The sequence below is a fragment of the Pteronotus mesoamericanus genome, unplaced genomic scaffold (genome assembly GCF_021234165.1).
Source record: "Pteronotus mesoamericanus isolate MK-2021 breed Mesoamerican mustached bat unplaced genomic scaffold, CSHL_Meso_final contig_25, whole genome shotgun sequence".
Lineage (NCBI taxonomy): Eukaryota > Metazoa > Chordata > Mammalia > Chiroptera > Mormoopidae > Pteronotus > Pteronotus mesoamericanus.
The window spans coordinates 15,469,970-15,539,355 of record NW_026555105.1 but is presented as its reverse complement, the minus strand read 5'-3'; the positions used below and the strand labels follow the sequence as shown (position 1 = coordinate 15,539,355).

At 49.0% G+C, this 69,386-nt stretch overlaps 1 protein-coding gene across 1 annotated transcript; it reads right to left on the bottom strand.

The window, feature by feature from the left end:
• Positions 1–11,133: 11,133 nt before the first annotated feature.
• Positions 11,134–42,574, bottom strand: TGM2 (transglutaminase 2). The gene is made up of 13 exons (XM_054573765.1): positions 42,473–42,574; positions 39,153–39,332; positions 34,266–34,508; positions 30,580–30,698; positions 28,409–28,537; positions 27,199–27,376; positions 23,128–23,263; positions 22,296–22,399; positions 20,585–20,827; positions 18,528–18,800; positions 14,946–15,106; positions 13,707–13,843; positions 11,134–12,939 (listed from the first exon to the last, which is right to left on the bottom strand). The coding sequence occupies exons 1-13, from the start codon at positions 42,480–42,482 to the stop codon at positions 12,789–12,791; spliced, it is 2,064 nt and encodes a 687-aa protein (XP_054429740.1). The 5' UTR covers positions 42,483–42,574; the 3' UTR covers positions 11,134–12,788.
• Positions 42,575–69,386: the final 26,812 nt, after the last annotated feature.

The following is a 69,386-nucleotide window of genomic DNA, read 5'->3' as shown; positions in this document are numbered from 1 at the left end:
CCCCATCTACGCTGTAAACCTTCCTTTATCCCTACCCATCCTCCAAACCTGGAAGTAAGTCTCACCTCCTTTTAAAAACTTTGGACAGTTATGCTGGAAACTTAACCATCTTCATCATTTAATCATTTTGTATGTACTCAACAAGAAACCTACTAAGTGCTAGGCTCTTTCTCTGGGGGACACAATGAAGAATTAGACCTGTAACCTGCCATTGAGAAGCTGTTTACTGGGAGGAGGCTCCTTTGAGAAAAAGGAAACTTAAAATGAATTCCATGTACCTCCTTGAAAGACTTCTGTGTGCCAGTCACATTGCTCGGTTCTGAAGGGAGAAAGATACAACCTCCTCTTTCAAAAAGGTTACAGTAAACTAGCAGAGGTGAGATGGGCACTTAAGTAGTCATGTGAAATATAATACATGTGAGACACATGATAGGGGCCTTATAAATCCTCTCTGAGTGAATGATGTGAATTGCCATGGGAGATCAGAGGAGAATAAAATTACTTTTGATGGGCATGGATCAAAAAAAGTTTTGTAGTGGCATCCGAGTTGGGCATTAGAAATGAGTTGTATTTTGGACATTCAAAGAAATAAGAGAAGGTAGGGACAATCCAGGTATGGGAACAACATGAAAAAATAAATGGAATATCTTTTTACTTTTACACAGCTTTATTGAGACATAGTTTACATACTATAAAGTCCATCCATTTAAAGTATATAATTCAATGTATATTTAAGAGTTGTGCAATCATCCCCATAATATAATTTTAGAACATTTTTATCATACTAAAAACAAAGTACTTGTTAGCAGTTCCTCTCTATCTTCTTGACTCCACCTCTACCTGACCCCACCCTCTGCCATAGGCAGTCACTAATCTGCTTTTTATTTGTATATTCTGGACATTTCATATAAATCGAGTCATGCAATATATGGTCTTTTCTGATTGGCTTATTTCTAATTCTTTTAATACTCACCCAAGAATATGTTTCTATTAATTTTAGAGAGAGAGGGAGAGAAACATTGGTGTGAGAAATAAACATCAGTTGCCTCCCATATGAGCCCCAAGCAGGGATCGAATCCACAAACCATGTATGTGCCCTGATGTGGGATCATTTCCAGTTTGAACTCACAAACTTTTGGTGCACAGGACAACGCTCCAACCAACTGAGCCACTAGTCAGGGCTGGCTTCTTTCATTTAGCATAGTGTTTTCGGTTTCAACCATACTGTATCATGTGTTAGTACTTTATTCCTTTTTATTGCTGACTAATATTCTATTGTATGGAGATACCATGTTTTGTTTATCCATTACGAGTTGATGGACAATTCAGGTTGTTTCTACTTTTTAGCTACTCTGAATAATGCTGCTATGAGTTTTGTGTACAATTTTTTGTGTGGACATATGTTTTTGTTCTCTAATTCCACTAAGTATAGGGTTGATGAGTCAAATGGCAACTCTATATGTTTTTTAACCCTTTGAGGAACTGTCAAACTGTGTTCCAAAGCAGCTGGGCCATTTTATGTTTTCAGCAGCATTATAGAGGGTCCCAATTTCTCCACTTCCTTGCCCCACACTTGCTATTATCTGTCTTACTGGTCATAGCCGTCTGGTTGGTATGAAGTGGCATTTGTGTGGTTTTTATTTTTATCTCTTAATGGCTAACCATATTCAACATCTTTTCATTATTTGCCATTTATACACCTTTTTTGCAGAAGTGTCTATTCAAATCCTTTGCTTAATTTTAAATTGGATTACTTGACTTTTTATAATTGAGTTATAAGTGCTCTTTGTACATTGAGGATACCAGACTCATCGAATATACAATTTCAAGAATTTTTTGAACTATTTTCTAATGTTGGTTGTTTTTTCACTTTCTTGATGTTGTCCTTTGAAACACAAGTTTTCGATGTTTATGAAGTCCAGTTTATCAGCCTTCTCTCTTTCACGGGTGCTTCTCTTTTTCACAGAGTATCAGTTGCTCTATTTTTTAACCTGAGTGCTTGTCCCATGGGTTCAGTTTGTAGAAACTCATCAGTCTGTTGCAATGTGTGTACTTTTCTGCCTATGCATGTAAGACTTCAATAAAAAAGTTTGTTTTAAAGGGGATGATATTAATTGCAGCTTCCTCCACTGGGTCGTTGTGAGGACGAATGGGCGGTTGAATGTACGCGCAGAGTTCAGCACAGCATCTGGCACCACTTTGTGCTAATACGTGGCAGCTGCTATTGTTATTACTGTTAAAATCTAGCTCTTCCCCTTATTGGGTGGGTGGTGTTGGCCTCAAGTCACTGCACCTTGTCAGGTCTCCCTCTTCATCTGTACAATGGGTGTGTGCCACTCACTTCACTAGGGCCACCAGGGCCCTCAGTGACACAAGACACAATATCGTCAAGCTTGAAGTCGGCTCCAAGGAGGCCTTCCTGAAAGTTTAGGTCAATATAACAGGAAAGAAGAAAAAGAGAAACCAGAATCATGACCGAGAGAGACAAAATGTCAGTGCTGTACAGGTCTGGCTGGCTGCCGCGATCTGACTGCGAGCCCTTTAGAGTTTCAACGGGCAGAGCTGGCCAGCCCGGGGAAGGAATGAAGGGGGAGCTGGCCAAGGGAGAGCTGGCTTCCAGGTGGGGCTGAGCCTGGAGGTACCAGGGCGCCCGGCTCATTGTGAAATAATGAGACCAGACCTCTCAGGGACCAGACCTCCCTCTCCCTCCTAGCCCCCCAACACCGGTTGCCCCTGTTTTCTTCCAATCGCCCCATCTTTGCTCCAACAACCCTTTCCACCTCCTCTATGCCTTTGAGGTCCCACCTTGGCAGACTTCTCTGCCCTCCCCCCTCCCTGGGCCACTCCCAGCTCCCCAGTTTCCCCCTGGCGCTTTCACTCCCTCCCTGGCGTGGCCTCCTAAAGGAAGCATCAGGAGATAATGTCACCTGCCATTCACATCCCTCCGGTGGAAACCACTTCAGAAGAATAAGACCCAGATCCTTCTCTGATCTCAAGGGCAAGTCAAGGTTTTCAGGGGTTAAAGATTAGACCACTGGGGAGATTTTTATTAAAGTATAGCACGCATATAGAAAAGGCACACATCGTAAGTATACACCTCTGTGAACTCCCTTAAACTAAACACGCCTGTGTAAACTGGCACCCAGCTTAAGAATCTGACCATTACCAGCCCCCCAGGCACTTCCCTGGTCCCCTTCTAGTTGCTACCCAACCCCTAAAGGTAACCACTATGTGACTTCTAACATCATAGATGAGTTTTGCTTGGCATTGAACTTCATATGTGTGAAACCATTCAGTGTGTACCCGTGTCTGGCATTTTTTTGCTTTTTGCTTAACGTGTTTGTGAGATTCAATTGTTGCATGTAGCGGTAGTTTGTCCTTTCTCCTTCTTTACTACCGTTTGAATGACTATACCACAATGTATAAGCCATCCTACTAGTAAGTGTTGGACTTTCAGGTTGTTTTCAACTTTGGGATATTCTTTTTTTTTTTTTTACAAAAAGCTTCAGTGAACATTCTTGCATGAGCCTTCGGAGGACACACGGACTCAGCATTTCTGCTGGGTAAACATTCACGAGAGAAATTGCTGCCTCACAGGAATCAATGAACATTGTGCTTCAGAAGATACCGTGGCTAGTTTTCCAAGATGGTCTCACAATTTCCACTCCTCTCGCAGCTGCACATGAAAGTTTTCTTGTTCCCCATCTTCACTGACACTTGTGTGTGTTTGGGTGGGAGAGGTTTGGAGGAGGGCTATTTCATTTTATCCATTCTGGTGAGTAGGCCATGTTAAAACTATGGTTTTAATTTTAATTTGGGGGCACCATCTTTAAGAAAAAGAATATAAAAGTATGCATATAAACTTGGGTACAAAGGTGAATATTTATTAAGAATGTGAAACAAGCCCTGGCTTGGTGGCTCAGGTGGTTGGAGATCGTCCCATACACCCAGAGGTCTTGGGTCCGATTCCCAGTCAGGGAGTCGGCACATACGTAGGTTGCTGGTTTGATCCCCGGTCGGGGGAGCAGATGGAGGCAATCAATGTTTCTCTCTCACATCATTGTTTCTCTTTCTCTCACCCTCTCTCCACCCTTCCTTTCTGTCTAAAATTAATAAACATATCCTCGGGTGAGAAAACAAAATGTGAAACAAAATCGTAGCAAATTGCTGGAGATTTTCAAACTTCAGATTCCTTTCTTCTGAGGTTTCCCAGAAGTGCTTCCATGGAAATGCTTCCTGATGGCAACCTGGCTCCCTTCCTCCCCGGAGCATCCAACAGCTGCCTTAGATCCTTGAGCCCTGAACAAAGCTCATGCGAGGGAGGGTCCCAGGATGCAATGCATCAGCTTCCTGGGAATGGCCTTGCCTGGCCCTCACCACCTCCAACCCCCGACCCCCGACTCTTTCCTGGCCTGACTCTTCCTCAGGGATCAGCTTCCCCATTAGCTTCTCAAAGAGGCTTTCTCTGACTTCCCTGTCAAAGAAGACCCTCTGATTTCATAAATCCACTTCATGTGACAGATGACAAGACAGCAGGAGGTTAGGAGCAGATGCTGTGGCTCCACTATTTTCTAGCTGTGTGGCCTTGGATATGTCCTGTAACCTCTCTGGGCCTCAGTTTCCTCACCTATGGAGTGGAGAAGGTGATGCTAGCTCCTGCCTCACAGTACATCTTGAGGGTCCAGCAAGCTGATGCAGGTAATGCTTCGAGAGGTTGCTCAGTGCCCGGGCTCTTACGTTTGTCTTGTTGGTCCCATTATCCTGAGCCTTAGCCTCTCCTTCTGACATGTCTCACTTCCCACTGGCGATCTGCTTTAATGCTCATTACCCCCCCAAAACCCCCATACCCTTTAGCCATCACCCCCTCCCAGTCCCTCAATCCCTCCAGCCACAGGCAATCACCAATCTACTTTCTGTCTCCGTGTGTTCGCTTGTTCTGGACATCTCATAAAAATGAAATTATACAATATGTGGTCTTTTGTGACTGGCTCCTTCTACTGCGTATAATGCTCTTAAGGTTCATCCACGTTGTTGCATGTATTGATACTTCGCTCATTTTTGTTCCTGAATAATATTTCATTTTATGGATATACTACATTTTATTTATTTTTTTAATGCAGATTGATTTTATTTATTTATTTTTTAAATGTCAAGATCCATTATAAAATATGTAAACATTAAATCCATTATAAATTCTCAGCAATTAAAACAACATGACACCAGCACAGAAATAACCACATAGATCAATGAAATAAAATGAGCATACTAGAAACATATATATCTGTCTAACGATGTAATAAATGATTAAATTGATATTTCAAATCAATGGGGAAAATAAGGTTTATTCAACAAATAAGGTGCATAGACCACTATTACTTGAAATAAAACAAATATAGAGCCCTATTTCACACATTATACAAAAAATATTCAAGTGAATTAAAAATCAATATGAAAAATCTAAGGAGTTTTAGGAGAAAATACAAAATAATATTTTTCTTATCCTAAAGTAACATATTCAAACCCAGAAGCTATAAAGTACTGACAATATGATTATATTAAACATTTAAGACTATACAGTAATATGCATATAAAAAAGTTAAAGGACAAGTAATAGAATAGGAAAGTATCTGCGACACATCTAAAAAAGTGTTAATAGTTTTGAGTTTTTTTAGGGAAAAATTCTACAAATATTTAATCAAAAAAATGGATAAAGAATACAAAAAGTCATTTAAAGCTTTTTAAAAATAATAGAAATAGGCAAGAAATATACAAAAGCAGGTTTAGTTTCAACAAATAATAAAGTAACAAAATAACATTGTCACAATCAGATTAATAAGTATTAAAAATATTGATAATATCAAGTCTTGGTGATTGTGAAAGGAACTGGATATTCATAGACTTTTTCTTCATCGTCTTAAAACAGTCCCTTTAGCATATTTTGCAATGCTGGTTTGGTGGAGCTGTATTCTTTTAGCCTTCTTTTGTCTGGGAAACCCTTTATTTTACCTTCCATTTTAATTGAGAGCCTTGCTGGGTGGAGCAGTCTTGGTTGCAGGCCTTTGCTTTTTCATGACTTGGAATATTTCTTGCCATTCCTTTCTGGCTTGCAGTGTTTCTGTTGAGAAGTCAGTTGCTAGCCATATCGGGGAATCCCTTATATGTTACTACCTGTTTCTCCCTTGCTTCCTTTAGGATTCTTTGTTTGTTTTTGATATTTGCCATTTTAATGATGATGTCTCTTGGAGTGGGCTTCATTGGGTTCCTCTTGAATGGCACCCTCTGTGCTTCCAGGACTTGTGTGACTTTTTCTCTCCTCCAATTAGGGAAGTTTTCCATCATTACTTTTTCAAACAGGTTCTCTATCTCTTGCTCTTCTTCTCCTGGTATTCCTATTTTACAGATATTATTACGTTTTAGGTTGTCTTACATTTCCCTAAATGCCTCTTCATTCTTTCTGAGTCTTTTTTCATTTTCTTTCTCTTTCTGGGAGCTTTTTTCTACCTCATCCTTCAGCTCACTGATTTGATCCTCTGTTTCATTGAAACTGCTTTTGATTCCTTCTACTGTTTTCTTCAATTCAGAAACTGAATTCTTCATTTCCTCTTGTCTCTTATTGATAGTTTCTATGTCCTTTTTCATGCTGGTATAGTTTGCAGTAAGTTTCTTGTAGTTTCCCTGTAGTTTTTTGTAGTGCTCTCTGAGCTCACTGAGCTCATTGAGCTTCCTTAGAACTGTTGTTTTGAACTCAGTACCGGATAGTTTACTTGCCTCTATTTAATTTAGTTCTCTTTCTGGGGATTCCTCCTTTCTCTTTAACTGGGGGGTGTTTCTTTGACTTTCCATTATTTGTGAGACTCTCTTTTTTTTTTGGCTTCTGCTTCTTAAATTGATCTGTCTTGATTTCCTGAATTTGTGGTGTGAACTTCTATGGTAGGAGACCGCTGTTTTTTTCTTTCTGGATCTGTCTCTGATGATGTCAGATGTTGACCCTGTCTGACCTTAGGCAGTCTGTTGGAGACTTCCAGGAATCTACTGTCTCCGGCTGTCTCCTTCAGTTGTTAATCTCTACATTTAATTTATATATTCATCGGTTGATGAACTTTTGGGTTGTTTCCCTTTTTGGCTACTATGAATAATCCTGCTATGAATATTCATGTACATTCCTGTACAACTTTTTGCATGGTCACATGGCCTCATTTCCATTGGATGCATACCTGGGAGTGGAATTGCTGGGTTATGTGGTGACTATTTTTATGAGCCCGGCCTTCTAGCTCTGGCTTTCTTAGACCCTGCAAGTGTCTAAGATTTGCCATTTCCATTGTCCAGTATCTGGGGATCGAGTTGTCTCTTCCACTTTTAAGGCCTTTCTGTGGGATGCCACAGGAGAGAGTCACCTGGACTCGAATTCCTGCCCTGCCATCTTGCTGGGAGACATTGAGTGAGCCGTCTTACATCTCTGCACCTTAGGCTCCCCACTTGGGGAATGGGACGACCCTCTCTATGGCCTGTTCTGAGGGTTGGCTGAGAGCAGAAAAACCCAGCTTTAAGTTCTTTCATTCAACATATTCATCGCTGGCTGATGAGCCACACACTGTTCACAGCAAATGAGAAACACAAGTCACAGCCCTTGCAGTCTCGTATTTATAATGTAACACCTTGTGGGAGCCTCACAATATCCCTGGAGGTGTACCCTACTGGTATCCCATCTCCCAGAAGAAGAAAGGGAGAGAACTCTAGAGCTGAATCCCCCTCTTCCTTCCCCTTTTGGGCTTAATTTTAGAACCTCCCAGTTCTGAATTCATTGAAATTGTATTGAAGTAGGCCATCCCTAGGAAAAGAGGACATATACACACACATGCTCACACGCATGCGCAGCTGGCACATTTTCACAGGCTGAATGTGCCTGTTTACCCAGCACCCAGATGAAGAAAATCAAAACCATTCCAGTCCAGTCTCTCCCCCACCAGGGAAAACACAGTCCTGACTTCCAACACGCAGATGAGCTCTGCCTGTTCATGAACTTCATGGGCGGAACCATGTTGATATTAGTCCTTTGTGTCTGTGTCCTTTGCTTAAGTTCTATGACACTCATTGTGTTGGTATCATTATAGATCCTGTGTCCTCAAGGCTGGATGCAGGACCATTTTTTTTTTAATTGCTTCTGCTTTAATGGGTCTCTATGGACTTCAGCACTTGAAACAGAACACAGTCATGGTTTCCCGGGTGTGTGTTTCTGCGTCTCTGTCCAGGTCTGTGGGGGAGGGAAGCAGGGAGGCCAGGAAACGGAGTTGACCCAGTCTTGGCCTCACAGGCACGTGCTTTCAGGCGGCCTCTGCCTGGCCTTCTACCCCCAGCACCTCCTTCCTAGATTCTATCAGCGTTCTGTTATTCCGGGCTTGGCTTGAGGCCCACGAGTGAGCTGGCAGGCATCCTGGGCCAACAAGAGCAGCTGGAGAGGAGAGGAACTTCAGGGCTGGGAAGATGGCCCCAATCAGACCTCTCATCAGGGCTTGTGTGGAGGCCTCTGCCCTGTGTGTTCTAGAACAATTTGGGAAGGGGGGGCAGGGTTCAAGTAGAAACTGAGCCTCCTCTAGGCTAAGGTGTGATCTGGAGAGGACAGGCAGCCTGGGTTCAAGTCCCAGCTCTGCAATGAAATCTGTAAAATGAAGGGAACAACAGGCTAAGGTTGAGGAGTAAAAAACACAATGCCTGTGAAGGCTTCTGCCTGGGAGTAAAGTCAGCTAGTAGGATTACAATGTGCTGGGAGCAGCTCATTGTTTTCTGTGTACCATTTTATTGAGCCTGCAAGTTGGTCATGAAAGTTGACATCATGTTGTCCTCATTCAACAGAGAGGCTGAGAACCTGCCTGAAGCCACACCGTGAATCCGCGGCAGAGCAGGGCTTAGATCCTGCATCTGTGTGGCTCCAGAGCCCGGATCCCTGACAACAGGACTGTGAGCTGCACTTGGAGGGGCGCCCAGCAGCACCGAGCTGCTGTGTGACAATGCATTTGGGGACTCTACTACAGGAACCCACTCTCAGCCCTCATATCTGGTTTGGGGAGCAGGTTACCGGGCTCATTTTCTCTGTCTGTAAAATGGGCTTACGTGAGCAGAGAGGCTTTTTCCTTCCTGGGTTCTTGGCTGGTGGGCTCCCAGGGGTGGGGCAGGCTTAGGGGCTGGTCAAGAGAGGCTTCTGAATCTAGCCAGCACTGGCAGACCTGGCTGGGGCAGCCCTGCCCCTGCCCTTTAGTGGGAGGCCAGTCCGGAGTGGGAACCAGAGTTGGCAGTCCTGAGTCTACTTGGTGGCCCCCTTGAGGGGGCGTGGCCTGCCCCTGCCCTGAGTGATGTAAAGGGATGTCTGCAATGTGCTGAGGGGACCCAGAGGCTGCAGCAGTTGGGTGCAGTCCAGCGAGGCTTCACAGAGGACCAGGGTTTTGAAGGCTGAGTAAGAGTTCCTGAGGCAGAGATGATGGTAAGCGTGTTCTTAGCCGAGGGGGCAGCGAGCCGTAAGTACCAGCCCCTCAGCCCCGTAACCTCCTCGACCTGCAATGGCCCAGCCATCTCTGTTCCCAGGGGGGCTGGAGCCTGAAAATAATATTTTCCAGAGCCCCTTGCCAACTAGTTTCTGATTAGGGTCTGCCAGTGGGGAGAAGGCAGGAGAGGTGCCAGCGTGCCCCTGGCTCCTGCCGCAGCCATCTCTGGCAGCCTCTGTCACTCCAGGCTTTGTGGTTCCAGGGCTGCAGTGACAACACCTCCAGCAGGTAGGCGGTGCAGACAGGCCCATGGGCTCCTCACTGGCCAGGTGGCAGCTCCTTCCTCATTTCCGGGTAATGTTCCCTCTCTGCTCTTTCGGATGCCTTTGGAGTCAATTTCCTTTATGAACGTGCCCTCTGCCTGAAATAGCCCCGTGGTTTCTGTTTTCTAGCAGGTTACTAATTGATAAAATGTTCGGGCAATTCAGGCCAGAACCAAGATGTACTGTTCAAGGAACAGAAGGATGCAACAACCAGAGGACATGATAAGCGTTTATTTTGATTTATTTTTTAGTTGCCTGTCATGTCTTTCAACGTGAGTTCCCTGAGGACCAGAGACTGTCTTCTATTATTTATTCAATCAACAAATATTATCAGTGCCTCGTCAGTGGGGGCTGAGGTGAATGGCCAAGTTCCCGCACTCCTGGACTTGCAGTCTAGACAGAGCACTGTCCCATGCGGTGGCCAGTAGCTGCCTGCGGCCATTGAGTTGTAAGTGCATGATTTGTGTTCTTTACTGTATGTAACTCACATTACAACAATAAAGTAAAAAATAAGAAGTGCCTATGCTTGAGCACTTGAAATGCAGCTCTCTGAACCGAGATGAGCTGTCAGTGTAAAATATATACCACATTGCAAAGACCTAATGTGAAAATAACAATGTAAAGCATCTCACTAATAATTTTTATATTGATTATGTGTTGAAATGACAATATTTTGGACACATTAGATTACATAAAATGTGTTTCACCTATTCCTTTGTACTCTTTTTAATGTGGCCGCTAGAAAAATTTTAATTACATGTATGGCTTGCATTTGTGGCACATGTTACATTTCTTTTGGATAGCACTGGTGTTATGAGAGCTGAGTTCAAATTCTTTGATTTACCAGTTCAGCATCTATTAGTGTCTATTTAAGTGACACTTGGTCCCCACCCTTCAGGACTTCAGATGGAATGGTGAGAGGGACAGATATACCAACATGGAATTAAAATTCTCTGATAAATGTCTGAGTTGGTCCATGTTTGGGGGTTCTGAGGGCCTGCGAAGAAATCTGGGAAGGCTTCACAGAAGAGGTGACTTTGCTATTAAGCACTATAGGATGAGTAGGAGCTCACAAGGTGGGTAAGGAAGAAGAAGGGCACTCTAGGTTCAGGGAACTACCCATGCAGGAGCTAAGAAGTTGGAAAATACACAGTGTTTGGAGAGATACAGGAAGTTCACTGTGGCCCAAACATGTTTTGTTTGGAAAAGAGGCTGGAGAGAGCCAGACTGTGTACAGTCTTGAATGTCAGTCAAGTTTAGACCTAACCTGTCCCATTGTGAATGAGCTCACCTACCCACCCCCCTCAAAAGCGTGAAAAGGACTAGACCAGACCTTGTTTGAATGTGAAAAATAAACTCTTTATTTAAGTGCTCGCTCCCTGTGGCTCAAAAGCCTATCTACTGTCTGCTTGGAACCCAAAAGCATTTATAAAATCATAGAAAAACAGAGTAATATTTATATAGATCGTATATTTGTCGGCTCATTATGTGATTCTTCCCTGTGTAAAGCAGCGAGTTCTAAGTGCATCAGCGTGACTTTCCCCAAGGCCCTCTCTGCGCTTTGAGGGGCCCTGGAAGCTGTGACCCCACTCCAGATAGAGAATGCTCTTTTTTTCCCTCATCCAGGCTTAGGGAGGCTGGGTCACGTGGAGAATGTGGGCGATTAAGTCAGAGATGATAACTCATGGGCTCCCTGAGCTGTATTCCAGGGCCCTGGTCCTGCAACGAGGGAGTGGCTCAGGGGCTGACCTTGTTGGTTGGTGGCCAGCAAGGCAACGAAGGCTCTTGTGAAGTCTAGGCATTGCAGTGGGGAGGCTCATGGGTAAGACAGGGATCCTCCAGGGCTCTTTGCCCCTGGAACTGGGGTCTGAAGGAAGGTGCCTGGGCACAGGTGTGGAACCTGGTTAGGGCTGGGGGCAGAACAGTGGCCCTGGTCCTGGTTTCACTCTAAGAAACCTCCTGGGTGTGAAGCCTAAGGCTCTGTGGAACCAGGGAGCAGGACTTGCTGTCATTTGTAAGGCTGGATCATACAAGGCATCAGGCATGCACAGCTGAGAGGCCCTTGGAGATGAGCTGGTTCGGCCACTGCACTGAGCAGCGAGGACACCAAGGCCCAGGGAGGAGGGGGCCCCGGCGGGCCGGACTCGGGGCTCTGACCCCTTCCAACCATTTCCCACTTCCTCACCCCAACCGGGTCCTTTTTGGTCAGGTCCCAAATGACCTCCCTGACATTCTCAGGTCAGGGCTGGTGACATGAGCAGGGCACTGGACTTGGAATCAGAAGGCCTGTGCTTCATTCCCATGCCTTCTCATGACCCAGCCTTTCAAATATCCACAAGTCCACCTGGCCAGAGTGGGCCACCTCCCTTCTCCAAGATTCAGTTTCCTTATTGAGAAAGCAGCTCTACTCTGCAATTTCCCATGGCGATGGATTAAATGGGCTGTGTGAGTACCAGCAAGTACAGGATGCACCTGGCACATCGTAGGTGCTTCACAATGGTGAGCAGGGAGAGGGACTGTGGGAGGAGCTCAGGCCTGGCCTATACCTGGGACCCTCCCCATCCCCACCTGTGCTGACTGCCCCAAGGGCTCCTGGGGCCTGGGCACAGTCTGGGGAAGGTGTCCAGGACACGCTAGGGTGTTGAGTTCCTTGATCCGGCCAATGGGCACTCTGTCTCTTTTTTGCTCCATTGGGCTATGGAATAGATAAAACAATATGGTGGGTGATTAGTTGCTTTCCAAATGGCATCTGGGCTGGAGAGGGGAGTGTGGGTCCCTTCTCTCCCATCCCAAGCCCAGTCAGCCAAAGCCAGGGCTGTGGAGGCACAGAACATTGCTCACACATACAAGGGCGGGAAATCGGGCTCAGGGGAGAAGATGGGTCTGGGGTCCAAGGAGGGGCAAATTTTCCTCATTAGATTGGGATAAAGATTGGGGGTCAAGTTGAGGCCTCTCAGCTGACTGGGGTGGGACTAGGCTTGGGAGCCCCTTAGGGGGCGCCGATGATGACATTCCGGTAGCCCTTCACGGCTTTGAGCCTGTTACTCTCGAAGTTGACCACCAGCTTGTGGAGGCCCACATGGCGAGGCCACAGGTCCACCCTGATTTTGGCTTCCTGATCCACATCCACGTGGTGTGGGCTGTGAAGAGAGAGGAAGAAGATGAGGAGACGCCCAGGCCTGGCCCCATGATTGGGGCCAGACCAGGACGACACGTGATTACTGAGAACTTAGCACAGAGCCTCTGTATTCTCGGATATATGGCTTAATGCTGACAGTAATAACAAATGACAACAATGAGGGGACCCAGCCCCTGCTCTGTAGGTCCCGGGCAATCTGCCCTGCTATGTATAGAGGGGTCTGTGTGCGTATGCCTCTGTGTGTGCTCGCAAACACAGTGGAAACGGGCAGTGTGCTTGGGGTAAGAGTGGGTGTGCTCAGGTGACCACACGTGTGAAAATGCATTGAGCTTTATGCGCGCGATTCATGTTCTTTACTGTATGTAACTTACATTACAATAATAAAGAAATAAGAAGTGTATATGCTTGTATGTGTGTATGTCCAATGGGATGTATCTAGGACACACGTAGACATTCAGGGTGCATATGTTTGCATTTATGTGAGGGCCTGTATGTTGGGGGGCAGGTGCTTAGCAATGGAATGTGTAATTGTTTAGGTTTATGGAGACATGTGTAGGGAACCGAGCTAGCATGGTGGTGCGGATGCTGAGGATGAGCAGCTGAGAACTGTGCCCCGAAAGCGTTTAGAAGGGGATGCAGGGGTGTATGAGTCAGGTTTGTGGGCAGGCATGTGAGAGATGAGATGAGGGGTTACAGGCTAGAGTTGGTGCCCCATCAGCGTCTGCCCTGTGCTCCCAGGCTCCCCAAGCTGGGGTGACTAGCACTTACAGCTCCACGGTCATCTGTGTGTCAGTCAGGCCAGCTCCCTCCACAGTGAAGATGCAGCCTTCCAGGGGCACGGAGAGTGGGTTCTGCAGGGACAGCTCAGCCACCAGCTTGCGGTTCTGCTTGGGCTCTCCCAGGATCTGGGGCAGGGCACAGGGCAGGTGTAAGGAGCAGCACCGAGGGAGGGGGACCAGAGCCCCTCAAGGGCAGGCAGGATCCCGGCGGGGCCATCTTTATATTTGCTGCAAGTTGGCCCAATGTTTGCTGAACAAAGCTATGTCCACTCTGCCACCCTCACTCGATGCCCCTGTGCCTCAGTTTCCTCTTCTGGAAAACAGGCAATGATACCAGCCCAGTCCTCCTTCATGGAGCCGCAGGGGCAGGCTCCACGCAACCCAGAGAGAGTATAGTGCCTCCCTTGTTCTAGGATCTGGAGTGGGAAGATCTTAGGCTTTGGAGCCCTGTCCCCACTGTGTGATGCCCCCAAAATCACTACCCTCTCTGAGCCTTGCTTTCTTCATGGGACAGCAATGCCTGGCTGCAGGGTTCTCATAAGGATTACTGAGCTATTAGCGTGCAAACTCCTAGAAGACTGACTGGCACACAGCGCTCATTCCCTCCCCCTCATTCTTTACCATTTATTCGTAACTGCTGCATGTGGGGTTCTGGGGCCGTGGCTCCTTGAAAGTGAATCACTATGATGACGATGATGATAGTGACAATAGTCAGCTTTTATTGAGCCCTTATAATGCACTGGGTGGGGCTATATGTGCTTCTCATGGATGCACATTTAACCCTTACATCACCTGTCTTACAGATGAACAAAGCGAGGCAACGAGGGGAAAAGTAACATGCCCAGGGCCACCCGGCCACAAAGCCAGGCAGTCAAACTTCAGAGTCTGTGCCCTTAACTCCTCCGCTCACCCTGCCCCGCCAGGGACCCACATTCTAGGGGTCTGGCTTTAGGAGTTCAGCTTTGAAGCATCTGTGATTCTAAAATCCCTCAATTCCATGTCCCTACTGCTCTGAGATTCTAGAATTCATTCACAAATTCCAAATTCTTTTGGCTTCACGATGCCATTCTTGATGAAGCCAGAATTTAAGAATCCCTGAGGTGTCAAAGGCCTAGAGTGTGCAGGGATTCAGGAGCATGAGGCCTGCCTGCTCCCAGCCTTGGGCTGGCCCTGGGACTCTGCCCTGCCCACCCCCCCCCACCCCCCCCACCGCCAGGCCTCCCCTTACCCGGATCTTGATTTCAGGATTCTCCAGATAGATGTTCCTCTCAGCCAGCATATAGCTGTCAGCAGCTGGGTCGACGAGGAGACCCCGCACCTTGATGAGGTTCGACTCCGTCAGGTACTTGGAGTAGTCGTTATAGAGGACTGAAAGGGGGATGTTCTTCTCTGCAGGGGCAGGGGAAGCACATTTAGTGACTGAGACAGAGTCCCCCGCCCCCCCCCCCCCGGCCCCAGCTGCATTTCCACAGGCACAGCAAGAGGAAAGGATGTGCTCGAGCTCATGCCGCTGGTGAATGACTGCGCAGATCCCAGGCTTCTCCCCAACCTGTGAAGACCTCAGAGTCACTTTCTCACCATGAGCCAAGGCCTAGACCTTGGCAGACCCACTGAGGATCCACATCCCCACCTTTGGAAAACGCTGCATTAGTGTGCCTGGCTCTCTAAATCTGTCCCAACCTCTGTTCAGATGGCGTTAGGGGAAGAAAACCCAATCTCCTGCCAAAAGGGACAAAAAGGAGGGAAAATTCCTGGTGGAGCAGAGTGGAAAGTCTGACCAGCTCCACAGGAAAGAAAGCAAACATTGTCCTCTGGGAGCTTGGAGGACACAGCCTTAACTATTGACCTTTCCAGGAGGCTGAACCAGGGTGGGGCTGGACCTCTGAGAATTGTTTTCTGCCCGCCAGAGACCACAGTCTTGACGCTGGGCCAGATGCTGGCTGAGAGAAGGAAAGGTGTGTGCAGTAGTTTCAGTCATTCCTTAGGCGATTTGCCTGGTTTTGAAAGGTGCCAGGGACAGGCATGATCACCAAGGCCCGCGCTGGCCACGTACCCAGTGACCCACCTGGAGGGGTGAGCGTGGGGCAGGAAGGGGCAGGGAGAGGAGCAGCAGCGCAAGGAGGCAGGGGTGAGGGCGACTGGATTCTGTTCTCTTTGGCTTCCTGTCCATTAGCACATGGAAATCCCCCAGACCTTATCATAAAAGAATAACATGCGACTCAGCCCAAGTATGTGATCTTCGAGGGCGAACAAATCAATCGCAGGCCGAGCTTGCCATTGGAGGCCCTCATAGGGCACCAGGACCAGCTCTGCCTTGTTGCCCGAGGATAACACACAGGACCTCGGGCCTCTCCCTGCAGGCTGCGTCCTCTGTGGGTGGGTGACAGAGCAGGAGGGCCCCCTCTGTTGTGAATATATCCTCGGGGAGAGGAGACACGAACCTGGCGGGCTTGCCTGAACAGTGCCCCAGGGGCCCAAGGGAATTTGGAGGCAGAGTGGGCACGACAGAGGCCCAGGAGGAGGTCATTCCAGCATCACTGGCCCGGGCTGAAGTTCCCTTCATGCCACACGTTCCAGGAAGGACACTTCCTCCCTTTGAAGTGCTTCTGAGCCCAAGAAATGACACATATATCATTTAACAAAATGGCTGCAAGGGCTCCTCAAAGATGAACCAGAGTTTGTACAAATGAGGAACGTGAGGCCAGGCATGGAGAAGAGAAATAACCTAAGAGCCCACAGCCCGCCCGCAGAATTGCCAGAATTAGAACTCGGGTGTCCTGATCCTCCCCCACAGCTGACACTGAGCCCCGGGTACTGAGGCCCAGGCCGGGTCCTTTCTATGCCATCAAGGTTAGCGGGGACTCAGACACCATGGGACCCAGCACGGAGACCCCTGCTGGGCACAGTGGGGGTCAGGGAAGGCGCACAGGGCTTCTCAGCTGCCCCGCGCCTGTTTGCACTTCTGCTCAGCAAGGAGTAAAGGCCCCACCCTGACCAGGCACCACGTGACACTTTGCAGCTGTCTCCTGGGCACGTGTCTCCTCTTTCAAGTCCTCACGGGGGCCCTTAGGCAGGCCTGCTGTTGCCCCATTGAATGGATGGGTATGATGTGTGGCTCAGGGAGCCTTGTCATCCTGCCTGAGGCCATACATTTAGGAGGTGGTAGCGGCCAATTTCAAAGCCAGCCTGCCCGGCCCCCAGATAACACCTTTCAACAGGGTGAAGTGTTGGGGACTCAGCCCTGGTACCAAATGACTCTGTCCCTGAGGGTTCGGCCTCTGCTCAGGGACCCTGACTGGACATCTGCTCTGGACATGCAGCTCGAGGGGAGCCCATGTAGTTCCCAAGACAAAATGAAGAGGCGGCCAATACCATAGACCCCTGGCCTGACACGTAGAGGGGCTTCCTTAGGAACTGGATGGCCCCAAAGCCAGCCCCTGGGTCACGAAGGAGCAGAAACATTCGGCTGACAGGCTAGTGCAGAGGGGAAGGCCCACAGCTTCGCAGACACAGAGTGCTCTGGCCCTAGGCCTCGCCGCTACTTCTGTGCATTAATATCCTAGTTCCCAAGTGCCCAGCCTCTCGCCCACCAGACAATCCCTCACCGTTGTGTCACAATGCCCAGGTGTCTGATGGGGACACTGAGGTTCAGGGAGGTGGTCCACTGCCCAGACGACACAGCCAACAGGACCCTCAGAGGATGGCCAGTGTCTCGCTCCACTGCTCCAGGGGCCTCTCCCAGCTCCGTGGCCCCACTGCCCTCCTCATGCCTCTGGCTCCCAGCGCGGAAGGCGGGATTAGGCTGCTGGCGGCCAGGAGATGGGCTCTGCGTCGCCTTACTAAGCGACCTCAGGGGTGGCCACAACGCCTCTCAGGGTCTCAGGATTATTTTAAGGAAGAGAACCAGGCACAGTAACAAAGCTGGGCAGCAAAAGGCACCAAGGAGATGACTGTGCAGGTGTCTGACTGGGACGTTTGAACAACAGAGGCTCTGCTCAGGGCTGAGGGCTGGGTCATGTACTAACATTATGTTACCCCCAAACAGGGGAGACCCGGAACTAAGGGGCAAAGGGAAGGGGGTCTGCCTCCCAGGGAGGCCAGGACAGGCGCTAGGGCCATCTATGAGGAGACAGTGAGGGCTGGGAGGAACACGCTTCTCTCCGCAGAGGCCTGGACAGCCTCTGGCCACATGTGGCTGGTTAAATTAAATGAAATTAAAACTTTGGTTCCACCGTTGTGCCAGCCACATGGTTCAGTAGCCCCAGGGAACGAGTCGCCACCACTCTGTGCAGCATAGACACGCAACTCATCATCGCAGAAGGTTCTGTGGGCAGCAGTGGTCTAGAACCTCTTTTTTTGGAGGCTGAAGACCTCCAGCGGGGAGAGGCTCCGATGAGGGGTGTGAGAGTTGCTGGAGACAGAGGGAAGGAATCAGCTGGGAGAAAGCAGTGGAGCATGTGGGAAAGCTGTCAGGAGCCCCAAGTGAAATGGAACAAAATGGGGTAGTTGCTTAGAGTACAGGTTCGAGTCTCAGTCCTGTCGCGTCTTAACTGTGTGGCCTCGGGAAAGTTATTTAACTTCTCTGTGCTTAGTATCTTTCTTGAAAAATGGAGGCAATAGAAGACTCCACCTCCCACTTTTGTTATAAGAGTTAAACGGGTTGATATTTGTGAAGCGTTTAGGACAGGGTCTGACCAAGAATAAGCGCTGTGCAGGAGTCTGGGACGTAAATTGCACACACGAAGCACTTGGGGCACTACCTAGCACATCAGTCTGTAGTCAAGAACTGACCCAGGAACAAGGGCCTTACCTGAGAAGGGCTCCAGGGAAAGATCATGCAGTTCTTTGGAGCTACACGTGGGCCCTACGGTACCGTTGTAGCTGACGGTACGGGCGTTGAGCACAAGGCGGCAGTTGTACTTCTGCGCGGTGTTGTTGGTGATGTAGGCAAAGACATCAAAGTTGCTGCCCATTGCCATGCTCTGGGTCACACGAATCCGCATGGTTACCTTCACCTCCTCTTTAACACCCAGCTTGTTCAGGTGGTTGGCCCTCCTGAATGCTTCCCTCTCCTCGTAGGACCCTGTGAGGACAGTGAGGAGAGCACCTTCATGGCTGGAACATATTCCAAGGCGAAGGAGGCAGAGGCAGAGCAAGCTGGCCTCCCAGAGTCCTGGTGACTCAGAGCAGCCCCAAAGGAGGGCCTTCTCTACATTTCTGCGCCAGGAGGAGGAAAGAATATTTTCTTTATTTCCCAAAGTGAACTCCTGGGCATCCCTCAAGATCCAGCCCTAAATGACCGCTTCTCCAGGAAGCCTTTTTTTTTAAAATCCTCACCTGAGGATATGCTTTTATTGATTTTAGAGAGAAAGGAAGGGAGAGAGAAAGAAAGAAAACATCAATTGGTTGTCTTCTGCCCCAGTCAGGGATGGAACCCAGGACCTAGGTATGAGCCCAGGTATCAAACCCGCAACCTTTTGGTGCACAGGATGACGCTCCAGCCAACTGAGCAACCTCACCACGGCAGGATGAATCGGTCACAATGTCATCTGGAGTTTCACAGCTGCCTATGGCCAGCTATGGTGATTTAGCTCACCACATTGGTTTCTGTTTTTGTGGTTACTCTCCTGAGCTACTTGAGGACTAGGACTGTGTTGATTTATCTCTATTTCATACCCGAGGCCTACCATAGTGGTTGGTGCATAGTAAGCACCAAGACAATGTGAACTTCCTCGCCTGCAGGTTTGCATAGAGCGATTGCTTCTCCCAGAATCCCTTTCCCTTCGCTCCCTACCTGTGGAGCTCTCCACCTGGAAAGAGAGCTCACCCCTCTTTTATGTTCTGTTTACCTCTCTCCTCTGCTTCTTTTATTTTTTCCACCCAATCGTTATTGGGTGCACTTTTATTTCTTCTATCAAATCGTCAGCTCTAGACCTTTCAGAGGCCAGGGAAAGCATCTTTCCCTCTTGTGTTATTCTTCCCACCTAAAGCACAGCCACTTAATATCTAACCCTCCGTCAGCTCTGGAAAGTCAGTGGGGATCAGACGTTATGTTCAGTGGGGGCAGGGCTATGGTTTCTCAGTCAACGCCGTGAGCCCTGCTGTTCCTGGCACACAGTAGGTGCTTAGAAAGTATTGTATTGGATTGGCTGTCAGATGTGCTCAAATCCAATTTTAAAAATAAGCCACACCCTTTTTCCCCCCTACTGATATAACATGAGTAGCAGAAAGAAGCCTCATCTTTGTATCCGATGGAACCCATCTTATCCTTGAGTTTCTCTTGGTCCATTTCTCTTTCATTTAACACCTCCCGCCCTCTTCACGCTCACTTCCCTGGCTGTATAAGAAATAGTGTGAGAAAAACAAACATGACTAAGCTCCAGGAGCCTCTTCTCCATGGCCCCTCTGCATTTCCAAGCCTCTCTAGTACAAACACGTTGCAATAAAAAAGGGTGGACTCGCTCATCTACAGTTGTCGGTCCCACTACTGGTAAGCTGTTAATACACAACCTGGCCATCGCTAATCTTTCTGTTGTGATGCATGCCTCTCCTATTTAGCAGCCATTCCCTTCAGGTTTATTGAGTTGAATCAACCCGAAAAAAAAAAAGTGACGCTTACAGACCAAATGGAATTCTTTTGTGGAATATAGAATTCTTTTCCTAAACAAATACCACTGTCTTCCAGTGTGTTTGATAAATTTGTGCCTGTTTCTAAGGAATTTTTTGGAATGGAGACTAACCTACAGGTCATTTTTGTATGCAGGCTGCCAAATAACACACACACACACACACACACACACACACGACTAGTAAAACTGGTGGCTTCTCTGCCAGGCAGTGTTGAAGGCGCTGGCTCTGGGCACCTACCCTCGGGGTACTTGTAGGTGTGGGTGATGTCCTCCCGCTCGTCCCGGCCCACTTTCTTAGTGCTGATCTTCAGCCCCACCATCATGGAGTCGCTGGTGGACTTGCGCATGGTCCCATCCAGCAGCCGGATCCAGTTTACCACGTCGGCGTTGACCTCGGCAAAGACAAAAGGTGCATCGTACCTGGTGCTCAGGTCGCCCTCCTTGATGGCATGAACTGGAACGGGGCCACAGCAGTATATCCCTGATTGGAGAAAGGAGGAAGGAGATAGGCAGTCTATCCTGGATGAGGATAGGGTAGCACCCTCCAAAACCTTCCACAATTCAACCACACGTGGCAGAAAGTCTTGAGAGCATAAAGCCCTTTGACTCAGGGACTCCACTGCTAGGAAAGCAGCTGAGGGTAAGAATTAAGGATGAAGACGCTGGAGCCCAGCTTTTAGGGTTCAAGTCACAGTTCTCATTAGCTGTGTGATTTGCGGTGGTTACTTCTCTGAGCCTCGGTTTCATGTGGGGATGATATTTACACCTACCTAATGAGGATTTGCATATCCTAGATGCTATATAAGTGATAAATAAAATAGAAGAACATCCCAAAACACCCTAAGGAACTGAGGAAGCCAAGCAGTGGCTGTATTTGGGAAAGAGGGCACCTGTCTGGTATAACAGGCGCCGCTGTTTACCTCAGTGTGGTTTATCATTGCCTCCCGCTGCTCACAAATTTGGACGCTGAGGACTAGAGGCTGGGTAACTACATTACAGTGTATCCATTTGATGGACCTCAGTAACCTGAAATTCAAATTCAAATCACAGAACACTAGCGGATAGAGAATGTGAATGACATGGAGAAGTGACAAAGCCAGCATGAAAGGTCACGTCCAGCCAGTGTTAACCCACGGTCCACGGCCCCCAAGGAGCAACAAATAGAATTCAGGGGTCCATGAACTTGGACAGGAAAAAAGTGACATCTTGATTTTCACTGCACTTAGATAGTACTTCCTTTGATTGTAAAAGCAGGCAAACCATAATCTTCGGTGCTCTTGTGACTCATCACCTGTAAAAACCACAGATGTTTTCCTATCCCTTTATAGTGGCCCCAGATATCCAGAGGTATCAGTTATGCTCATCTCTGCCACGAAGTCATCAAATTTATTAATTCTACCATTAGATCTTGTTATGTGAAGTATATATTATTATATTACAAATTTATTTTTAAAAATTTTTGATAACTATATTTCAGTGCAATTGGTTTACTTCGTAAACCCTAGGTATTATGGTCTGTGAATTTAAGAATATTATTTTGAGAAAGGATCCCTTTGGCTTCACCAATTTTGACTTGATTCTCTCTCACCTACACACACATATACAAATGAGTATAAAATTGGAAATTATTGAAAGCTGTGTGTGGATGTGAATGAGACTTCTTTTGAAGGGAGAGGACAGAGTTGCTCTTTGATATTTTCTTGATGCTTCTCCTTATTTTCTGTTTTCTGCAACGAGCATGAGTGACTTTTCAAATGATGAACAAGCCTGTTGTAAAACATCAGTGAGGCCCCCAACCCTAGAGTGGACCAGCCAATGACGTTTGGCATCAGCCACACCCGGCTTAGAACTCCAGTCCTGCACGCTCCAGCCGAGGGACTCTGGGTGAGTGCTCTCTGAGCCTCAGTTTCCACATTCAGGGTTCAGGTGACGGGGACACAGTTACGTACCTTCACTCTTCTCCTGGGGCGTGGGGTCGAGGGCCTGCCATCCATCGTACCCCGCCTTCAGGTCTGGCCTGGTCATCCACGCCTCCACCCAGCAGTGGAAGTTCCTGGTGAGGAATAAAGCACAACACTGGCTTTATTTCCAATAAACTCAGGACTTAAACTCAGACTTTCAGTCACCTCCCCATTAGGACAGTCCACACTCGCCTTGTCCCAAGCTGAGCCCAGCAGGGCCCCTGACTCCCCTCTTGGCCCCTCCCTCTCTGGACCCCAGCCAGGTGCTCACTCCAGCGCCGAGAATCATTCTCAACGCGTCTCCGCCCCCCACGCCCCCCTTTCAGTGGCTCCTCAGGTTCAGCTGAGGCAACCTCCTAATTGCTCGGTTCCATCCCTTCTTTTCCAGCCTCTGGCAAACAGGCTCTGCCTTGGGTCAGGCCTCATCCTCAGCCCCCACCTCCAATCTTCCCCTCTGGACCTGCTCCAAGGTCATCAGCATGTCCCTCTCCCAGTTTGAAGCCCTTGGTGAGGCGACAGCCACTGTGTTTGAAAGCTCAGACCCCCTATCCTGGCATTCCAGAACCCCAACAACATCTCCCCCCTTCGCCCACCTCCCAGCCAGTGCCTTTTGCGCATTGTTGTTGACATTCCCCTCCTCGTGGCCTTTGCTCTTGTTGTTCCCCCTGACTGGAGAGCTCTTCCCAAACCCTGTGTCCCCTTGTCCAAATGCTGTTCAACTCTTAAACCCAATTCAAATGTGGCCTCCTCTGAGAAGTCTTCCCAGGTTTCCCCTCTGGACACCACTGGGCCCTGCCCCCAACCCTGGGCCCCACCTCACCAGATCATCTCGCTCTTGCTTGTGTCGAGCTCTCCATTCTCGTTGCGGTAGTACTCGATGATCAGGTTGCTGTTCTGGTCGTGGGCTGAGTTATAGTTGGTCACAACTCGGGAGGGGATACCCAAGCACCGTAGCACTGGGAGGAAGAAGGGGGGACACAGTAGAGAGTCTGTACCTCGCTGGACACTGTACTCTTTGTCCAGGTGGCGAGGCTGTGTGCCATCCCTGTACCTGGACAATAGCATCCACCTTGCTGGTCACCCCATGTTCACTCTGTCCCCTGCACATCACAGCTAACAGAGGAAGACTCTAAAACGCAAATCTGACATCGACACACCCCTGCTAAACCTTCAATGGCTCCCCCATGGCGTTTGAGGTCAAGGCCAGACCTCCAGCTGTGGTCCCTTGGCCTTGCAGGGTCTGGCGCCCGGCTGCCTCCTGCACCCTTTGCTCAAGCCACCTTGGCCTCCTGGCTGCTGCTCCCCCAGCCCCCCACACTCCCACCCTGCACAGGGCAGCGGCAAACGCTGTTCCCACCTCCAGGAAAGCCAGATGGGGGTCTCAATTGCCCCATCGTTTGCATTCATACCCAAACTAAGGGTTTACCATCCTTCTCCATGTCTGGGCATGTGAAGGATCTGTCTTATTTCCCATCCCCAGAGCCCACCACAGGCCTGGCACAGACTAGCTTGTCAAACGGGATGAAGGTGTGGGCGAGGCAGAGAGAAGAGAAAGGGAGGAAGGGAAGGAATGAAGGAATAATAGAGATGCAGAGCAGGGAGTCAGCGGCGATACAGGCAGAAGAGGAAACAGAGGCCAGGAGACCTTCCAATCGAGCTCTAGCTGCCTCAGGCTGTGTGACCTTGGGCCAGTCCCTTCACCTCTCTGGCCTTGTTTCCTCTTTTATAAAATGGGGTCAGAGAACAGGTGCCATGTCATCAGCTGTGTTGGGACACCACTGAGGATGAGGAGGGTCCTGTATTTGCGCCAAAGCACACAGAGAGGCTGGAGTGACCGGTGTCAACAGAGGGGGGCAGCCCCAGGTGCGGGCCTTGCCCGAATGGCAGTGCCAAGTGGCCCTGACGGGTAGAATTATGAGGGGTTTTGCTTCCTCATTTTTTGTGTGCCTTTTAATGTATTTTACATGTTGTAAAAGTAACATATTCTCAGCGTAAGACAAAGAAAGTAAATACCAAAAAAAAAAAAAAGTGAAACAAAAAAGCCCCACTGATTGAAACCTATAGGACTTTTGTTTTGCTTCTAGTTTTGAATGAGGTTGAGTGGCTGAGTCTGGAGGAGGGGCGAGGATTGACCTTTGCCTGCCATCAAGCAGGGCAAGGGCTTCCCAGATGGCCCTGGATCCAGGCCAGGTGTGTGGGTGCTGGGAGGAGGGAATACAAGCGGCTTTGAATCTCCACCTCTTGCCTGGCTCCTGTGCCCTGAGGCCTGGGCAGAGGCCGGACTCGCTGCTGCCCGTGGCGAAGGCTGGTGTCCCAACCTTAGGCCCCGCCCCGCCCCGCCGTGCCACCAGACTCCTGTCCCCACTGCCCAGGGAGCAAGGCCTTACTTCTGTCCCCGGGGATGTATCCTGGGAAGACTTGTCCTCACAGTGTAAGTCCCAGAGGCTTGCTGGAATCAAGAACACCTGGTTTCCAGCCCAGCTGTGCCACTCACCGGCTGCGTGACCCTGGACAAGCCACTTCCCTCCCTGAGCCTCCATTTCCTTCTCCGAGAAGAGCTAATATTAGCAGCTTGTCAGGATGGTGTGATGATTCAGAGAGTCACTGGGTGTGGGCAGTCTTGTGTGCCCAGTGCCCGGGGTGGACCAGCAAAGAGAGTCACAGGGTCCATCGCTCCAAACGTCTTGTCTAGTCGGTGTGGGTCAGCTCGCAGACATTGAGAAAGGCTCTGGGGTCCAGCTGAGGAATCACACCTTCCCCTGAAAACCCCCAACCCTAACCTGGCCTGAGCCAGAGACAGTGCTCAGGCACGTGTCCCTGGGTCCTACAAGCTTCCTGTGAATGAGCTTAGTCACCACCATCTTCATTCTGCAGGTGAGGAAACAGAGGCTTGGAGACACCAGTTCTCCTGCCCATGTTCACCCAGGGGTTGGAGGTAGAGCTGAAATCAAACCAAGCAGCCTGACTCCAGTGCCTGGGGACCAATCCACCATTTGGCTTTCCGAAGAAACGCTGGGACCAAGGGAGTCAGGCAAGCCCCCATTCGCCCAAGTTTTCCCTGGCGCCATGACGCACCGCACCTGGGAGGAGGCTGCAAGGACCAGAGTCAGCCTTGGCCATGGGGAGAGGACAGTCAAGGGCAAGATCTGCAGCTAAACCTGTAGGCAGTCATAGCCCAGCGTGAAGGAGGTATCTGTGGGGGACCTTGGGGACAGATGAGGGGGTTTCTCCAGGAAGCCCATGGGGTTCTCTGCGCAGATGGGTTCTAGGCCTCTCAGAGGAAAGAGGATGTTAGGGAGTACTTTATGTGGTATCGGGAACTGGAGCTCTGCGCAAGCCAGGTCTTGAATAAGGACCTGTAAGTCTTGGCCAGAAATCTGGCCCAAAGAATGTGTCATATTTACTGAAACTTGCTCTGCTTTGCCTTGCCCTGATAAGGAAAAACCAAGTGTTTAGTCTCAAAGCAAGGAAGAAAATCCCTGAGCCCCTGAACCTTGGCTTAAGGGCCATCTGACGTCAGTATGTCTGACAGACCCTAACCCAAGGCTAATCTATGTATTCCTCTCATTGCTATCTATAGCTCTCTGACATGGATTAATAAGCTTTGCACATACGCTGTATACCCCTGCACATATCATTCTCAATAAAAGCCATTTCAGAGATGGGCTCAGTGCATTGCCCACTAGAGGGAATAGCCACCCCCTTTCCTTGACAGGCACATGATGTCTGGTACAATTTATTTCTTCATCTGCAGTGTCTGGGGGCACTCCACGGGACAGGGGTACCTCCCACAAGGGTCTAGGATGGAAAGAGGAATTCAGAGGTCACCGGGGTGCAGACAGTGATGGAGCGGTGGTGAGGAGGAAGAAACAGCGGAGACAGTCCAGCGGGAAACCGGGGCCAGGCTGCCCCTCCCCCCAGCCCACCAGCCTGGAGGACAGTGCTGGGGCTCCTGCGGACCCTTTTCTGGGCCGGAGCACTGATCTCAGAGTCAGAAAAGCTGGAAACCCGACATCAGCCTCTTAGCTTTCCTGAGTCTAATAATAATAATAATAATAGGCAGCAGCACTATGTAAGTATTTGCTGTCAGGCCTCTGAAATGATTTTAAACATTTCACATATGTTAACTCATTTAATCTTTACAAACACCCCAGGATAAAGGGACTATTGAGCCCATTTTATATATAATAGAACTGAAGCTCGCAGGAGAGAAGTGATTTACCCAAGGGCACGCAGATGGTAAGAAGCGAAGCTGGGGTTCGCTTTCAGGCCTAGACTCCAGATTCTATGTTCCCAGCTGGTATGAGATGCTAACCCTTTCCCATAAGCACCATCGTCAGCCCTGGAACAATCTTCAAACTTTTTCTGGGCTCAAATTTTCAAGATTTTTTAGCAATTATTTTTTCATTTTTGGTTTTAACTCGCTTTATCTTTTCCTTATCTGCATTTTAGAAAGCACTCTCTCTCTCTCTCAACATCGGTGGTATTATGATTATTAAGTTATTAATAAATCATACCTAGTGAGACCTACACTGGGTCAAGTTCTGTGCTGAGTGGCTATTTGTCACACCCACCTGGGAGGTAGGTTCTGTCGTTTTCCTTTTACAGATGAGGAAACTGAGTTTCAGAAAGAAGTCATTTGCTCAAGGTCCTAGAGCAAGTGACTGGAAAGGTGGGGACTTTTAACTCAATGTGCCGGGTTCCAAAGTCCGTATGGTCAACTCTGAGCACATGCTGCCTCCCAAATGACATCCCCAGTAAATTGGTTGCAGAGGTAGGACGAGACCTGGGGTCTCTTGATCCCCACTCCAGGGCACTCTGTGCCCCCTTGTAGGGGTCAAGGAGCTGAGGGAAGTTTCCAGGCCCTCCCCCATCCCAGCGTACATCTCACCTGTGCAGCCCACTGCAGCGAAGACCCAGCACTGGCCGTACTTGACCTTCTGGAAGCCGGAATTCTTCCAGCGCCGCAGGATGTCCACACTGCCGATCCAGAACATGGGGCTGATGCCATCCTCATATTTGTTGTCCCAGCGTCCCAGCAACACGCCCTGGTCATCATTGCAGTTGACCTGCAACCAGCACGGCATCAGGGGGACCAAGTCTGGGGAGAGGGTAATGGCCGCACCAGGTTGAACACAAGTTCAGCTTATAGTAAAAGGCAGGGAAGGGAGCTTCAGGTTGGGGGAACAGCAGGTGCAAAGGTACCAAGGTGTGACAGACTGTGGTACATCAGAGATGGTTGGGACTGAAGCCCGGGGTATGGGAAAGGAAAGGGGGAGGGAGGAGGTGAAGAGCGGTCAAGGTCGTGAAGGCGACGCCGGAGATGTGAATTTGTCTGTGACTGGTGTGACCTGAGTGAATACAAAGACCAGTTCTGGCTCCTGCCCAGGTTGCATCATTCCCCCAATTCCCATTCCCCCGAGAATAAAATCCAGACTTCTGACCGCAACCCACAAAGCCTGTGTGGTCAGGCCCCTGCCCACTTCTGCGGCCCCACTTGCACCCTGCTCCCTCTGTTCTCTCTGCCCCACCACGCTGGTCTCCCTTCTGCTTCTCAAACCCCCCCCCCAGTCAATCCCCCTCAGGGCCTTTGCACAAGCTGCACCCTGCACCCCCTGCCTGGAATGCTCTCCTCCTCCTGGATACTATAGCAGCGCGGGGAGCATCGCTCAGGGAGGCTCCCCCAGCCGTCACTGTGGTTAGGCCCTGCGGTCAGACACTCTCACATCTGGGCTCCTTCTGCGCCTGCATCATTATTTATGACTATGCCCTTGTTCACATGACATTTTGGTTAATGTCTGTCTCCACCCACCCTCCCACTAGAACATAAATTCTAGGAAGTTAGAGACCACACATGTCTTATATCCAGCTGTTTCCCCAGTGCTTAGGACATAGTGGTACTTAATAAATATCTGCTGAATGAATGAATGAATGAATGAACGAACGAAAGAATGGCTTTGAAGAATCACTTGGCATTATCCTCATTTGGGTAAATCTTGTCTTTCTAAATACAAGCTCTCTTAGCTGAGACTTAACCACCCGCTGAGTACCCGCTCTGTGTCCTGTCATGGGACCCTGGGGTGGGCCTCCCGCTCACTCACCATGGCGCTCACCACCCGACCCACATAGACGGGGCTGCTGCGGCGGCTGCAGTCACGGCCACTGTTCTTCAGGAACTTGGGGTTGAGATCCAGGAGCATCAGGCAGGTATCCAGAATATCATTTTCAAACTGTGTTCAGGGGAAACAAGAGGAGCATGAGGGGAGTGAGAAGTCACCTCCTCCAGGAAGCCTGCCTTGAAGCCTAGAGGCTGTAGGAGCTCTCTGCTCTGTCTCACACAGACTGGGAAGTTCACGCTAGGTTGGCCCCATCTCTGAGGCCAGCTTCTCCTGGCCCAGGAGGGGGATGGGAATCACAAAGACCTAGGGTGTGGAAAAGGAAAAGGGGGGGCGCCTGCATCCGAGGCTTGGCTGGGGGGGGGTCCTGGAAATTTGGAGTAGAGACCGCAGCGTGGGGAGCCCAGGGTTGCCGGGACTTCCCTACCCTCAGAGTCACCTCAGGCCCTGCCAGCCCCCTCCGCCGCTTCTGCTCAGCCAAATCGCCCGCTTCTGCTCAGCCAAATCGCCCACTTGCCCTGAGGTCTGACCTGAGCCAGAGCGGAGGAGGGTCGCTTCCTCCCCGCCCCGCCACACACACTGCTCTGATTGGAAATGATGTAGATTATAGAGACAGAAATCTAATCTCTTCGCTCCCCTGTTTCCACCATACTCAGAGTAAAGTCTGGACTTTCGCCTGTAGCCTGTGAGGCTCTGCATGATCTGTGCCCAGGGATACCCCTCTTTGACCTCATCTCCCACCGCTCTCCCCCAGACTCACTCTGCCCCCAGGGCCTTTGCACCTGTTATTGTACCCTTTGCTTGGAATGCTCTTCCTGCCACTTTCTGTATGGCTCACACCCTTCCACCCTTGCAACTCAAGTTACTTTTATCAAAAGTAGGACCCCCTCCTTGTCACCTTCATCCCTCATAGTCAAAGACTCTTCCAGCTGTCCCCTGCTCCCCATGTCTGTGGTCTTGTCCCATACCAGACCTCATCACAGGTCTCTCTGCATGGCTTGACTCCTTCTGTGGCTCCCTATTGCCATCAGCCTGACACTAAGGCCAGCTGACAACCTGAACGCTGCTGACTTCTCCCATGTCATCTCCTGGGGCTCCTTCATAAACATGGTGCTCCCCAAGCTACGACGTACCTCTTAAGCATACATTTCCCATCTTTAAGCTTTGGCCCATGCAGTTCCCTTTGCCTGGTAGGCGACACACCCAGCTCAGATGGTGCTTATTTCAGGAACTGCCCTGACCCTGTGGCCAGTTAGTTAGTCCTTTCCTTCATATCAGGAGGTTGAGGGGGCAGGTGTGAGATGGTTCTTGCTTCACGGCTTTTCTCAGCAATGTCTTAAGAATTGTTATGGGAGGCTGGATGGTGGAGGATAACCAGCCCAGGCTGGCCTACTGGACGATCATGAACCACATGGGACAGAGAACAGCCATCCAGCTGAGGTCAGACAAGTCCGGCCTAGACAGCCATGCCCAGGCCGACCCAGAGATTTCTGAGAAATAGTAAATGATCGTTGTTTTAAGCCCCTAAGGTGTGGGCTTGTTTGTTATTCAGCAGTAGCTGGCTGATACACCTACACCAGTGGTTCCCAAGGTATGGACACTGGATCAGCAGCATCAGCATCACCTGGGAACTTGTTAAAGCTGCAGATTCTCAGCCCACACCCAGACCTACTGAATCAGAAACTAGGGATGGGCCCAGTGATCTGTATTTTACACACTTTTTCAGTGATTCCAATGTACATTGAAGTTTGAGACCCACTGATCTCCATGTTTAAAGGCCACTCTCAGCACATGACTGTACATAGTAAACACTCTCCAAGCGCAGCCTATTATTTTGATATATGGACTTGAATGTCCCCTTTTCCCTCCCGGAGTGACTGCCTGCCCACAACTCCTAATGGCTCTCCTAATTCCTTCCCACCTTGAATATCCAGGGCTGTTGACCCAATGGTAGGTAGGGCAACCCTTTGCTGTGTGACCTCAGGCCTCGCCTGGGCTCTCTTTGAGCCTCCAGCCATTTCAGGGATTTGAATCCTGACAGCATGGGGTAGGTGGCTCTGAGACCCAACGATGCTTTTGCAGCTCGCCTACCTCAGACCCAGGGCCCGGCACACAGTGGGTCTGAGGTGGTCGGGACGGGCAGGGAGTGGTCCTACCTGACCAAAGTTCCAAGGTATACTTTTGATGAACTTGGCTGAACCCTGGAAGAGGAGGCCATGCTGGGAGAGGACGTACTCCTGCCGCTCCTCCTCTGAGTCCAGGTACACAGCATCCTCTGTGGGGAGGAAGGAAGGGTCATCAGCTTTGGGTCTGGTGAGGCCCATGGTCCCTGGAGACATGGCAGCCCAGGTGCCAACTGCCCGGGGCCAGGCCAGTGTCTCAGAGGCTTTCCTATCTTTTAATCTAAAAAATGAAGCATTAATTACAATCCCATGTTAATGACATAAGGTGTTATCAGTTAGTGACAACAATGGCTGGCTGCTGCCTTTATCTAACATTTGCCAAGTGCCAGGATTTGTGGTAAGTGTGGGCATATATTAACTTGCTTATTTTCCTCAAGAGCCTGGTGTGGAAGGGATCTATGAAAGCCCCATTTTACAGGTAGAAAAACAGAGGCTCAAGAATATTGTACCAATGGAAAAGCTAATGCCAGAATAAGAGACAGAGGAGCGCCGGACTGGAGTCTGGAGCCCCTGAGCGCTGATCCTCACTTGCTGTGTGAGATCCTGCTCAGGTCACTTGTCCTTCTCTGCCTACCGTTCTGTGCTCCCTGTAAGTAAAATGTGACCACAGATCTGGAAGGTGCTTTGTAAGCTAAAACCCCAAGCCAGTGCAAGGAGAAAGGAAAGAGCCAGAGGAGAGAAAGCCGAGAAAAGGTGACTGGAGCTCTGGAGAGGTGGGGTCCTGTCCGGCTGAGGGGAACAGGTGGCATCTGATGCCTCGACAACATTCTAAGCTGGGGACCAGAGACAGCAAAGTTGTGGCTGCTGGAAAATGCAAGGCCCTTAGTTCCCTATGACTAGTGAGGACAGAAAAGACGGCCAAGGTCGTTGGGGCCAGATGGCAGGAGGTCAAATGTCAGGCTGGCTTTACCATCTCCACTCCACAAGTAAAGAGATGGAGGCTGGGAAGAGGAAATCCAGAACCACATTATGCCTTTGGTGGGCTCTGGGCATTTCTGCTTTTATAAAAAAAGATATTAAAAATGTACTTTATGACTGCATTGGTATAATGATGAATATATTAATATTATATATTGAAACATATTCTCTGGCCTAAATGTTTATTGTTTTCTTCAATTTTAAAAGCAATTAACTTCCCTGACTGGTGTGGCTACATTGGATGGGCATCGTCCCACAAACGGAAATGTCGGTTCATTCCTGGTCAGGGCACATGCCTGGGTTGTGGGCCTGCGCCCCAGTCGGGGCGTACATGCGAGGCAACTGATCGATGTTTCCCTCTCACGTCGCTGTTTCTCTCCCTCTCTTTCTCCCTCCTTTCCCCCCTCTCTAAAAATAAATAAATAAAATCCTTTAAAAGTTAATAAAATCAATAAATAAAAGAAATTAACATATTTTCATGGGACCCTAAAAACACGGTGTCCCCAGGTCCTGTGCCTACTGAAGTCAATCCGTAAAAGCACTGACATCAGTAGGCACAGGACCTGGCGACGCTGGGCCTGGAAGGCAGCTGCTCAGGCCCCTCAGGTCCCTGGGCTCCATCTGCCCGTCTTCAGTGACCCACACCCTGACTCGTATCTCATGGAAGAAGGCAGATGTAGAAATTGCTGAGTGTCTTATATATCCTGCTCTTTCTCTACAGACATTATGCAATAAAAATTAGCTTTGTGGTAACTGGCAGTGTGGGAGAAAGAGTGAAAGAGAAAGAAATACCCACAGTGTTTTCCCATTGGAGTGAGTCTGTCAGCCTGCTGGGAAGTTCCCCACTCAGGTTTCCATCTGGCGAGACAGGGGCACTAGGGACAGAAGCCTCGCATATAGGTGGTGCTTGAGCCTGTCCATGTTGGAGCTCAGGGACAGTAGGCAGATCCTGCCCTCTCCCCCAGAGGGAAAACTGTCCTTTTCCATCGTCCCACCGCCACAGAGTTCGCCTTCTGGCTTCCCAATCCCCAGCTCCACCACTTCTGCTTCCTCCCGGAGACAGGGGCCATTTAGTTGCTGTATGGCTTGGCTGACCGCCACGCCAACCCACCAAGCAAGGAGGGGAGAGTTCAAAAGGAAAGAGAACACCCCCCAGGACCTTTCTCCCTATTCTCTGGACTCTGAACTCTCACAGAATTGGATGGGATTCGGGGGGTAGGGGGAGTGAGGCACAGGCACGCTCCTGCCCCATGGGCTGGGCTGCCAACTAGCTATAAGCTCGGCAGATTGTCAAAAATCGAAGTAAGCATGCAGCGGTGTCCAGCAAGGCCAATCCTATCCTGAGAAACCATTCCACGTGGCCATATGAACAAGGGTGCTCATTGCGACACGCTCCCTGTGATGAGCTACTGGGTTGGAGGACCAGATGAATGACCAAGGCACACGGGCAAGATATGAGCACTCGGGCCCTTAAAAAGAATGAGCCAATGTATGCAGATGAGTGTGCAAAGATCCTCAAGACATATTGCAGAGGGAAAGACAACCCAGTAGGCTGATGTATATGTGGGATCATTTTATGTTCAAGAGAGACAGAGGAACTCATGAATGCACTGATTTCTCCAGGCACATGTGCCCAGATCTAAGGAGACAAGCCCTCCAAGATGGCTAATCATCGTCTTTCCAAGGAAGGGAATCAAGGGCTTGCTGTTCTCTTTCTCTTAAAGCGTTTACAAAGGGGATGTGTTCTCTCATCTTAGTGTTATAATAAGAAACAAAACTAAAGTATGTAAAAGAGAAAATAAAAAAATCTTTCTGCTCAGATATGTAATCAAATGTCCTCAAAATGGAGAGAAAAAAAATGAAGCAGTGGCCTTGTAAGAAGCTGGTTGTCTGATCCTGGAGAGGCCAGAATTTCTGCCCCGGGCCCAGGCTTTGAAGGCGGACACCCCATTCTTAGGCTAAGGCCCACCCACAAGCTCTCTCTCTCTCTCTCTCTGCCTTGCTGTGTAAGAGCAGGAAGGAAACAGATCTGACTGCCTTGTTAGTCAAATGGGGAAACTGAGGCCCTAGAAGTGTGGTGCCCTCTGCTGCTTCCTCCCACCTGCTCAAGTCGGCCTCACTTCTTCCTCACTCTCCCCTCTGACTCTCTAGTTTTGTCCAGCATCGGTCCACTTACTTATTGAAGAAGCTGCCAAAAGCCACTTAACTTCTCTGAGCCTGTTTCCTGCCTGTGACATGAGGATCCTGACCTCTGCCCTCAGGGTGGTCAGGGGGAATAATTGAGAGTGTGTATGAGGAAACACATAACAAACCCTGGCTACCCCACCCCTCCACCTCCCTCTGTTTCCCCTCCCCAAGTCAGTCCGGTGAGATTTAAAACGGAGCCCTGTGAAACTGAACCAGGGGTGGAGCCATGGCGCTGGGCACCCCCTAGGTCCCCTATGCCTGCATGGGGCTTCTGAACCTGGGCCACCTCCATGGTCAGCTCCCAGTGCCATGGCTCCCGGGCCAAGACGTGGAATAAGACCGCTTAGTAGCTGTGAGGCATTAGGCAAGTCACTTTGCTTCTGCAAGTCTGTCTCCTCCTCTGTAAATGGGAGTAAGAGGAGTCCTCACGTCACAGGGTTTTGGGGAAGCTGAGCGCGGAGTTGCACCGAGCAGACCTCACTCAATCCACTTTGATGCCTCTTCTGTCCCATTTCCCCATCCTCAGTGGCCCCCATGGATGGAGTGCGACTCACCTGGGCACCAGGGGTTGAAGAGCAGGGTGAACTGGCCCAGCATAAAGCTGGAGCCCTGGTAGCCCGTGGAGGCCTCCATGCTGAGACGGTACACGCCAATGGGGGCATGGGCCGGGGCTCTGAGCTGCAGTGAGAGAGCGCGGTTCTTCTGGTCTACCACCGAGGCCATCCAGGCCCCCTCCTCCACAGCATCAGACAGCGGGAAGCGGGCCTTGGTCCCCGCCTCACTGCTGGGGTTTGGGCCTGCGGAAGGAGAAAGCAGGGGCCATGAGCCAGGGGTGGGCAGGGAGCGAGGGAGTCAGGGCTGGCAGGGGCAGGGCACATGCCAGGGGTCCTTGGGCCTGGATTCAAGGCCACTAACCATTGAGGGAACTTAGGCAAGAGATTTCATCTCCCTGAGCCTTGGTTTGGCCATCTGTAAAGTGGGATCAAACCCCAAACTTGCAGATAGTCTTGCGGGAGTGCATGAAAAGCGGCAGGCACACAGAAGGTTCTCAACCAGACAGATTCCTCCTGGGAGGAGACAGCGCATCCTGGGACAGGTTTCAGTTGCAATGCTCTGGGCTGGCATGACTTTGGACAAACCCATCCTCCGCTCAGTTTGCCCATCTGGAGCACAGACAGGAATTGGGTAGATGCTCCCCTTCTTCCTGGCCTAGCTCCTTTTCCTGCTAGTGTCCTTCTTCCCTTTCAGAAAAAGGAACCCAGGCTCACCCTGACCAGGTGGCTCAGTTGGTTGGAGCATTTTCCCGTACACCAAAAAGTTGCAGTTCAATCCCCGGTCAGGGCTCATAGAGGAGGCAACTGACCACTATTTCTCTTCCACATTGATGTTTCTCTCTCTTTCCCTTTCTTCTCTCTTTAAAATCAATAAGCATATCCTCAGGTGAGGATTCTTAAAAAAAGAAAACCCCCCAGAAACCCAGGCTCTGAATAGGATGGGACCTTTATCCTCTGATGTCCCACGGAGCCTGTCTGAACCCCCCTTGCTGTTGGGCCCATACTGCCTCTAAGTGCTTGTCTCCCCAGCGCCCCCTCCAGCTTCTGGCCTCTGGGTCTCCACAGGCAGCTCTGAGGAGGGGTCACAGCCATGTCTCACCGTCCTCTAGCCTTTGGTGCTTTACGGAATGCCTGGGCGCTCCCTGCTTCCTCTTTCGGTGGGAAAAGCAAGCTGAGAGAGAAGGGGCCCTCCAAGGATATCCCAGGGGCCTGCAGCAAAATTAGTGTCTGAGCTTAGGTTTCTAGGCTCTGGGCTGTCCTTCAGGGCACCTCTCATTGCCAGAGGCTGCTCCCTCGTAGGATCCTCAAGGCTCAGGAAGGCAGACAGAGAGCCTGCTTCAAACAGCTGCTTTTCCAGGTGGAGGGGAGTGCCTGGTGGCAGGGGAGTGTGCGGGCAGGTCTGAGTCACAGGGAGGGCGAAGGCGGCTGGTCACCCTTTCTGGCCTTGGGTGGTGGAAAGGAGAAACAGAAACTCCTCTGCTCAACTGGGCAGATGCCCAGGAAGGTTTATTTTTAATCTTCCACCTCCTTTCCTGCCTCTCTGCCCACTGTTGCTGACAATTCAGGGACCTGCTCACTGAGGGGCGCCCACCCCAGCACCCAGCCCCCTGCCCCCTGCCCCCAACCATACTCAAGCCCAAATAGAAAAGGGAACTAAAAGGCATGACACAGCCCTCTGGGGCCCTAGCTGGGGGACAGGAGCCAGCCGTAAGCCTTTAACCATTCCCTGTCCTCCCGAGTCGGCATTAGAGGGAGGACTTTGGCAGTACTGGGGCCCACGAGCCAATCTAGATCTGGTTCCCCAACTCGGGCCCTGGTGCTGTGTGACCTGAGCTAAGTCACGAGGCTTCTCTGATCTGCAACATTCTCATAAAAAAAAATAGATTTAGATCACATGCTTGGGAAGGTCAGGTTCCAGGTCTGAAACTGGCTCTGTGAACTTGGAGAGCTTAGCTTCTCTGTGCCTCAGTTTTCTCACCTGTAAAATGGGGCCAATTGTAATACCTAATCACAAGGTCAGTGTGAAGCTTAAAGAAGGCGAGGCATGTGAAGCCCATCACGAGGTGCCTGGCACATAGTAAGTGCTCAATAAATGAAAGTTATTGTATATTGTCACCACCACCTCCTAATAATGTTTAGAGGATTCAGTGAGAGAGTTCATAGAAGGCACTTAAAACAGAGACTAAGAAGTAGTCATTGCACAATGTGAGCCATCCTTGGTGTCATCAAAAGGGGCCATTAAAAATCAGCATTCTCAGGCCAAATAGCATTTGGAGAACCGGAATGAAATGCAAACTGAAGCCAAGAGGAGTTAAAGTTGAGGTGACTCTTCGTCCCAGTTTGCCCAGATATACTTATTGATTTTAGAGAAAGGGGAAGGGAATGAAAGAGAGGGAGAGAAAGATTGATGTGAGAGAGAAACATTGATTGGTTGCCTCCCATACACGCCGCAACTGGGGACCAGACCCCCCAACCTAGATATGTGCCCTGAATGGGAATCAGACCCACAGCCTTTCCGTTTAGGGGATGATGCTCTGGCCAACTGAACCACACTGGCCAGGATGCTAGTATAAATTATTAAGGGCATCCCTTTCCTTTTCAGAAATGTCCCTGTTTGCAAGATCAATGATCTGGTCACCATGGTCCACGCAGAACTCCTTGTGGGATCAGAAGCATCACAGGGGCCCCTCTGGGCCTAAATGGCTCCAAGGACCTGAGGGGCCCAGGTCCCTATCCCAGACCACGGTGGCAGGAGGTCAGGTGTGGCGGATGAGGAGAACCTTCCAGGGCAAAGCTTTCTTAGCCTCACAAGGGCTCTTTTCACTCCTTCAGGCTGACCTCACTCCCACCCCACTCAGCCCCAAGCCCTGGCCCTCCCTGGGAGTGGAGCGGAGCTTTAATCCCATTACAAGGATGGCGTTTGTGTACTGTGGCCCGTCCCCTACAACAGAGCCCGTCAGGTCTTGAACTATCGCGGTGGGATACACAGCCCTCCGCTATGTCGGGGGTCAGGCCACACACGTCGTTTGCTAAGTGACCTTGACAGGCTCTCTCCCCTGTCTGGGTTTCGGTTTCCCTGAAGAGGTAGGAAAGCATGATCACAGGACGTTCCAACATGTAAGGTGCCCAGGCCAGGCCCACAACTGGATGCTGAAACAAGCCAGGCCTTGATGCAAGAGGCCTGGCTTCCTCCTATTGTCCTCGGGCTTCCCAGACCCAGGGAAGAGAAGCTGTGTGCACCCAAGCTACTGTGGCCCCCGTGGCTGCCACAGGGGCTGTGGGAGTGCCCAGGGCAGGCTGGCTGCGGTCTGAGATAGCTCGGTGAAGACTGGAGAACAGAGATTTGTTGTGGGGATGGGAAGCCCAATTGTTTCCATTACCCTGAACGTGAACCCTAATTACTTGACACCAGGCTGCCTAGATAATTGAGAAGGAGAAAGAGGGGGCACCTTGAAAATGAAAGAAGGAAAAGGCAAGTAGGAGATTACAGGCTACTCCAGCTCATAGCTCATCTACCATATCATTGCACAGAGGAGCAAACTGAGGCCCGGCAGGCACTTGAAGGTACCTGCTGCGGAGTCACAGTGATGGAAAACATCAACTCGAGGGTAGGGGTTTGAATCTTGCCTTTCCCCTACACACTGTTTGAGTGGAACAAGTAACTTGACCTTTCTGAGCCTCAGTGTTCCCTTCTGTAAAATGGGTGTTCCTTATCCTTCCAAGATGGGGGAGGGGTTCAGAAGGAGTATGCAGCAGGTGCTCCGTAGATGTGACCTTCTTCATCCTAAGCTTAGCTCTTGTCAGGGCACCGCTGTCAGATACTCCCACCTGGCACTTTACAGAACGGAAACTGAGAATAGAAAGGTTGGAGACTAGCTGAAAGCCCTCTGTTAGAGAGGGTGCATCCCTGCCAGAAGGGGCGGGGAAGCGGGGAACAAGGATGAAGAGGAAATCTGTGTCCAGTCTGCAGGCACTGCGATAAGCGCTATCAAACGGGCTCCCAGGTAAATTCAGGCCTCAGCCAGGTGGGCGCAGCCCCTGATTGCTGTTCCATCTGCCCTCAGAGACCTCAGGAAGAGCTGTCCTTTCCCTCCCTTGGGCCAGAGTCCCAGCCATGTGGCCGGCCCCTCGCTGACCTCGAGGAAGTGGTTTCCACCAGAAACCAAAGCAGCTGGTTCAGCATTCAATGCCATTTTCCCAGGATTGGGCACTGGGCGTCTAGGGATGGGGTGACTGGGGCCTCAATGTCTCTTTATCCACCTCTGGAGCCCCTGGAGCAAGATCAGGAACTGCCACTAATGTCTACAGGGCACCCCCCAAGAAAGGCCCTTCTCACTTAACAACCCTCTTTCAGGACTGCTCTCTACATGATAAAACTCGGGCTCAGAGAGGCTAAGCAACTTGCTCCACATCACACATTAGGTAGGCAGCCCAGTCGGCACCAGAAGCCAGGTCCGCCTGTGCGGCCCCGGAGCCTGAGGCAGCCTTGCAGGGGCTGGGCCCAGCTGTGTTCACTCTGCCACCCAGAATGGATTTGGACCTGATCCCAGAGGTCTTCCAGGTGCGTGGATTTTGGAAAGTGGCCATCGATAAGACTTGGAAAGTTGTTTTGGTGTGGGAAAGAGCAAGCATCATCTTTCCCCTAAACCTATTGATAACAGGTCTTTAGGAACCGAGGTGGGCAGGAGCACCGACTTGTTTACAAAGCTGCGTGGCCTGAGGTGACATCTCTCAACCTTCCGGACCTCAGTTCCCTCATCGGAGGGATGGGGCTAGTAACTGCTGGCAACTCTCCAGGGGGCAAAGAGGAATGGCGTCCCCTGTTCCATCGTCTGTCAGAGGCAATGGAATCACAGAACAGGGCAAGTTCAGGGCGGAGGTACTTACCAGTCACGACATTGAAGGTGAGGCTGTCCACTCTGGCCTCGTAGTTTCTGCCCTTAAAGTACAGCGTTAGCTGGAAGGGCTGGCCCCGCCGCACCACCAGCCCCTTCTGGCACTGCTTCTCTGTGTGGTGATCATAGCCGTTAGACTCCAACTCCAGGTCGCATCTCTCCAGAACCAGGTCTAGGGAAAGAGAGAGGGGCATGAGCCTGGGTGGCATCCCTCAGCCGGCTGTGACCCCCCACCCCCCGCCCTCCTTCGTCTTGCGCAGTGCCTGGTGCGTAATGAATGATCAGGAAACTCAAGCTATTCTGTCGTTATTGCGGGGGCAGGAGGGGGTGTTCTTTTGCTTAAAGCAAGCACAGTATTTGGTATAGGTTAATTACATTGCCTTTGTCTTTTAGGTTCAATTTCCAATTTCCAAGAAATACAGAGGACTGAGGAACATTTTAAACAAAGAACCAGAACACAATCGACTCAGGGAAACTGAAGGCAAGGTATTTGGTTTCTTTAACAAATAAATTGCAAGGAAAAAAATATGGAGGGAAAATGTTGAAGGGAGAACCTATAAATTAAGAGGCATGTAAGAAATATTCCAAGCCTTTGTGCTATGTGGGTCTTATTTAGATGAAAAAAAAAACTATTTAAAAATATTTATTTACATCCAGGAGGCAACTGGAAATTTGAATACTGATGGACTAATGGTGATATTAAGGAACTTTTGTTAATTTGTTTATGTCTAAAAGGGTTCTTGTCCTTTAGAAATATTTACCAATGAAATGATGGTCCAAATAATGGGGGTGGGGTCAGAGGGGGCTATAGGAGGCAAGGGTAACCATAGGCCAATGATGGCTAAGAACATATGTATTTATTCTACCATTCTCTCCACTTTTATGTATGTTCAATATTCTCTATAATAAAAGTGTGTTTCTTTTAATCCTCACCTGAGGATATGTTTTAGAGAGAGGAAAGGAGAGAGAAACATTGATGCGAGAAAGATCGATTGGTTGCCTCCCGCAAGCACCCCAAACTGGGGATCAGACCCACAACCCAAGCATGTGCCCCAACTGACTGGGAATCAAACCTTTGACCGCGTGACCACCTGGTGCACGCATGACACTAACCAACTGAGCCGCTGGGCCAGGGCCATAATAAAAGGTTTTTTAAATGACATGGATCTGGGAGTCCCTGGACCTAGGCTTCAGATCTGCTGTGCCGCGGTGTGACCCTGGATGGCTGTCCCTCTCTGTGTTTCTCTGCTGAAGCCTCAAAGGGCTGCTGCGGGTTCTAGCAGAGGGTGTTGGGCCAGTCTGCCCCCAGGGCCTAGCCCGAGGCAGGGGCTTGCTCTGTGGAAGTTCTATTTACAGTTTCGGAGGGAGCTGAAGACCAGGGCAGGGATGGGGGGATGGGGTGGGTGGGGGTCTGAGGGAGACACACACCTCGTTAACCTTGGCAAGCTCAAGGCCGACATTGGCAAGCCCACAGGGTGGTGAAAGTGGGCAAGACCCATTCTCAGATTTGTAGGGCCCTGGGGGAGTATATGGTCCAACTGAGGCACAAGGATAGGGATTTGCCCAAAGTCACCCTGCAAGGGAATCCTTCCTCTGGGACATCAGTTCAGGCCTCTAGCCTCCTGCCATGGAATATCCCACAAGTGAGGTACAAACTAGATATTATGTGGCCCCAGGTCCCCACGGCAAATGGCAGCTTTGGAATTTGAACCCAGAGCTGCAGATTCTGGAGTAACTACCTTTCACTCACAGCTCAGGATGAGTTCTCTACACACACACACACACACACACACACACACACACACACACATGCACACACAGAGCCTTCTTCCTCTTCCCTCCCCCACCATGTCCTGTGCTATTCTCCAGCCAGGGAGGGGACCCTCTACAATCGCAGTAGGAGAGACCTCCACAGGAAGAAAGAGCTTCTGGTGGCCTGCCTACACAGGAAAGAGAGCACCGCCGTCTCCCTGGGCAACCTCAGAGAGATGGCCAGGCCCTGCTTTCAAGCTCCTGTCTGAAGGATTTCCAAAAGCCAGGCCCAGCGGCAAAGGTGCAGAAAGGGTCTGATGTCCTAGGATTTTTGCCCTGAAGACGGACCCGAGGCCTTCCAGTCTGGGGGCCTCCTGTAGGAAGTGGCCGCGCTGGCAATGAGGCAGAAGCCTCTTCACAACAGGCCTCCAAGGTGTCCCAGTCCCACTGAGCCCCATTCTGGGGGACAGGGATAAGAAGCTGCACTGGGGACAAGTGGCCACCTTGGCAACATGTCACTGGCCGGCCTGAGTCAGATTTTGATCCCACACATTGGGAGCTGGGTCCCAGAGAGGGACAAGTGTAGCCTGAGATCATACAACAGGTCAGGTAGGTTCACAGTTCCTCCCACTCATCCGTACTCCAACTGCCTCATGACCCTCTCCACATTCCCCTTCCCCACAGCTGCTTCCTGGTGCAGAGGTCATTTTCAAATGGCCTTGACCCAAGAGCCAGCTGGGATGCTGGGTCCTGTGGCATTATTTCAGGGACGTCCTTCATTGTAGAAATTCCCTCCCTACGATGGTAGTACTGCCTCTATGTGTGTGTGTGTGTGTGTGTGTGTGTGTGTGTGTGTGTGTGTGTGTTGGGAGAGCAAGTAGGAAATTAATTGAGTCCCTCCTCCACTCCTCTCAGCCCTCACAGATGTACCAAGGGCCGACATTATCATCCGTGTTTCTCAGAAGGGGAAACGGAGGCTCAACAAGTAGCCAAGGGCCAGGGTTGCAGAACTTGAGAGCCGCAAGGGACCTAAGAGAACACGCTGGCTCTCAGCCCACTCTCCCGCAGGATGCTGGAGCCTCCTGTCTGGCCCCTGGGGCCGAAGAGTCAGCCAGGGCTGGCTTGCACACCAGCAGGGACAGCAGGCACACCTCCTTACAGCTGGCAGAGACTAACCAAAGCTACATATTCTGAGGCCAGGCCAGCAACCCCTACATTGCTTCATGTCACTTGACACACAGCAAGGACCCAGTCCAACTAACTGACCGAGGACATGAATGACGGTCTGCCAACTCAGTACTTGACAGTTTACAACTTACCTTCATGTCCCATTGCCTCCCTGATCCAGGGAGGCAGGGGTTAATGATTATGCCTTGGGGAAACTGAGGCCCCAGGCCTGGCCGGGACTGGGAGTCAAGAAGCTCTCACCCAGCCCAGCCCTCCTGTTGCTTTCCAAGAGTCAACCCTAGTGTGTCCTGACCCTAAGTACGTTGGCAGACCACCACAGCCAGGGAGGGACAGCCAGGCATAGGGACAGCCAGGACTGACCCTAATACTTACCCTCAGCCATGGTCAGGTAGAGGTAGCAGTGACTCCTTGTACTGGCTGTACTAGCAGCGGGACCCTCCAAATGTGGACCACTGGCAGCCGGTACTGTGCTGGAGGCTGAGAGCAGGGAATTTATAACCCGTTTTAGGGCGGGCCAGGGGCGGGACCAAAAAGGAAGGCGGTGACCTCAGGAGGCCGCTATTGCCTCGGCTGGGCCCACGCTCTGGGCCAGGAGCATCAAGGAGTACCAAAGAGGGAGGCGGGAGCCGTAGACAGGCAAGGGCTCCCCCTGGGGGAACAGACTGAGCACAGGGCTGGGACAGCAAGGCCAGGAGCACACAGTCAGATCGGGACACACAGACATACCTGGACTCACAGTGTCAGACCTGGGGCAACAGAGACACCTGGAGAGAAAAATACACACATGCAGGTATAGACACACATGGAGCAGACACAGATACACAATCAGAAACATAGGGATGTGGCTACACAGACACACGATCTGCAGATACAGCAGACAAACCTGGACACAGAGTAACATGGACACAAAATCAGATTAAAACCCCAGGGACACGCCAGGACATAGACACGGTCAAGCACACCAGTGTCCACCAAGAGCCACACACAGATGTGTGAGCATCCAGACGCACCCAGCTCATGGACCCCAACATGCCATCGGATGCGGACACAAACTCAGCTTGGGGCACCCACAGACCTGCCAGGAAGCAGATACTCAGGGAACTCGGAGATGGGCACCCACACAGACACGGACTCACGTACAGATGCAGATGTGCCCACCAAGATGGGCACGGCCATGCTTCTTCCTGGAGCAAAACCTGATCATTGGTCTCTCTCCTGCATCCCTCCGTCTGTCTAATCATCTATCCACACAGCCACTGCCCCACCTGCCCATTTACCCATCTATCCATCCCTCCATCCACCCGCCTGCCCACCCATCCGCTCACCTGTTCCTTCACTCACGCCTCCTTGTGCCCACCCTCTCTTCCCTCTCTCTCACATCTCCTCACAGACGCTCTGTGTGCCAGAAGGGAACAAAGACCACCTCCCGGGGACTCAACGTCCGGCCCCTGCCACCCAGCATCCTGCAGGGGAAGGCATCGCCCGTCCCGGGCCCTCTGGTCCCCCAGACTCTTAGGTTTCTTACCCACCCTGAGACCTGGGAACCTCCCCCAGCCCTTTTCTGGAATAAGTTCCATCTCTATTGACGGATTTGGGCTACAAAACTGACCCCAGTCCCCATTTCTGGCGACACCACTCGGGGAACAAACCAGTGTTGCTTCAGTGGGATGTGTGTCCCTGGGTCCCACGCGTCCTGCCTGGGGTCTTAGTGAACAAGTTCATGACACAGTGCTGGGTCCTGCTGACTTCGAAAATAGCCCCGTGAGTGAACGTTGTGACTGCCCCACTTCACAGATCTTGTTGCAGAAATGGTCCCCTGCTGCTGGCTAGAGCTCAGAGGACGGAGCAGAGTGAGTGAACATCCGTCAGGAGGCTAGGGCTTGAGTCCCCACTCTGCTCCTGACCAGCTCTGTGGCCACGGGCAGGTATTTCGGCTCTCCAGGTCTCAGTTTCCCCGTCTGCAAAATGGGGCAAGAGTCCATCCCTCACAGACCTGGAGAAATACTCAATCACAAGGACTGACGTCCGGCACCTAGTATATAATGAGCACTCACATACTCAGGGGTCCCTGAGTTTTGGAGCAAAAATGCCAAGTGTCCCAGAGCGTGCCCCTGAGAGACAAGGACCTCAAAGAGAAACAGGAGCCATGGGGACAGTGAGGCTTTGCAGAAGGAAGGCTGTGGGCTGTATGGTCTACCAGTGTCAGCCCCGCCCCAAGTGAAAGGATGGAGTTTGCCTTCCTCCATTTTTTCCCATTGAAAATGACATGTTCTACTCCATTTGGTGCTAATTTTACTTTACAACCCCCGCCTGGGAGCTCCCTGGAGGACAGAATGCACTCGAGCCTTTTTAGAATACCCAGCAGGTCATTTCCGGTGCCGGCCTGGGGCTTGGCACACAGCCCTGGCCTGTCGCTGACTCAGCCAGCTGCCTCCTCCTCCTTCCTCTCCCCCCTTATCATGGAACTTTGGTCACCTGAGGGATGCAGAGTCTTGAGCAACCCCAGGACAGGGCCAATCTGCGGTGGCGCTGGCTTCTGGGAAGTGACAGGGGGAGGCCAGAGCCCGGGCTGGGTCCCATGGCCTAGATTGCAAGCTCCAAGGACCAGGGGGCCCTTTCCACACTCCGGGCCTCAGTTTCCCACATATTCAGGGGAACTGGGAAGCGCTGCCTTGTCTTCCCTCTTTGGGCAAGTAAAAACTCAAAAAACCCTGTTTCCTGAGGGGAAATGAATGCCGAGAGAGAGAGAGAGAGAGAGGGTGGGCGGGGGCTCAAGATTCCCCTACAGCAGGGGTTCTTTATCATCCTGAGGGAGGAAAGTGCTGTGCAGTGATCAGAGCCAGCAGTTTCTGATGTCACTCTCGGCTGTGTGACCGTGGGCAAGTTATTAGACCTCTCTAAGCCTCAGTTTACTCCTCCATAAAATGGGTATAATAAGGGTCCCCCATCCCGGAGGGTTAGAGACAATGTCTGTTCAGTGTTGAGCTCATGAACACTTTTCTGTGAGAATATTAAGAGCCAGGACACACCTTCCTCCCCAAAAGTGAGGTTCCTATGTGCAGCTGAAAAAGGTCATAAACAATGCAGACTATTTGAGGGGTGCTCAGAAGAATTCCCTGCATCCCCATCAAGTCTTGTACCCAGGGTCACGGATGCCAGGACCCCACCGATAGAAAGTTTTTCACTTTCAGAAGGACTTCCAGGCCTTGAGGTAAAGACAAAGGTAAATTTTCACAACTTTGGAATCGCCCATCGCCAGCTAGATGTCCCATTGAAATCTCACAATGTAATTTTTGTCATTTGTTAAATGAGGAAACCAGGGCTCAGCGAGGTGACGTGACTTGCCCAGGGTCACACAGTCAGGCAGTAGGACATAGAATTTGGCTTCGGTTCAAAAGTCTGCACTGACTCTTCCATGGCCCAAAGGCCAGGTATTCTACCAGCTCCCTCCTTGCCTGGAGCTGTGGCTCCAGAGGCCTGGGTCATGAGTCCTACAGCCCTGGGCAAGTGAGGTCTCGCTTTTAATCTACAGTATCTGACGTAGAGTGGACATTCAATGAATGTTTGTGGCATGAGAGAGAGAGAGAGAGAGATGAATCAGAGAGAGGTGAAGGGAGAATAGAAGGAAGTGAGGGAAGAAAAGGAGAAAGATTAAGGTTCAAAAAGGTTGGGGAAACTGCCTGGGGTCACATAGCACAACCGGGCTCCCAGACCCTGGCTCGACTGAGCCTTTCCCTAAAGACAAGGAGCCCGTAGGCAAGAGATGGCCCTGGATGGCTGAGCTGAGAGAGAGAACAGGACAGTAGTGGGTGGGACTGTGATAGGGCATTTGACGGCCTCGGCTGTTCTACCAGCTGGTGACTAATGGCGGATGGATGAGCAGCGTCTGGCATGAGCAAGTCCAGGGAGGGAAGGACCAGACTCCCCTGAGGTGGCATGGGCTGGGGGAGGGGTGTGAGCAGGAGACTTGGAGAAAAGGTCAAGGGGCAGGAGTGACCTTTCAGGCCCTTTGAGAGGGACTGCTGCTGGTAGCCTGCTGGAGTCAGGGTCGATGGGCCCCCGGTTGTGGGCAACAGAGAACGGTGCCCCTGATCGGGGTATGTCCATTTTGCAGATGGAAAAACTGACCTGCTCATGGTGTCCTCAGCTCTACCGTCACAACGCATCCCCCTCGCCGCCAACCCTGTCCCTGTGTAGGATCTCAGCCCCAACTATGCCGCTTAAGCTCTGTGGGCCTGAGCACTTCAGCTCATCCCACTGAGGCTTCAGTTTTCATTTCTGTAAAAGGAGACTCTCATCCCAGACCTCACAGGCTGATGTAAAGATGAAAGGGAGCCTTCCGAGGAATCCCCCTGAACTCGCCCCTCCCTTCTGAAACCCCTCAGGGGGAAGTTTGAGTGCCTGGGCCTGGCCTCTGACGCCCTCCACGTCTGGCCCTTCTTACCCTCCTATTGCATCTCCCACATGTGTCCCCTCCGGCCTCACCAGAAGCAGGCTGCGATTTTATGCACCTCCAGACATTTTCTCAAGCCGTACTGTGGACCTCGCCTGCGCACCCCTCCTCACCTATCCAAACTGCACTTGGGCATTAAACCCCACCCAGAGCAAGACTTTGCTATTGGCTCCAGAACCACAGGACACAGTCAGTTTGCTTTATCTAAGAACAGTGTGTGTGTGTCTCTCCCTCCCTCCGCCCACCTGGCTTTAGTGGCTGCTCAATAAATATTTGTTGAATAAATGAGGGAGAGAGAAAGAGAGAGGGAGAGACTTGTCCAACTCTGGGCCAAGCTCTGGGGGTTAGCCAGTTGCCAGTGGCAGGACCAGGGGCCAGGGGTGGTGCTGTGGCCTCTAACGGGCCTCATGGCCTCCGTCAAAGATGAGAGGTCGGAGCCCAGCTATCCCTATCACATCTCTTACAACCCCAAGAGGAGAAGGCCCACTGCTGAGCCTCAGAGACCTGAAGGGCAAACAATCTTTCCTGGGTTTCCCAACAAGTCAGGGCAGAGTCAGGGTGCTGCAAACACTGGAAAAGTTAAGTACTGGCCCTGTACCTCTACCCTTGACTTTGAAAATTTAGAAAGCTCCTTTTATTTAATTTGCAAGTGGGCATTGCACTGTAACAGGGAGAGGGATGGAACATGAGGCTGGCGTGCTGGCATCAGTGGTGAGTGGCACGGCAGGCGCCGGCAGGGAGTCTGAGAGCTCCAGGCTCCAATCCTGGACCCCCTCTTATTGCTCTTACTGGCTGAGTGGGCTCAAATCTCAGTCTCCAAAATACAAAAACAAACAAACAAAAAAGCCCCCTCAAAACTCCTAGCACACTGGGCTCAGAAGGAGATCCTAAAAAAAAGGGAAAGCCCCTTCCAAGAAGAATAAGCTAATTCTAGTATTGTTGTCCTTATTAAGTGCTTCCATTTCTTAACCTCCAGAAACCCCAGAGAATGGGGAGTTTTCAGATTTTTGGAAGGTGGAGTCCCAGCCACTTCAGGCAGCAACATTTGCTTTACTCATAGTTAAACCTGCTTCAGACCATTACTCACAACCAATTATCAATTACTTGGCATATAATTTTAATCCAAATGTAACATCCTAACCTGATATAACAGCCCCCAAGGATGAGAAGTTAAGATATTAGGATTGGGGAGAAGAAATATCAGAGGTGGCAGGGGCCGAGCAAGGGAAATGTCAGGGGAAAGCGAAAGAGGGCCCAGGACCCCTCCCGCTGGTGATGTGTGAGACCATTTGGAGTTGGGGATATTGTCCTGCTCACTCTGTCTAGCCTCATGGGGCTCAGCAGTAGTCATGACAGTGACTTAGAGGCATCCTGTTAATGAAGAGACTTTGTGATGCGTGCATTGGGCCCACTAGACACTTTCCTGCTTCTTCTAGCAGGAGCATGGCTCAGCGACAAGGGCACAGGCTTGGGAGCTCAACAAACCTGGGTTCAAGTTCAGTGCTGCTGTTGACTTTCCTGTGTGATCGTGCGCAAGCCACAGCACCTTTCTAGGCCCCAGTCTCCTCATTTGTAAAATTAGGGACAATATAGTGCAAACTTCATAGCATCTTTGTGAGGATCAACACCATGCCTGGTAGAGAGTAAGCACTCAAAAAGGGGTGGCTGATTGTTTGACAATAAAAAGAAATAAAGTGCTGATCCATGCTGCAATATGTAGAACTTCAAAACTGACATGCCCAGTGAAAGAAGCCAGTCACAGGAGATCACATATTATGCGATTCCATTTATATGAAATGCCCAGAATAGGCAAATCTATAGAGACAGAAAGCAGATGAATGGAGGTCAGGAACTACAGGGAAGGAACATGTGGAGTGATTGCACATGGGTAAGGAGTTTCTCTTGGGGACGAAGAAAATGTTCTAAAATTAGATTGTGGCTATGGTTGCACAACTCTGTGAGTATACTAAAAACCATTGAGTTGTACCCTTTAAATAAATAAATTTCATAGGGTATAAATTACATCTTAATAACATGTTGTTTTTTTTTTAAATGGTGGTTAGAAAAAAATCCAATAATAAAACTCGGGAAGCCTTTGCAAATATTGTCCTGTTCTCCAATCAAAAACTTAAGGGAGCCCTGGCCGGGTGGCTCATTTAGCTGAACGTGGTCCAGTACACCAAACAGTTGTGGGTTTGGTCTCTGGTCAGGGCAACACATACCTAGGTCTCAGGTTGCATCCCTGGTTGGGGCGTTTATGGGAGGCAATCAATCGATACTTCTCTCTCACATTGACAGTTCTCTCTCTTCCTCTCTCTCCAAAATCAATAAACATTCCTCTGTTGAGGAGAAAGAAAGAAAGAAAGAAAGAAAGAAAGAAAGAAAGAAAGAAAGAAAGAAAGAAAGAAAGAAAGAAAGAAAGAAAGAAAGAAAGAAAGAAAGAAAGAAAGAAAGAAAGAAAAAGAAAAGAGAGAGAGAGGGAGGGAGGGAAGGAAGGAGGGAGGGAGGGAGGAAGGAAGAGGGAGGAAGGAAGGGAAAGAAAAAGAATAATCTGTTTTACATTTAGAACTGAGCTTTCCTAAAAATGGAAATACTCCAAAATAAAGAAATCCTGGCAAAGTAGGTTGAAACAATATACACAGAGATAAAAGAGAAAATTAATGTGTCAAAAAAAAGAAACCCACCATGGGCCCATTGAACAAGTCTGTGAATGCTGGCACAGTGTTGCAAAACCAAACCACGAGCCCAGCGCTTGAATAAAGAGGAAATTCTTCATCCTCCTTTGCTGATGAGAGTTCCCACATCTGAGAATTTTGAAGACTGTACGCTGAATTCTGGTTTACCTCACAGCTCTATTTACATCTTAATATGCTTCTGGAGCACCCCTACACACACACACACACACACACACACACACACACACACACACACACACACACTCTTAAAATCCAAGAAAGTGTTACATTGTTAGAAGGAGGGTGGGAGAGGTGAACTGCTGTGCCTGAAGTCGCGCAGCTGGGAAGAGGCAGAATGAGCGCTCCGAAGTCAATGCTTGTAACCGATCCTGCAAGGATGTCATGAAAGTGTAGTTAAGCCTTGGGGCGGGTGCCTGGCCAAGCTCCCAAGGCCATTTGGGGCTGCCAGAGGGAGACAGGGCAAATGAACCGCCGAATGTGCAGCCTTCCCCACCTTAGGCTGAGTCACTGGTTGTGTCTGCCTAACACACCCATTTCAGTCAATAAGAGTCAAACACACTTTCTTTCATGGAAATAAATGACACTCGAGGGCAGTGGCTGAACACGTTTAGATGAACTGACCACTTGTGTCTCCTGCCTGTTTGATGAGCCACTTGAGTGACTATCTGTCTGAGCTGAATGCTGGTAGGTCTGAAGTCACACTCAGCTTGACCCAGTTACTCGCAAAACCGACTTTGACATCTGAGAGGGACCAGCAGTTATCATGTTTGAGCGTCACAAAGATGGGAAGATTGGCTTCATTCCTGGAAGAGGAGTCATCAGTGTTCAGGATCATAAACGCTTAGCCTATAGACCTCTGCCAGTGACGGAACCTTCTTTATAGAAGCAGGTCTTCTACCGTTTCCTTCTGGGTGAGGACCCTTTGCTGCAAGTCTTGGTGGTGTTGTCAGTCAAGTGCACAGCTCTAGTTAGAGGCGAGCCTGGGACCCAAACTCAGTCAATCGGATTCTCTCCTGGGATTTTAAGTCTTAACGCTCCAACACAAGTGCTAAATACAGGCATACTTGATTTTATGGCACTTTGTTGATGCTTGGCAGATACTGCATTTTTTTTTTTTTAACAAATTGAAGGTTTTTTGGCAACCCTGCATTGAACAAGCCTATCAGCCCATATTCCAACAGACTCAGATGGATGAGTAGCACTTTTAACAGTAAAGTATTTTTAATTAAGGCACACACATTGGTTTTTTTAGACACAATACTATTGCACACTTAATAGGCTACAGTACAGTGTAAACATAACTTTTATATGCCCTGGGAAACACCAAAATTGGGATGAGTCACTTTATTGTGATATTCATTTTATTGCAGTGGTCTGAAACTGAACCTGCAATATCTCTGAGGTATTCCTGTAATGGTTAAAGTTCATGGGGCCATTCCTAGAATGATTTCATTTCTTGTCTTTTCTGAAGCTAAGCTTGTTAGCTTTTTGTTTGATTTTTTTCAAGTTGGATTTATCCAGTTACAATTAATATACAATTCACCCTATTCAGGTGGATAGCGCAATTGAGTGGACAACGTATCTAGTTGTGTTACATCAACATTTTCATCACCCCTCAAATTTTCCTCCTGTTCTTTTGCAGACAATTCTTTCTAGCCCTCCCTCTCTTTCTGGCAACCATTGATCTTGTTACTGATCTTATCGTTTTGTCTTTTCCGTAATGTCATAAAAATGATATCCTACAGTATATAGTCCTTTGAGTCTGGCTTCTTTTACTTAGCATAATGCATTTGATTCATCCATGTTGTTGCATATCAGCAGTTTGTTCCTTTTCATGGCTGAGTAGTATTCCATTGAATGGATATACCACTGTTTATGCATTAACCAGTTGAAGGACATTTCGGTTGTTCTGGATAATTATGAATATAGCTCTTTGTGTGGTTATATGTTTTCTTTAGTTGAGTTTTTTTTTTAATTTTATTAATACATGTGAGCCATCCCCATGTCCTTCCAGTTGGTTTTTTGAATGTTGCTAAGCTGGCATGAGTCTCTGCCTGTTTGAATAGAGACCCTTTTAATTCCCTGATTTAACTTTCCCAACAATTCTATGGCGCTTACGGTTACTTGCCTCATTTTACAGAGGAAACCAAGGGTCAGGAAGCCTAAATAACCTTCTCCAGACCACAGAACAAGAACTTGTCAACGTAAAATATGTCCAAGCCTGCAAGAACTTTTGTGAGTTTATTTGAGCCAAACTGATGTCAATTGCTGGGAAGTAAAATCTCAATGAATTAAGAAAATGCTCCGGAAAGTGGCGGCTTTCCACCTTATTTCGTACTTTTGGATCAAAAGAGAAAGTGTTAAGGGGGTTACATGAAATCCATTGGTGACAGATTAGGGAGTTAGGGAGGTGGGAGAAAACAAAGCGGGGTCCTTTGGGGACTGGATAAAAATTCAAATGGTAGACACATACTTCTTTTACACAGGTGGGTTTAGGAATTTAACAATAAACAATTAACATGATACCAATAACAATGGGGGGAGGGCGGGGGGTGGGGGTGGGGTGGGATCTGTGGTCTCTGCTCTAGTTGCCTGCCTGAGCCCAAGGGGGAAAAGGGGATCTTACCTTGACATTTCAAAGGTAGGTTTTCATAGATGCAAAAAGGCAACAGACAGGCTCAATTAAAGTAAAGAGGACTTCAGTCATGGAAGATGCTAGCCAAGGAGGTGACCACCTACCACAAACTGCTTTTAGTTAAAAAGCTTTAGTGTCAGACCATCCTGCATGGTTACTTTCTGTCTCTGAGTTTGTTAGGCACCCCTCCAGGCCTCCCCAGAGCTGGTCAAGTTTCGTATGAGGCCCCTGGGTGCTCACAACTTAAATCCAAATTAAACTCATAAAAGTTGCCCAGCTGCCTTTCTAGATCCCTAGGCACTTTGGTAGGAGACAAGCACCTTCACCCTGTGGGTTTTAACCAATGTTTCTTGACTGACAGCTGATCAAATGATCAGCTCCCTTTTCTCTAGGCCTCTGTTTGCCCAACTGAGACACGACAAGGTTAAACCAAATAATGAATTTCTGATGCCCTCGAGTCAGTGACTTTGACATGCTGTGACTATAAAAGGAGAGTCAGCGAGGCCTTATGTTCCAATAAACCATTGTAGGAAATGGAGTGGAGCCAGTGGGGGAGGGGAGCCTGGCCTTAACCCCACCGCTCCCCCGCAGATGACTTCCTGAGCCGGCACCCGAGCTGCTTGGCCCCCCAGAAGAGCAATTTTCAGCCTCTGCCTTTCTGGCTGAAGGAAAAAAAAATCCCCTTGTCACATTGGATTAGCATCACCCTATTTGTTGTGAATCTTCTCAGGGATGCAGCCCCTTTCTTTGTCAATATTCTCAGAATGTTCGGGTTTCTAAATGAGACCTGACAGGTGAGGTTCTTCTTCTTCTTCTTCCTTTTTTTGAAGCTTTGAAAAAATAAGACGAATCACCCTATGCAGGTCCTGGAGGCTCAAATTAGATTAACCCTGTCCTTTCCTAAACCACAGCGGGGCTGTGGCCATGCCGGGGGATGGAAAGGTGGGAAGAGGGAAGTGACTGGTGCCTCATCTTGGGTAAGGACAAGTCCTGCGTCAGAACTCAACCTCTTCTCAGGTCACCGCCCTCTCTGGGTGCTCGGGACAGTCTCCAGCCTGATCAGAAAGCCGGGGGGCAGAGCTGAGGGAGGGCTCCGGGGTCCGCAGCCCCCAGCTGTGTCCCTGACGCAAACACCTTCTCATCTCTACGCCTCAGTTTTCTCACCCAGGTAATGGGGATAAATGAGAGTACCGGTCTCGCAGTTTCAAGGATAAATGGCTTGTTGCACGGCAGAGCATGGGGCACAGGGAGAGCTGCACAAATGTTGGCTCTTTTCATGACTCATTGATTCCAAGGGCTTTGAAGCTCTCTATTCCATTTGCTCCCTCCCTTGAGTCAGCTCTGGGGTGTGGGTAAGAGGGGATATTAATGTTGTCCTGCACCTACTGTGCACCAGCTCTGTGTGAATAAGGTTTGCCTGGTTTGTTTTCAGTCTCAGCTGGTCCCACAAGGCCTTACGTTGTCATCGTCTTGAGTAGCCTTCTGTCCGCGTAATGAATGGTTCTGCACCCAATTTCCAGATGAGAATGAGGTTCAGAGAGAGCAGGGGGTTGTGCAAGGTCACTGGGTGACACTTCTGGAGCTGGGCTGGGCTCTGGGGTCTGCCAAGGTGGGCTCCTGTTCGGTCTGTTCCTTCCCTGGGTGTCCCATGTTCTGACACATCCTGCGAGCTGCACCCATGGGACCACCTCCACCCCCACCCCCCACTGCCACCCCTTCTTCATTGCCATCAAGTAGCCCTGGGAAAAAGTGCATCTTGCTAGACCAGAAACTCCAAAACACCCAAGGGATTGCACTGCTAGGGCTCAGGTAGGACGTGCACTGGGGCACGCCCAGGGGGAGTCAGCAGGACTCCGGCCCTCCTTACTCCCCTGTGCCAGGTTCACAGGGAGCCGCAAACCCCAACCCGGCCACCTCCAGTGGTTTTTGCGGAAGCCTTTTATAAGTGTGGAAACTGACCCACTTGCATTGAACCAGACCTGCCGAGCTCCAAAATCATGCTTTTTGCAACATGCCTCTTTCCTGTAAGGGGCCAGTTGTTCCGGGGGTGGCCAGGAAGACATGGAGAGAGCAGAGAGGAGGCTGGCGTCAGTGTCCCAGGGGAGAGGACAGAGGCCTGCCTAGGGAGGCGCCCCTGCTGTTCCTTGTGCTTGGCTATCCTTCATAGCTTAAGCCCAGAGTCGCATGTCCCAGCCACAGCTGTCACATCAGAAGCCGCGTGATCATCCGCTAAGCACTCACTGTGTGCGGGGACCTGTGTTTTCCACCCATCATCTCCTTCAATCCCCACACCAGTCCCAGGAGGCGCTCAGCCAGCCTTCTGATGTTGTCTGTATGTGGATGATTCACACAGTTGCATCTTCAGCCTTGTCTTCTCTTCTAAATTCCAGACCCAGCTTTCTGATCGCCTCCTCCACAATCCTGGGCTCTCCTACGCCCGCCCTTGCCCTCTGACAGTCTCCCCTTTCAGTAGATGGCAACGCTGCCATTCCATCTGCTCAGGCCCCAGACCTTGGTGTCAACCTTGACTCTCTCCCCCTACCCCCCAACTCAGGCCACGCCCCCAATACGTCCTGATGACTCTGCCTTTAAAGTATCTCCACAATCCAACCCTTTCTCACAACTTCTACTGCCACCATTGTGGTCCAAGCCTCTGTTGTCTTTCAGCTGGAGTAGGTCTTCCTGCTTCTTCTCTTGCCCTTCTCCTCCACGCCCATCCACAAAGCAGCCAGAGGGTGCTTTGTCAGATCATGCTGCTGCTCTGCTCAAGAACTCAGTGGTTCCACATTTCACTCTGATTCAAGCCCACATTCTCATCAGGCCCCCAATAATGCCATGGTTTGTCCCTGCTGTTCTTTGACCTCCTCTCTGGCCATTCTTTCCCTGCTCACTCAGACCCCACCATTCTGGCCTCTTTGCCATTCCCTCGGCGTGCCAGCCGTGCTCCGGCTTAGAGCTTTTGCCCTGGCTGTTCCCTCTGCCTGCGATGCTCTTCCCTAAGGAGGGGAGCTGGGCGTGGTGTGGGTGCCCAAGAAGTGTGTGCTGTGTCTGCAGAAGTGTGTGAGCGTAAAGGAAACTTAGTAAGGCCTTGGAGATTGCTTAACTCTTCTGCGTCTCAACTTCCTCTTTGGTTAAATTTGCTTTTAAGTAGGCTGATAGCGTCACTGGGATTTCTGATCCGTCACAGCTTGTGGGGACAGAGAGGTTATGCCCTCAGAGGCAAATTATTTCAGCCTTGTCATTTTATAGCTAGGGACAATAAGGCCCAGAAAGAGCTCACATTATCTAGAGACCCCCAAAGAGTTAGGGGCAGAGCTGTGAGGGTGCTTTTTTTTTTGGAGACTACTTAACTCATTGGATAGTTTATTTATTGAACATTTATTGAACACTTCCTGTGGGCTGAGTCATGAATATGACACAGTTCCTACAGTCCAGGAACTCTCAGGTCAGTGGAGGAAACAGACAGGCTTCAAGGTGCTCACTATGTAAACAGTCATTCCCATAAGCGGCATTGGAAAGCTTGGGGCCTACGGAAATCCAGATGGGAGAAAAATTCTAATCTGAGTTTTACACTGTGAATGTGAGGTAGGCAGAGAAGGCAAACAGGAGCATTAGATGCAGTGAGACCTATCTGTACATATAGGGGCCAAGTCTCAGAGGTGAGGAAGAGTGTGGAGAATTTGTAGGAAGGGGGTGTCAAAGAGCATGGCTGGAGTTTAGGGGTCCTTGCAAGGAATTAAGCCTGAGAATCTTAGTAGGGCCCAGAGCAGAGTCTTGTATGCCAGGCTCCGGTTAGGCCACAGGGAGCCCTGGGAAAGCTTTTAAATGGGGAGTGACAAGGTGAGGAATGAGTTTGGGGAGGATAAGGAGTAATCATTAACCATGGAGTTTTAGAGCTTGAATTTAGTGATTATCATAATCACAGGGTCCTATTTTAAAGATGAGCAAATTGAGGCCAAAAAGTGAAATGGCACCCGTGGCTGCTCAGGGGCGGAAGCATTTCCTCGCACCTGGTCTCTGGAGGTGGACTGAGCCCAAGGCTGGGGTCGGTCTGCAGGTCCTGTGAGGGAAGTTTTTCCCAAGAGGACTAGTTCCCATTCTTCTGTGACATCCCTGTGTCTGTTCCTCCCCTCTGGCCCTGCCCTGGCATCTCTGAAGAGCACAGTTGATCTGGGAGTTCTCTCCTTACTCAGTCCTCTTCTGGTTGTGTGACCTTGACCGTGTCCCTTCCCCTCTGGAGCCTCAGTCTTCCCATCTGGCTAATGGGTATGATAAATGAAGTGATGGCCGGTGTTGACTATCAAACATTCCGGGGCTTCACTAAGGCCCCAAGGGTAACAAAGACCAACTATTACCAGGCCTCCCATCCACTGGCAGAAAGCGCGTTAGAAGCCGGCTCTTGGTGAGATAGGGAGGCCAAGGCTAATACTCTGCCTCAGTGGTTTCCAACTGTATTCACCTCATGGCACACATAACGAATTACTAAAATTCTGTGGCACACCAAAAAAATATCTGATCTGACAAAAAAATAGATATAATTTTGATTCATTCACACCGGATGGCTCTGGTTGTGTTGGCTGTTGTCATTTTTTCATTGGACAGTCTGAAGGGAAAGAGTTCAGTGCCCCTGATTAAATAATCAGGTACTGCGTGTTTTAAAAATCCTTGCAGCAGGCCAGTGTGCCATGGTGCCCCGGTTGAAAACTTACGGCTCTGCCTCACTAGCGCAACTTGTGACTCTCGGTGACAATTGGGATTCTCACTTTTCTCATTGTGGTCTCTACGCTCTTCTCAATGTGTCCTAAGACCCCAACAGCTGTGTAAGTGAAAGTGGTAAAAAACATCCAGTGGGGAACTCCCCACAATACCGAGGGACAGCCCTACAGAAGGACAGACACCTCCCACCGGTGCCTGGCTGAGGCCAGCTGGTAGCAGTGCTGTCGGGCCTGCTTGGCAGCCAAAGCAGCAATGGCCCCGTGGCCTGTTGGGTACATGGGAGGAGCTGAATTATCAGTCTAGCTCTTAAAGATTCTTGAGCATGACCTCACCCTGGCACAGCCTATGCAGGCACTTGAGACTGGCACTTAGACAAGGTCACATGGCTTCGGCCCTTGGCCAGTTTTCTCTGGAAGATGCACCGCCATGTGGAGTGAAGACTACCTTAGACCTTCAGCTCTACCCTGAGGCTCCTTGAGTGTGATCCAGAATTCCCTCAGGTAGCAAGTGGAGATGCACCCGCTCAGTCATCAAGTGTGACTCGGGGTGCACTCTGGCTCAGCCCTGTGCCAGGGCCTGTGGGAGACAGAGAAATAAGGAGGGCATGTTTTCTTTCCGTGGCTTTAACAGAACATCTGTGGGTTTTTTCCTAATTGATTATAATGCACGTTCACTGTCCAAAATTTGTAAAATACGGAAAAGCCAAAAGAGGAAAGTCAAAAGTCACTCCAAATATTACCACCAGAGAGAACAACAGTTAATATTTGGTTGTATTTGTTCCAGTGTTGTTGTATCATATTTAAACTATATGTATATGTAAATGGTTTTTTATTGAATTTATCGAGATGACCTTGGTTAATACAATTATGTAGGTTTCAAGTATCCAGTTCTATAACACATCATCTGTATATTGTATTGTGTATTCACCACCAAAGTCAAGTCTTCTTCCTTCACCATTTATCCCCGCTTTACCTTCTTCTACCTCCCCCGCCCCCGCTTTCCCTCTGGTTGTAAAAAGCTGTAATTTCTAAAAATGAAATAACTTTCAATCATCCAACAAATGTTTATTGAGCAACTACTCTGTGCCAACCATGTGCCAGGGAGTGGGATACACAGGCAGACAAGACAGAGGTCATTCCTGCTCTTATGCCTGTAAGTATTATTTTGTCACCTGCCTTTTTTAGTGTGTTCTAATATTTTATTTATTTATTTATTTTTAGACAGAGGGGAAGGGAGGGAGAATGGGGGAGAGAAACATTGGTGTGTAAGTTGCCTCTTGAGAGCCCCCTACTGGGGACCTTGGCCTGCAACCCAGGTATGTGTCCTCACTGGGAATCGAACCAGCAATCCTTTGGTTTGCAGGCCAGTGCTCAATCCATTGAGCCAGACCAGCCAGGGCTGTTCTAACATTTTTCAAGTCACAATATGTATTTATACAACACAAATTTATTTGTTATCTAGAATTTCATCAAACAGATGAAGCTTAATTTATCAAACATCTTCTGTTGCACAGTTTGGTTATTTCCCATGTTTTCATTATTGCAAACAATGGTCAACCTCACAGACGTTGGTTATTGTGGGTTGGCTCATTCAATGTTCATTTCAAAACTTTTCTATGTATCTTCCTGTACTGCAGGGGCTGGCGGAGCGAAGATTGTATTTCCAAGACTCCGTTGCAGCTAGGGTTTAGAGACAAATTAGGTCATACCCATCAACTGCACATGTGTGAGACGTGCAGCTTTGGTTACTTCCTGCTGGTTATGAAAGCACTGAGATTTCTGCAGCCATGGTCTCAGTGTTCAATCACCAGCCCATGGGTGTCCAGAGATGATCACGGTGTATGTGTGTTGGGGTGGGAAGGAATCAGCAGCATCTGATCTCTAGATTAAAGCTAAAATGACATTCTTGAACACAGCAGTTCCCAAGCTTCTAGGCTGTGGCAGAGGCAGCAGCTGCCATGGGTAGGCAATATAGTGACGACGTTCCTGAGTCATTCCTGGAGGCCCAGCCCACTTTCTAGGTTTTCCAATAATTTTGCAAGAACCCAACTTCCCGTATTAAATTTCTTTCTGTTTAAAGTAGTAAATGTGGTAAATTTCTAACCACGAAATCAAGGATTTACCCTTTGTTTTAACAGTTGTACTGAGGTATAATTTAATGTACCATAAAAGTCAGGTATTTAAAGGGCACAATTTAATGGTTTTTAATATATTCAGAGTGGTGGATCCATCATGACAATATAATATTGGAACATTTTTTTCACCCCAAAGAGAAACTCCATGCCCATGCGCAGTCACTGTCCGCCCTCCTCCTTCATCCTTGGCAACCGCTACTCTATTTTCTGTCTCTATGGATTTGCCCATTCTGGACATTTCACATAAATAGCATCATACAATATGTGTTTTATTTGCAATTGTCTTCTTTCACGTGGCATAATGCTTTCAAGGTCTGTCCATGTGGTAGCATATATCAGAATTTCATTCCTTTTTATTGTCAGATAAAATTCCATTATATGGGTATATCCCATTTTATTCATCCATTCATCAGTTAATGGACATTTGGGTTGTTTCTACTTTTAAGCTATTGAGAATAATGCAACTCTGAACACTTGTGCACATGTTTGTGTGTGAATGTATGTTTTAATTTCTCTTGGGTATATACCTAGAGCTGAAATTGCTGGATTACATGGTAACTTTATGTTAACTTCTTGAGACAGTGCCAAACTGTTTTCCAAAGTTATACTATTTTACATTTGCATTAGCAGTGTATAAATTTCTATTTTCTCCACATCCTCTGCAATATTTCATATTGTCTCTTTTCTTTTAAATTATAGCCTTTCTAGTGGGGGTCAAGTGGTATTCTGTGATGGATTTGATTTACACTTCCCTAATGAATAACGATGCTAAACATCTTTTCATGTGCGTATTGGCCATTTGTATATCTTCTTTGGAGAAATGCCTCTTCAGATCCTTAGTCCATTTTTAAATCAAGTTGTCTTTTCATTATTTATATGAGTTGTAAGTGCTCATTATTTATTTTGGACACGAATCTCTTATAAGATATGTGATTTGCAAATATTTTCTCCAATTCTATGGGTTGTCTTTTCACTTTTTTGATCGCACAAAGTTTTTAATTGTGGTAAAGTCCAATTTATTTATTTCTTCTTTTGCCATTAATGATTTTGGTGTTATATCTTAGAAGGCTTTGCTTAACCCAAGTTTGCAAAGGTTTACTCCTATGTTTTCTTCTAATAGTCTTACATTTAGGCCTGTGATCCACTTTCAGTTGGTTTTTGTGGGTGGTGTGCATGTAGATATTCACCTGTGATTGCATCATTTGTTGAAAGATCTCTTTCCTCCATTGAATGGTCTTGCCATCCTAGCTGAAAATCAATTGACCATAAATTCTCAATTCTATTCCCTTAATCTATATGTCTCTCCTAATGCCAGTACACACTGTCTTGATTACTATGGCTTTGTAATTAGTTTTGAAATGAGAAGGTGTGAATCCTCCAACTTTGTTCTCCTTTTTTCAAGGTTGTTCTCACTATTGCAATTCCATATGGGCTTTATAATCATCTTGTCAGCTCCTGCAAAAAAAAAAAAAAAAACAAAACCCAAAAACAATCCACCTGGAATTTTGACAGATATTGCATTGAATCTTTAGATTAATTTGGAGAGTATTGTCGTCTTAACAATATTAAGTCTTCTGATCTATAAACATGGAATATCTGTCCCTTTATTTAGATCTCCTTTCACTTCTTTCAATAGCACTTTGTAGTTTGCAGTAGAAAAGTCTTGTCATGTTTTTTGTTAAATTTACTGCTATATATTTTATCTTTTTGGATACTATTGTAAATGAATTTTATTTCAGATTGTTCATTGTTAGTATATGAAAATAGAATTGGTTTTTGTATATTGATCTTATATCCTGCAACCTTGCCGAACTCCTTTATTAGTCTAATAATTTTCTATATGGTTCCTTAGGATTTTCTATGTATAAGATTATGTCATCTACAAATACAGATAGTTTTACTTCTTTCCAATTTGAATGGATTTTAGTTTGTTTTCAGAACTAATTGCTCCGGTTTCAACCTCCAGTATAATGCTAACAGAAGTGGCAAGAGCAAGCATCATTGTCTTGTTCCTGATCTTAGGAAAAAACAGTCTTTTGCCAGTAAGTGTGATGTTAGTTGTGGGTTTTTCACAGATGTCCTTCATCAGGTTGATGACTCAGCCATTTTAAAAAAATTTTTGCTTTGTTGTGTGAATCATGTATTTTTGACATGCCAATCATTATATTTTGGGAACTCTCTTGACAACATCTGTCAGTGATAACCTGGGTCACTGTGAAGGTGTAGCCTCCAGAAAGAAACAAAACTCTCCAAGTGATGACTGATAAGCAGAGAGAGAGAGAGAGAATGAATAACCTCCCTTTATTTAGTTACAATATTCTTATTTATGCAACTTAATGCAGACCTGGCTCTATGGAGAAATGTCTTTTCAGATTTCAGATCCTTAGCCCATTTTAAAATTGAGTTGTCTTTTCATTATTTATAAGAGTTGTAAGCATTTATTGTATCTTCTGGACACAAATCCCTTATAGGGTATGATTTGCAAATATCACACATCTTAATGTTGATTCCTAAATTAGTGGTTTTTAACCTTATCAGTCCAAAGACCCCCACCTCCCAACAACTTATTATTGAGGTAAAGCGTTGTTATGTGTCCACTTGGTTGGGCCACAATAAGATATTTTTTAGATGGGATTAACATTTAAATTCCCATTGTAGACTCTGAGAAAAGCAGATTACGCTCCCTGATGTGGGTGGGTCTTTAGTCAGTTGAAGGCCTTAACAGACAGCTGACCTCTCCTGAGGGAGAATCCTGTCAGCAGACTTCCTTCAGACTCCAACTGCGTCATCGGCTCGTCTCTGGGTATCCAGCCTGCTGGTCTACCCTGCAGATTTAGGACTTGCCAGCCCCCACAACTGTATGAGCCAATTCTTTAATATATCCTTCCCCATATACACAGATAATAGATATTTCTCTCTCTATGAATATATATGTATATCCTATCTGTTCTGTTTCTCTGGAGAACTCTAACACAAGTGCATATGCAGAAAGATGCACGTAAGCTTGCAGCTTGATGAATTTTCACAAACTGAACATGACAAATCAAGAAACAGGACATGACCGTCATCCTAGAAGTCTTCCCTCTGCTTCTATTCCATCACTAACCCCCCAAAAGGTAACCACTATCCCAACATCCAACAGCATAAATTGGTTGTGCTGGTTTTAGAACCTTATAGGAACGGGATCATGTTCTGGCAGGGGACATCAGTTGGTTAGAGTGTTGTCCCGATACACCAAGGTTGTGGGCCAGTCAGGGTATATACAAGAATCAACCAATGAATTCACAAATAAGTGGAACAACAAATTGATGTTTCTCTCTCTTCCTTCCTCTCTCTCTGTAAAATTAATAAATAAAAATTAAAGAAAAAGAAATGGCATCATTCGGAATGTACTCTTTTGTGTCTGGCTTCTTTCACTCAACCGCACATTCAGGTAAGATTCACCGCATTGATGCGTGTAGTTGTAACTAGCTCGTTCTTCTTGCTGTCAAGTGTTCCACTGTGTGGCTCACCTCAGTCTGTGGATCCATTCAGCTTTGATGGGTATCCTATTGTTTCCAGTGTGGGACTATTGCAAATGTGCTGCTGTCAACATCCTTGCACATGTCTTTTAGTGATCACGTGACACATTCTAGCTGGGTATAAAGCCCAAAGTATAGTTGTCAAAGCCTCATTTTTTTATAGCAAATGTTTTATGCTTTCTTTCATTTTAATTTTCTGAAATGAAATTCATGGGTAATAACCTACCCACACACATGTCACTATGTTGCCCAGTCTGTAATATAAAGGAGGTATAACGGGAAGTAATTTATATTAAAATCCTGTGTATTTCACTATGTACTTAGGCACAACTACTCAAGAAGATAGAATATCAGTATCTGCCCATAATGAATAAATTTGAATTCCGGAGACGTAAGCAGATCAAACATTATTATACACACAAAGTACAAGAAAATGATAGGGAAAAGGTGCAGGCGGAGATTAAAATAAAAACTGCTGTTAGGGCAAGGTCTAACAGACCTGGCTTACTAGCGTGTGATAAGAGAAAGAGAAATAGCCTTACTGGAAGCAGGGAAGACATGACACATGGCAAAGCGTCAAGGGCAGAGAGTAAGGAAGGTCAGCCTCCGAGTGTAATGATAATTCTCATTTTATGACACTGGACAGGGTAGAAGTGTGGTCACAACAGGAGACACATCTTCCTCAGAATACCACTCCTCAACAGAGGGGTTCATTTCACCTTCAGAACTTCAAAAAAAACAAAGCCCTTTGCAACTGCCTCCCTCATTACACAGAGGTAACAAGCAGGTGATACACAAAAGGAAATTGCCATCCAAGCTATTAAGAAACCACATGGTGCACCCTGACTTGTATGGTTCAGTGGATTGGGCGTCATTCTGCAAGCCATGGGGTCACTGGTTCGGTTTCCTGTCGGGGCACAAGCCTGGATTGCAGGCCAGGGTAGGGGTGTGTGAGGGGTGGCCTATTGATGTTTCTCTTGCACATCACATCGGTGTTTCTCTCCTCTGTTTCTCTCTCCCTTTTCCCTCTCTAAACGTAAATAAATACAAACATTTAAAAATTTTGAAAAAAAGAAACCACACAGTGCATCTACAAGTACAGTTTCTGAGTAGGACTGAAAAACAATAGGCAACCCCCAGATAAATTAATTTAACATATAATTTTCCCAACATAGATTCAAAACAATCATCCTTACAGAAATTCAATGAGATTTCTTACATTTCTAACTTACTAACATTTGACCCTAAGTCTATGAAAATGGAGTTATATGTCACCTCTATTCATATTTATTGTGAGTTTCACTGTTTTTCAGTAACTGCATTCATGCTCTGGAAAATTTTCCCTCTAAATATGTAGCTGGTGATGGTCTAGTACATTTCTAGACAGGCTGGACTGAAAGAAACTTATTCAATAACTTTATAACTTATTCAATAACATTATTGCATTTATGCTTCCTCATCAATAACAACCTTTTCTTAAGCTACTGACTTTTTCATGTAACTTCTTATAAAAAGAACTTTGAGTTTTCTGATGCACTAAAGTCCAATCTACTCATATTTCTTGTGAGTTTTCATCTGGTGGACACTGGAAAGTTATGAGGGTTTTAGTGCAATTTTCAACAGTGTGAGGCTGTTCTATGCATTGTGGGACGCCTAGCATGCTTGGTTCTTGCTCCCTAAATCACGAGAGCCCCCCGAGTTGTAGTGACAACCAAAAATGATCCCATGACTTTGTACAACGCCTCCTAGAGAACTCCTGACTTAAACCTGCTTCATCTCGCCCCTGTTCTCCTCATCCCAAACTCAGTTGGTGGTGTTCGGGTTCAAATCCAGGGGTTGACATTCACTCCCCCTATTTCATCTTCTTATATTTGGCCCATTGGCCCTGCTCCTCAAGGCCTTTGGATATCCTGGTTCTGATACCCAATGTCTTCTTGCCCCTCCTGGCCACACTATAAAAGGCCATCTTTGCTCCTTAACATGATCCATGGATGTGTTGCACAAGATAGGGCTGGGGACAGAATCCTGTGACATTCCACTCTGGACTAGACCTCTCCTCGAGCCAGCAGTGAGCTGATTGACACCTGGCATCTGCTGACTTCTGGTTATTTTTTAACATTGTAGGATGCAGCTCACGTTTCATCAACTTGTTCTTAGAAGGCTTAAACGTTAGACCTCCGTAGGAGTAGAGTGAGTGGAGCTTCAACAGAGAAGTGACTTGCCCAAGGAAACCTGGCAAATGAGAGTAAGAGCCAGCGGATGGCAGGCTGCCCTAGGGCTGACCCACTCCAGCCAGGTCCCAGGAGATTTAAATTCCTCTGATGGCTACTCAGAAGCCCAGAGTGGACACTGTTCTGATTTGGCCTAAAAAGGGGTGGAATCCAGGGGCCAGCCCTATCCAAGCACACAGTGTCCACAAGCCAATTTCAGCATCTGGCTTGTCTCTGGAGAATGGGCGGGGAGCCCGTGCCCTGTAAAGGGGGTGTGGTGCACAGTCCCGTCCGATCAGAGACACCAGCTCCTGTCTGCTCAGGCCTGCCCTCCAGCCCCTTGCATAGGCCCTCTACGCTCCCATTCGTTTCCCTGTCTGTGAGGTGACAGCAATCCCTCCTCCCTTGCTTACCTCTCAGAGGTATTGTAAAGAGCCAACAAGGGGAACCAGACAGTTTAGGCCTTCTAGAATATTCCAAAGACATTGTCTTCTACTCTAAGATGGGAGCCATTGAAAGAGACCAAGCAGAAGAGACAAACCATCTCCTCTCTCACTCAGGTTGTCAGAGATGCTCTGGATTCTGTGTAGGGACTAGGTTAGACTGACGGGGGGTCTCAAAGCTGATGGGTGAGCGGGGTAGGGGGCACTGCAACAATCCAGGCAGGAGATGGCGGAGGTAGGGGGGGAGGTGCTGAGAAAGTCAGATTCTGGATATATCTTGAAAGTAGCACCGGTCGGATTTGCTAACTGATTGAATATGAATGTGAGAAAGAGAGAGAGTCATCCAAGATGAGTGCAAGGGTTCTGACCTAAGGAAGGAGGGAGTTGTCATGTTCCGGGGTGGGGTGGCTGTGGGAACAGCTGGTTTATGAGCCAGAGCAGAAGTTTAGTTCAGGACATATGAAGTTTGGGTTGTCTCAGCCGCCCAAGCGGCAATGTCAGGTTGAATAGCGTGAAATACATAAATCCTATTGCTTCTCTCCAAGGAGCACACGACTTCCGCTGCATGCCCTTGACTTTCTGATGGTAGCTTGGTCAAAAATCAGTGTCTGCCTCCAAGGCGCCCACCCTTCCATCACTCCCTAATCTCCTACCTGCGTCTCCTTGTGCCTCAGTGTCAGCCCTACTCAACGGTAGGTGCTTTCTCCTGAGATGCTTTGGGTAAGCCCTGGAAACCCTAATGTGAGTTCTGAGTGCTCAAGACGGCCTATATTTAAAATCGTATCATCCCCAGCATGTAAAACTCCGCTCGATTGTTTTTGTGTGATATAGTAACAAACGGACAGAGTTTATTTTATTTAAGTGGATTCTTGTGCTTACAGTGGGGCCCTGGAACCCATCCCTATGTGGGAAGGTGAGGAATTACCACTGAGTCACTTAGTCTCTTAGTCGTAGTTTCCTCACCTGTGAAATGGGCATGAGGTCATTGCCAGGGCCAAGGGGAAGAGACAGACGGAGGTTGGGGACTGGCTCCGAGTTACAGCCTCCTGGGCCCTTTTTCTGGGGTCCAGCCACAACCACCGATTGTGCTGGACACAACCCCTCAAGATCAGATGGCTCTGGCTCCTGGCCCCCAAGAAACCAAGGGCCTAGAAACGGGCAGCGACTTTCCTGGGTCACACTGCGGTGCAGGTCTGAGCTGGGCCGGGACCCAGGCTTTCCGGAACCAGTCCAGAGCACCATCTCCACCCCGTCCAATCCCAGCCACGTGCGCACACTCTTGGGCTCTTAACATAAAGCAGCCCATCCTCCCAGTCAAAGAAACAACCTGCCCACCTACCCCATGTTCTGCCCTGCCCTCCTCCTTCTATCCCGGGACACTCTCCCCGTGTGTCCCGCGCCCATGTGCTTGGCTCACTCAGGCCCCCGTGAACTGGACTTTCAGAGAACAGTCTCAACTTCTGGTCTGCCACGGGTCCACTGGCTGTGTGCCAAGTGCTGTTACAAGCAAATAATGGCTTATCCAATCCTTTTAGGAACCCCAAGGGGTACACCTTATTATGAGTCCCATTTAACAGGTGAGTAAACTAAAGGCCAGAAAAGTTAAAAGGCAAAATTGGGATTCAGAAAAGTGGCCATCAGGCCCTTTCCCATCATGCTTTGCTGTCTAGAAATCTCACTCTAACCAATTCCTTGGTCACTGCTATAAACAGCCGCCTTGGCCCTAACCACCGCTAGGAGAACCAGGCCCGTGGAGCTGGCCGGCAGGGGAAATGTGGCCCCACTTTTTAAGGCAGAGAAGGCCGAAGTGGGGTCAGGTCTGTGTCAGGGCCGGAGACTGGGGCCACGCCAGAGTCGTCGCCTGGTGCCTTCGCCCCCCAGGCTGTGCCAGGGGCTGGGCTGGGCCCTGCAGGCCAAGGAGGGGCTGCCCCCAGGGAAGGCCAGGCCCTGCCAAACAAGCCTCCTCCCTCTGCCAGCTCAGCCTGCCCAGCCCTGCTGGTGGCCTCGGTGGCAAAGCCACCCTCCCCGGACCCCCGCTGAGCTCGTCAGGACATTCAGCCTCAAGAGTGTGAGTTCTCCAGCTCTGTACCCCCAGCTCCAGCCTTCTCTCCCAAAAAGACACGCTTTTCTCTCCTGACACATATTTTGGTCCTTATTTTTTTCTTCCCAGGGGCAAGAGATAGAGAGAGGAGCACCAGAATGCCTGCAATGACCTCACATTGTTCCCATAACAACTGGGGAAACTGAGACAGCAAGCAGTGACTTACCGAAGGATTAGCTAGTAAAGTGACAGGCCTAAGACTCGAACTCAGATCTGCCTGGCTCTGAGTCCAGCTATCCACAGCACTGCAGGGCCTCACAGAGAAAGGGGGAGGGCCGGGGGTTTGGGAAGGTACTATGTGTTCTGGGGATCCCCCAAAGGGAAGGATGTCAGCACCCATTCCTGGCCACTGCCAGCTGTTCTTGTGATGTCAGAGTTTCTGGTAACGAGAGTTAGGACAGGGCTGCAATCATTTCTCTAGAAAAGGAAAAACCAAACCAAACCAAAAACCAGACAAACCACAATGAACTGTTGTGCCATTCCCACTCACCCCCACCCCGACAAGTGAGCTACGAACTTAGATGGTTAGTCTAGGGTGCCTTCAATTCATTCATCCACCCATCCACTCATTCATTCACCAAACAGTTATAGGACCACTTACTCTGTTCTAGGCCCTGTGCTGGGTGTTCGGGATTCAGTCATGAGCGCACCAGCACCAGTTCTTCCAGACAGACAAGTCGAGAGGCACCTCCAAAAATGCACAAATGTGGCCAGGTCTGGTCTGTGTTGGGGCAAGAACAGGAGATGTAGGTGCCCAGAGAAGGCACTGACTTCAACCTGAAGGGGAACATGGTCTTGGAAGGCTTCCTGGAGGAGGTGTGATATCGGAGCCAGCTCTGAAGGATGTGTAGGAGTTTGCCAAGCAGGCAAATGGGGGATGCAAAGGCCTAGTGGAGCAGGAGAGTGCAGCTTCTTTAATGAATTGCCAGGAGGCCAGTCTTCCCAAAGCAAGGCTCAGGGAAAGATGAAGCATGTGCCAACCCCTGAAGATCTTCTAGGGCCACCCAAGCCCTGATGCTCATTGATTCTGAGCTCCCCTGGACCTGCTCTGACCCAGACAAGGGTCTGGAAGATGTCAGAGGGTGCTGGGGACTAGGCCAAGGACACTCAGCAGAGATGGGCAGGCTAAAGGTCAGGCAATTTCTTTGGAACTTTCTAGAACAGACCCCTGAGTTCCTGGCACATTCACAGCTCAGGCCTCGGAGGCTGCTCTTCTGAATTTGTATTTTTCATTTGAGGCTTCAACAGGCAGTGAGATCCAGGATGTTTTGAGTTAGAAAATGCTGGTGACAGGGATCAACACCTAACCCTCACTGGGACTCACGGTGAACCTGGCCTAAATCAGACCTTCATGAGTACCATTTCTAATTCTTGTTGCACCTTATTGCAGAGGTGGCCAGGGAGGTCGATGAAATCACCGAGGACCACACAATAGGTTGGAAGCAGAAGTGGCATATGTGTCCGACTTGCACTTCAGCCCGATGTGAATGGGGTCCTGAGTAAGGTGACTGTGTTCAGTGGGGCCTCCGAAGCAAATCCTGAGACAGGATTTGTGCAAAAGTGGTTTACGAGGGAGTGTCTCCAGGAAATACCAGAAGCTCAGTGGGGAAGCAAGACAGGGCGGGGCAGGAGGCAAGTGAGGGCCTGCCAGCCAGGTAAGTCTCCTGATGGGCAGAAGGTACAGAGACCTGGGTCTCTAGTACCCTGTACCCAGCAGACCTTGGGGGAGGTTGGGTGTGCATCCCCCCGGGCGTGGGCAGAGGGCATCAGTTCCCAGGCACTTTCAGCTCCCCCTGGGCATAGGCAGAGGAGCATCCGACAGCCTGAGCAGCCCACGAGGAAGATGCAGGTGCAGGCTGCTGGAAATGAGCGTCTCACAGGAGCTGGAAGGCAGGAAATGGGGAACAGACCCAAGGGCATGGGCAGAGCACAGCCTAAGAGCATCTGCTACTGGCATGAACAAGCTGAGTGACCATCCCAGTCCCTGGGGCCAGTCCCTGTGGCGGCCTCGTCATCTGCATGATTCCATCACCACATACAGCTCACATTCATTCAACCAGGACCTGGCCATCTGCCCACCACATGCTAGACTCTGGGAACAGGGTGGTGAATAGAGCAGCATTGCGTAGTCCCTACCTTCATGTAGCTGAAGCAAGAGGCTGACTGGGAGACACAGATGCCAGATGCCAGATCACCACTATGAAGAGACATGGGCTCTGGGCCGTGGCCAGATAGCTGTTTGTTAGAGCATCATCCTAAAACACCAAAGTTGCAAGTTCGATCCCCAGTCAGGGCATATACAAGAATCAACCAGTGAATGCATAAATGGGTGGAACAACAAATTGATGTTTCTCTCCCTCTTCCTCTCTCTAAAATC

Excerpts from the sequence above, each read along its gene's own strand:
- TGM2 (XM_054573765.1), bottom strand. Across the intron at positions 27,377-28,408 it reads GTCGGGTGGTGAGCGCCATG|GTCAACTGCAATGATGACCA; the intron begins GTGAGTGAGCGG and ends TGCTGGTTGCAG. Across the intron at positions 12,940-13,706 it reads ACACAGATGACCGTGGAGCT|CCCACACCACGTGGATGTGG; the intron begins GTAAGTGCTAGT and ends CTCTCTTCACAG.